This window comes from Parambassis ranga, chromosome 3 (assembly GCF_900634625.1).
Source record: "Parambassis ranga chromosome 3, fParRan2.1, whole genome shotgun sequence".
In the NCBI taxonomy this organism is placed as follows: domain Eukaryota; kingdom Metazoa; phylum Chordata; class Actinopteri; family Ambassidae; genus Parambassis; species Parambassis ranga.
Window position 1 is genome coordinate 26,036,441 of NC_041024.1, and position 68,188 is coordinate 26,104,628.

Below are 68,188 nucleotides of genomic sequence, written 5' to 3' on the forward strand. Positions count from 1 at the left end.
TCTTGATCATGATACATTTAAAGTTTGGCTTTTTATTGAATTCCAATCAGCATCAACAAATCAGTTGCAGCGATCGGTTGAACATGTGAAGACTTTGTAGGTGGAAATAGACTGCAAAGCGAAGGCGTCTGATGCCTTCATGCACCTCTTGAAATAGGAGTACCCTGCGGAGATGAGGAAAAAAACAAAAATTGCAAGTGTGATTGCAAAACATACCGACAAAGCTTCTAATTCTTCTAAGTTCGTAGTTTCTTACTGGGAAATGTCGAGATGACGTATGCGCACACTTCATCTGGTCTCTGGCAGGTCTCCACCGTAGTGAAACAGGTGCCGCCTACGCTCGCCGGAATGCAGCGGTTGCACTTCAGAGCCAAAGCTGGAAGACATTCATATGCATAAGTGATATAAGCTAACGTTAGAAATTAGCATTATTTTGGGAGGAAGAGCGGACTTACAGCTGCTGACGCAGATGATCAGGAGGACGACAGCCAGCTGTAAGGTTTTCATTTTTGATTGTCACTGTAAAAAAAATAAAAAAATAAAATGAAGTCAAAGTTTATATAAATTAATATACTTCATTTCATAATGAGATTATGAGATTTACCTGTTGGTGCTTCTTGTTGGAAATGTGCAGCTCCACTAGCAGCAGGGTGTTTTATAGTGTGGTCACACAGAAGTTAAACACACACTGGAATTTCTAATGTTACAACACCTTGTTTATGTTCCAAAAACAAACAGTCATTGTGAAACTCAGAACGTACTGTTCACTTTGGGCAATGACAAGCCGGGATATCCAGATTATTTTTTGAGTTGAGCTATTTTCTGGATCCTAAAAAAACAAAACAAAACAATTTTTTATTTGTATTTTTTTATTCAATTACATTTGATACATCTAGCCTTTACTGCAAATTTTACATTTTTTTCACAATTTTATAAATTTTGACTCAATCAGCATTTTGTCGTGGTATTTTTTTTTTAGCCACAGCTCTTAACTTAAACTTGATTCTTCTCTGAAAAAAACCTTAAAAAACAACTGTAAGTGTACTTTGCACTAAGTGTAGATGGGCAAACTCAGATGCATGGAGTCTTTATTTGCACATCCAAATAAAAATGACACAGCAAAAAAAAAGGCCCGAGTCTGCGACCAGGCTCCCTGTCTCTCCTCTACCGAGTCATCAATACACACACACATTCCAATTTCATCATTAACAATATCTTACATGTATACTGTTCAGTCACACCTGTCTTCTAAAGCCGGGCATACACTGTGCGTTTTTTGGTGCGATTTTGACCCGAATTTTGAGTCGTACGATTTTTTTGGGTCGGGCCGAATTTCAGCTTTGTCGTGCGTCTTTAATCAGGCAGTGTACTGGAGGTCACGAGAGGTGATTAGCGTCGCACGAATGGCGATCGGCTGATCGCTTGAATTTCTGACATGTTTGATATTTCTGTCGGCCCTCGTGAGAGTATCGCAGTTTAAGCAGAGATACGGCCCGATCTGTGTTTTTCCCCCACTGCGCATGCGTTTGCCGAACACGGTCGACGTCACTGCGCCTACACGAAATTGTTTCAGATGATAACAAACGGCGCCCACACAGCATTAGACAGAATTGATGGAGGCTATATTTGATGAGCTGAGGCAGCAACACGCAGCACAGATTGTGACTGACTTAGATTTTTCCTTTGAAACAGCAACAGCTCCGGGTTAGACATGTTTAATTTCCAGTTCAATGTGATCACCTGAGCACCTGAATTCGCGTGTAGTGTGAGCAGTGACGTCGCAGCTGACCATTACACCGTACAGTGTGAGCACATACATCGTGAGCTTTGACTTGACATCGCATGCATTTTATTCGTATTGTGTGCCCAAAATCACACAGTGTATTGGAGGCTTTAGAGTGCCATAAAGTGTAGATAGAGGATGTGACAAAGGAGGAGGTGCACACGGTATGTATACACAGGGAGAGACTGACAAGACACAGGTGTGAACAATTAGGGCGGATCATCCAATCAGAGTGGAGGAAAAACAAGCAGGGGTAACACAGAGAGAGAGGAAGGGAGAGAGAGAGAGATGCTTTAATTGCTGTTTAAGAAGTCCCCCACCTTCTTCTAGGAGCCAATCCGGTGGCACCAAAATCAAGAATCAAGACCATCTCTCTCTCTCTCGCTCTCTCCTCTCTCTCAAACAAAAGATGACGGTGGAGCATGTGTCGTAAGCATTGACAGTAAAAACTATGGACAGAGCTTCCGTGATGTCACCCATTTGTTTCTGAAGAGCCGTTCTGAGGCTCGGTGGGAGGTTCCAGGACGTTGATGACTGCCGCCATGTTGGCAGCGTCACGTCCGCCAAAACTCCAAATATGGACAAAAAGGGGGGAGCACGAGCGGGGTTTAGGGGCGATCGTGGAAGCAGGAAACTCACGTTGTGATACGTCAACTGTCTGTCACTCAAGCGGCAACGCCCATAATTATGCGTAATTTTCAGAATACCATTGAAACGAGTGAGCTGTAAAAAAATTCACCCCCCCTACAATTGACACTAGAAGAGAACCTATCATCTGAGACCAGAGTGGTTTTTTTGTACCAGGCTGTAAACATGTTTTTTTCTGCTGTGAAGTCGGCCATTTTAACATGGGAGTCTATGGGAAATTACTCGCTTTTGGAGCCAGCCCCCAGCAGTTGCGGCGTGAATTACAAGTTTTGACACTTCCACATGGGCTTCAACTTTGAGCCCCGAAGGTTGCCGCTTGGTCGTAAGTAGACAATGGGTAGACTGACGAGACACAGGTGTGGACAATTAGGGCCAATCATCCAATCAGAAGGGAGGGAATACAAGAGGAAGTGACTCACAAAGAAACTACGCTTTCACAATAAAAGTAGGAAAATCCAGTCAGATTGTGCACTTTACCATGGCAATGCATTGTAAAGTTGTGTTGTGAAACCTGTAGCTTCCTTCAATAGCAATATACACATAGGTCATGAGAATATCAATGTGTTTTATTTTGGTAGTTTTTTGTTTTTTACTTTCTGTCTCAGTGTTCTCAGGTGGATTGTTTTCACCTGTGTGAAAATCACAGCTAGCTTGTGATTTGGCTCAAATATGCAATTTTTTTTTTAATGTTCACATGTTCATGTTCTGTCTCAGCATGTTCAGCTCACCTGGCAATAAGGAATTCTATTTCCTGATTGACTTAGAAATTCTATTTTCTGATTGGTCGGTAGGCTGCTAATTCCAGATTCTATACAAGCGCATGGTAGTCTGCCTTTGTCTCATTTATATGCTCGTTTACATGTGTAATTAGTATCCTGATCTAAAACAGTGATATGTTAATATTCACAATGCACACTTCGTCAGGTCTCTGGCAGGTCTCTACTGTGGTGGTGCAGCTGCCGCCCATAGTGGAGGGAAGACAGTGCTTGCACTTCAGAGCCAAAGCTGGAAGACAAACACATTCCCTTACAAGTTACTGCATGATTAGCATTAGCATGCGTGATTAGCATGTCGCGTAAACTTACAGCCGCTGATGCAGACGATCAGGAGGAGGACAGCCAGCTGGAAGGCTTTCATTTTTGGGTCGTCACTGAAAAAAAAGGTGTTATAAGCATGTCAGAGTGTGTATGAATATAATAAAAATGATATTTACCTGTCGGCAATTCCTTTAGGAAATGTGTAGCTCCACTAGCAGCAGTGACTTTTATAGCCTGGTCAGTCAACATGCTGAACAAACTGGGAAACTGAAAATTCCCATGCGTGTGTTCACAACAGGTGCCGATTGTTGAGTCACACAAGTGACTGTGCAATCTTAGAACTGAATTTCAATATATGAATATACATCTGATTTAATATATCAGCATTTTTTTAATTTTAACATTTTGATCACCAGTGTGAGTTTAATTTAATTTTTAAACCAGTATTTCTCCAGTTTTGTGACAGGACCTTTCAACAATATTTTAACTACTACTACTACTACTAATACTTTTTTAAATATAATTTTCAATTTTTACAGTGATATATTTATTTTTTTATGTATTTATTGTTCCCCCCCCCCCCCCCCCCCCCCCCCCCCTTTTTTTTAAACCGATATTTCTCCTATTTCTTCCCATGTATTTCGTGACAGGACCTTTTTTATATAATTTTAAACCAGTATTTCTCCAGTTTACTCCCATGTATTATGTGGCAGGACCTTTCAACAATATTTTTTTTACAGTGCAATTTGTTTTTGGCATTAGGGATTTTTGTTTCGTTTTGTTTTACAGAATCACATAAATACAATTTTTCATATCTTTTCAATTTACATTTTGTACAGTTGCGATGCTAACAGCAGAATTATTTGTTTTTTTACAGAAACTTGTTAATGCAAACACTTTTTCTCTGAATTTTTATTCAGTTTTTATTCATTTATTTATTTTACTGAATCCCATTATGTTTCATGATTTTTGATTTAATAAATAGTTTTGAAATAAACAAATACTTTTACATTTGGTTTGGTTGTACTTTTCAATAGAACAATAGAACATTATTAATAGAAAGAAAGAACTTTCTATATGTATACATAAATGTGTATATATACACACACACGCCTTCGCACCACTCGGTGCTCGGGCCCTAATAAGAATAATAAACACTACAATTACAATAGGGCCTTCGCACCACTTGGTGCTCGGGCCCTAATAATTTCATCCACTGTGGTGACAATGGGCTACAAATTAATGGCATTTAATTTTGATAAATTTAATAAGCTATACAAGCCCCTACCCAAGCCCCTAAATTTAATAAGCTATACAGCCCCTTTCCTACAAAATTACATTTACATTGACATAGTGGAACACACTTTCACACACTTTGAATTTTCTTTTCATGGTTACGAGAGGCATAATAACAAAAATAATAATAATCTTTTTAAGAGAGTTGAACATATTGGTTTTAATATCATGCATGGAGCTGGAACATGGCCACATTCCAATATGCTGACGTTCTGTAAAACTATGACAATTAGCTTTTCTGAGCAAGCATCTGGAATGGGAACATTGCATAGTTCTCTTGATATAGTCTGTAAGAGAGGGTTTTGGCAGTGTGCCAAGGTAAAAACGCCTCTGTTCAGTCCACTGATGGGAACTGAGCAGAAACCTGACAGGCTGGTTTTTGTTGTGTGTGTTGAAGGAGGAATCATGTAACATCACAGCACTGCTTAACTCACACCTTTATTCCCACTAAAGTGCATTTTAAAGCCTGCATAGGACAGGTGTGCCAGATGCAGTTAGATAAATGGTTCACTATTGCCATCATGTGGACACTTCTGAAATAAAAAAGTAGATATTCTGTTTATGTTGAAAATGGATTGCATTGTGTGGGTGTCTTTCTCTTGCTGGCTCCTCTTTTTGTATTAAAAATTTGAAATTACATTTTGCAGGGTAACAGGCTCACTTTCCAAGATCAGGTGAAAAGATTAGAATGTTGGACAGTTTTAAAGTAGAGTTACTGCTCTTCCACACTTAGAAGCCAGTCGAGTTGGTTTGGCCATCTAGGAAACCCCCTGAGTCCATGTAGAGAAGTACCAAGGGGTCACAGGCTGTTTGCAGGCCAACTCAGGACCTGCTGTATGATACAGTATACAGGATAAAGACAAAAATGCTAGTATAAATTCTAAGATACAGAATCTATACAGGCTTATGGTAGCAACTGCACATACTGTTAATGAAGATTCTCAGTCATCCAGGTCATCATACATAGAGAAGATTGAAGCAAGGCGTCTGGACTTGTAGAGTTTTCTTGAAGACGTTTCGCTGCTCATCCAACCAGCTTCATCAGTTCTAACTGTTTAGTGGGAAACATGGTTTATATGTGGTTACAGACCTCAGTGGGTGGGTCTGGGTAAAACTTTTAAAAAAATAGCACTAAAATGTTTCCATAATTACCTATGATGAGCTGGCTGACTGGGCCAGGTGTGTCGAACGACTATGAAACTGCCGGAGGTGGACTGGTTGACAGCCCTTTTTTCTTGCTGTGAGTATGTGCAAACTTCCTGGGAATGGATGGAATCACTGCATTGTATGTGGTAGAAAGATGATGTCTGAGGCCACCACCTCTGTTAAGGGAAGGTTTTTCCAGCTTAACATAGATGGCTTCCTTGACTCCTCTTTCATACCACCTTTCCTCCCTGTCTAAAATGTGAACATTGTTGTCCTCAAAGGAGTGTCCTTTGTCTTTGAGGTGGAGGTGAACAGCTGAGTCTTGTCCTGAGGAGGTGGCTCTCCTGTGCTGAGCCATTCTTCTGTGGAGTGGTTGTTTAGTTTCTCCAATGTACAGATCAGAGCATTCCTCACTGCACTGGACTGCATATATCACATTGCTGTGTTTCTCCCTGGGAGTTTTATCCTTCAGGTGAACCAGTCTCTGTCTCAGTGTTGTCATGGGTTTGAAATGGACCGGGATGTCATGGTTGTTGAAGATCCTGCGGAGTTTCTCTGATACTCCTGACACATATGGAATGGAGATGTTCTTTCTCCGCCGGTTGTTGTCCTTCTTCTTGTTGTTGGGGGGTCTTGTTTATGTGGCTTTGATGAGTGCCCACTTGGGGTAGCCACAGGTCTGCAGGGCCTTCCTGATGTGGTGTTGCTCCTTCTTCTTCCCCTCTGAGCTGGTTGGTACAGTTTGTGCTCTGTGCTGCAGGGTCCTGATGACTCCCAGTTTGTGTTCCAGTGGGTGGTGTGAATCAAACAACAGGTACTGGTCCGTGTGTGTGGGTTTCCTGTACACTTCCACGTTGAGGCTCCTGTCCTCCTCAATGTGTACTGTGCAGTCCAAGAAGGCCAGATTGTTGTCCCTGGTGTCCTCCCGAGTGAACTTGATGCTGTTGTAAGCTCCGTTTATGTGTTTTGTGAACCGTTCCACTTCAGTGGTCTTGATTTTGACAGTTAGAACTGATGAAGCTGCTTGGATAAGCAGCAAAACGTCTTCTTCTTCGTGTTCAGACAAACCATGTCTTGGTCTGGTTGTGTTTCTTTTAATTATATGTTGCACCTTACCACCCCTATATGCACATACCTCCTCAAAAATAATGAAGGTGCTCCTACAAGCAGCAGCTCTGTGAAGAGGTAAGGGGTGCAGACTGTAGTAAGGGCGTAGAATCTTTTAGTTAATTTTACCCTACAGTCGAATAGAATAGAATAGAATAGAATAGAATAGAATAGAATAGAATAGAATAGAATAGAATATACTTTATTAATCCCTTTGGGAAGGTCCCTCAGGGAAAGTCTGGGATATGTGAATGTGTGGACTGTGTAGTTTTTACCAAGGAAAACTCTAGTATTGTAGGGGTTAGATGAAATGAACACAAGGAAACTGATTTGTTTGTGGTGACTCCCTGAAACAATGAGGTGCAGACATTCTGTCTGATGAGATACCCGTTGTCTAGGCAAATTGCTAGAAAACAAGGTCATTTAGGGGTCATCTTATTTTATATTCACATATTAGAAAACTAATACATGAAATCTGCTAAATGATCATGTCAACATAGTTTAGTGAGCAAGAATGAAATAAGTATATCATAGCTAATGCTACCATAGAACACATGCTATAACTGCACCAGTGCACAGGCCATCATTCATTAAGAGAATGTAAAAACCTGAACACAGCAATCATCTGCCAAAAGTTGGCATCATCTTTCTACCACAGCCCCCCCTGTAGTTTCATAGTAGTCATTAGTCAGTCGTTAGACATACCAGACACAGACATCCAGACCAACACAGGTAAGTATGGAGACATTTAGAGCTATTGTTTTGTGAGTTTCACACAGACCCATCCACTGAGGTCACCACACACCACCACATAAAAACCATGTTTCCCCACCACACAGTTAGAACTGATGAAGCCCTTAGAATAAAAATGACCTAAACGACTCATCAACAATAAATTCAATACCATATTTATGTATTTAATAATGATTAAAATACATGTTTCATATATATTTATGACTAGATATCTTTCACATACAATACCTGCAATATAAACACAATACATCCTTTGACCAGCAGGGGGAAATAAAGTAGGTGACTCCAAATGAGATATAAAAGAATAGCTTTAATTGTCCATATGGAAGTTTGAAGTTTTAAACCATGAATGTCTGCAAGACGCATGAATGTTAATGTTTTAGTGTTCAACACATTATTTTTTTAAAGAAAAAAATCTATGATTTGAGTTTGAGCCCTGTGAACTGTTTTCACCTAACAGTCAGTCCAACTTTTGCAATTAGCTTGTAGGTTTTAACACAGAGAGCAGGGAAGAGCATGTGGAACATATGTTTCAAATTTGAGGTTAATTTATGTTAAGAATAATAAAAGGGAACATTTTTCAGCAATGCTCTGTGTTGCATGTCATTTCCAACACAACACATATGTTCACATAAATTGATTCAATGTAAAAATTAATTGATTGATTAAAACACTTATGATTGTGCCATGAAAGAACGTGATTAAAGACTTCAGTAAAGAAGTTCAAATGTGTTTGTCATCTAAACAAGAGTAAACATTTAAAATATTATTTTTAATAATATAATGTATATTTATGCATGTATGTATAATTATTATATTATATAATAATATAACGTATAATTATTATTACAATTATTTATTTATTTTTATTTTGAAATACTTTAATAATCCCATCAGGAAAATTGCTTAAGGCTGCCCAGCAAAGAGCGCCACACACCAGTGAGTGCACTCGAGGCTATGTGGGTAAAGTGCCTTGCCCAAAGGACAACCCTGCTCTACCACTGAGCCACTGCTGCCCCCAAAATTATACATTTTGGTACATCTTCATGTGGCAGTTCATTACAGGTTTTAAAAACATGGGTTATGTTATTCATTTTGTTTGAAATTTTGCTTACCCCTGAAGGCTGGACTAAAATGGAAAAACAATTATATTATTTCAATAATTTAATTGCAACCACTATCAGGGGGTGTTTCCATACATTATGGAGAAGTAAAACATATTCAAATATTTCTAAAAATATGTGTCCGTTTTTCTACAAAAAATTCAGACCGTGGTTGAAGAATGACCCATATACAGAATACAGTATATTAATATTGGAATATGTTGTTGGCAACTGCTCCAATCACTTACAAGGAATTCATTCACATGCTTAGCCTACGTGTTGTTCCAACAATGTCACAAAAGATGGCCCTATTAGTCTCCAGCACCAACTGGGACGAGTTGCTCAAACGTGCCTTGTGTTTCATGTGAGTTCGGGATGTGCAATATTTCATTCGGTGCTTGATGGGAAAACGAGGCGTGCCATAGGCCGGTCACTCCGCTGCACTTCCGTGTTCTTGAGGAACGAGCGGGCGAAACAGCGTCGAGTGACTCGTACTACTCGTACCTGTCTAAGCCACCTTCGAATGTCGGAAGCAAACTTCTAAAATATTATTTGTTGCTCCGAGCTGAGAAAGTTTGGAAGCCATGGCTGACGGACGAGACGAGGAGAACACAGACAGAGTGCAGGAGCCACAGGGCGCCGCTGGCGGAGAAGGTTTGTGAAAACATGGCTCCATATCCACTGGCTATATAACACTTTTTTCAGACTAAAATGAAAATGTATGTCAACGATTCGCTTAAAGGAACGCAATGCTTTCTTACCAGGAAAGGGCGATCCCGTTTCAAAGTGCGCTACCTCTGTTACGCCCAGCCCTAAACCCTGATCATACCCTGATCATACCCTGACCACCGAGCAAAACGCTGATAACGTGTTGCCATTAAAACACCAAAGCACTCCAGATGATTTGGCTGAAAGCAGGGATTTAAAAGACGATTGACTAAAAACGGTGACAGGATGTGACGTAATATCATCTGTGGCGTTAAGGTGAAGAATGTGTGTGAGTAGTGTTATGTGGGACATAGCTTGTCTTCTGCACTGTTGAGGGTGGGTTATCTTCTGTGAGGTTTGGTACACACATAAAACAGGAAGCCCCCTTATGAGGTCCACTTAGAGTCAGAGTCAAAACATCGAGTAGGATTAATTTCAAGTTTCAAGTTTTTTGTTATCAATTAGTGTCCCACATTACTGTATTTCACAATATCACGAAGTGGGCAATGTCCTTGTTTACCTGATGGTTAATGTCCTCTCTGCATGTGTCAGGTTGGGTTACAGAGCACCTTACTGAAACTGTTTACTCCATCAACAAAGCTTCGCACCTTTCACTTTGAAAACAGTTGCTGCTTCTCTTCCTGCCCTTTCCTTTCTGATGTTGTCTGTATAAAAAGCATGTTATATCATATAAAATACTGTTGTTACTGCTCTACTTCCAAAATGAATCTCACCTGTGGCTGTGTTCCTCTGAGTTCGGACTCACAGCGTTTTATTTTGACAATTTACCAGAAACTCTCTCACATTCTGGTGCCTGACTTCCTGTCTGCTTGATGAGGTTAGTGCAAATTGACACGTGCTGGGCGTGAATCTCTTGCGAAGCAGCACGGGACAATGCTTCTGGGTATGGCAAGCTAGAAGTGACAGTGAAGCGGGGAGCGACATAAATAGCGGTGTTTTTATTCTACAATAACGATTCTCTCCCTTGGTTTTTGTCAGCCACTGAATTTGACTTAAAGACAATATCACGATAAATTGAAGCTTTTTCCTCGATTAACAATTAATGAACGATTATTACTTTTTTTGGGGGGGGGGGGGGTAGTTAAATATGCTCAACGTCGCACGCTGCAGTGGGAGAGCCCTATGAGGACTACACAAGTTTCTCGTAAAGTATTAGTAGTAGTTTGTTTTCGTTCTTGCCACCTCTGGAACAGATTTCTCTGTTCTCTGGATCTGTAACAAGCTCTACAAAGCACTTTTATGTTATTTTTACAGCAAGGGGACATCACAGAAACATAATAACTTAAATAATCATCACAAGTAAAATTACGTCGGTTAGAGGGTCTAAATGTCAGTTTCAATATATTTTCGGTTAATTGCCCAGCCCTAGCTTGTGGCCAATTGCTGATCAAGACAAACAGACCAAATCAGTTCAGCAGATTTGTGGCAAACTAAGTTACTTGTTGTGTAGTTACACACTAGGTTCTTTGAGAATTTATGACCAATTAGGCATTCTTGATTGTTGGTGGTTTACCCAGTTGGTAGGATGTAAACTTACAACTTAACAACCCTATTAACCCTTTACCTGCAGGCCTGTGCTTATGTAGTGTAGTTTCTGGCTTGTATATGGAGTTACACACAACCACAGAGTCTTGTGTCAAATATTTCAAAAAAATATATTTATCTGATATATTTTTAAAAGTTAGAGGACGTGTTTGTCCCGAACAACACGAAAGGGGGTAAAATTTGCCCACAGTGTACTGTTGACCTATGAAATTTTTTAAAATCATATTAACAAAATTTATGTAAAATTAAGCTTGTTGAGCAAAAATGATTCAATTTGCTCACATATTGACAAAGTTATGGCCAAAATAAACAGAAAAATTACTCTCAGAGGACAAAAATGTCCTGAACATATATATATATATATATATATATCCCTTATGCACTGTTCACATATGTATGTTCACATACATTGTTCACATATGTATATATGTATGTATGTATGTATATACACATACATATATACACTGCTCAAATAAAAATAAAGGGAACACATAAAGAACACAATGTAACTCCAAGTCAATCACACTTCTGTGAAATCAGCCTGTCCTGTTAGGATCAACACTGATTGTGAATCAATTTCAGCTGCTGTTGTGCAAATGGAACAGACAACAGGTGGAAATGAGAGGCAATTATCAAGACAACCCTTATATAGACCCCGTTCACACTGGGGAAATCAATCCAGCTAGAGCGGGATTTGGCCGTATCTGGATATATCCTGATTTTTTTGTTAACACTGTGAACACTGTGAACACTGCGAATCCGGCTATATCCAGCTTGATTTCAGATTGATTTCATTCTAGCCAGATTGGCTCAAATGTGGCTCAGGTCTGAACGCAAATGCAGATAGCGAATCCGGTTAGCGACATGCTACTTCCAGTTAGCGATGTGCCACTTCCGGTTTACGGGGAGCGACACAGGACAAAAAACTGCACGATGCATGCCTACATGCGGTCCTACCACGGCCTGAACGGATTCTTTATGTTACAAGGCACCACCTAGTGATTTGGAGGACCGCAAACAAGCCGGATTAAGCCGGATTGAGTGCGGACACGCTTGTGTGATAGCCAGATTTGAAAATAGGTCTGAACGTATCCAGCTTGAAGACTATCCAGATACAATCCTACTCTAGCTGGAATGACTTTCTCCAGTGTGAACGGGGCCACAGAGATCAGGGGCCAGACTGCAGGTCAGCATGCAGGTCTTGAGACCTGCAAAGAGAGAGAGCGAGAGCGAGGCACAGAACTACGAGGAAGACAGTAAACACAGTACACAGAAGACAGTAACGTAGAGCAAGAGAGACTTCACGGGCCGGACTGCAGGTCAGCATGCAGGTCTTGAGACCAGTGTGAGCCAGACTAAGGAGAGAAAAGGAGAGGTTAGAGGGTGAGAGGGAAACTGCTCAGTGGATCATGTTTGTGCCCTCCGACAACGTAGGCCTAGAGCAGCATAGCTGTGCTACACACTAGGTCTAAGGCTAACTGTACGCCTTACTAAACAGAAAAGTTTTAAGTCTAGTCTTAAAGGTGGAGGCAGTGTCTGCCTCTCGGACCCAGATTGGTAACTGGTTCCATAATAGTGGTGCCTGATAGCTGAAAGCTCGTCCTCCCATTCTACTTTTATGAATCCTAGGAACTACAAGTAAACCTGCACTCAGAGATCTGAGTGTCCTATTAGGAACATATGGTACAATCAGGTCCTGCAGATACAATGGAGCAAGTCCATGAAGAGCCTTGTAGGTTAGAAGAAGGATCTTGAAGTGTATTCTTGAGTCCGCCAGTGAAGAGACGCTAGAACAGGAGAGATATGATCCCTTTGGCTGCTTCCTGTCAGAACTCTAGCTGCTGCGTTCTACAATAAAGAGTTGCAGTAGTCCAGTCTTGAAGTGACAAAAGCATGGATGAGCTTTTCAGCATCACTCTGAGAGAGGATGCTCCTGATCTTAGTAATATTACGCAGGTGAAAGAAAGCGGTCTTGGAGACCTGCTTAATATGAGAGACAAATGACATGTCTTGGTCAAAGATGACTCCAAGGTTCCTCACAGTCGTACTGGAGGCCAGAGTAATTCCATCCAGAGAGAAAGTATTATCTGATAAACTAGTTCTGAGATGTTTAGGTCCAAAAACAATGACCTCAGTCTTGTCCGAGTTTAATAGTAAAAAGTTGGAGGACATCCAGTCCTTTATGTCCTTTAGACACGCCTGTAGTCTGACTAGCGGCTCCGTTTCCTCAGGCTTCATGGATAAATACAGCTGGGTATCATCAGCATAACAATGAAAGTTTATGCCGTGCTTCTGGATGATGTTTCCTAGAGGGAGCATGTAGAGGGTGAACAGGATTGGTCCGAGCACAGAACCCTCTGGAACACCGTGATTAACCCTTGTACCTGTGGAAGACACATCGTTAGCATGAACAAAGTGAAATCTGTCAGATAAATATGATTTAAACCAGCGCAGTGCTGTTCCTGTAATCCTGATCTCGTGTTCTAATCTGTGTAGCAGGATGCGATGATCTACAGTGTCAAAGGCAGCACTGAGATCCAGTAGAACGAGTACGGAGACGAGTCCCCTGTCCGATGCCATGAGGAGGTCATTAGTGACTTTAAGCAGTGCTGTTTCTGTGCTGTGATGGGCTCTGAATCCAGACTGGAAAGCATCGAGCAGACTGTTCCTATGCAGGTGGTCATTTAGCTGATTTACAACAGCTCTTTCGAGTAGTTTGGAGATAAAGGTGAGGTTGGAGATTGGTCTGTAGTTTCCTAAGACGTCCGGGTCCAGTGAAGGTTTTTTAAGTATCGGAATGATCACAGCAGTTTTAAAAGCCTGCGGTACATATCCTGTTTCCAGAGACAAGTTGCTCTGTCCTAATATAGAGTCTCCGATCAGAGGAATAGCATCTTTGAGGAGCCGTGAAGGGATCGGATCCAGAAGACAGGTAGTAGGTTTAGACTTGCAGATGCTGGTGGTCAGCTCAGGGAGGCCGATGGGCACGAAGCAGTCCAGAGTTAGATCAGGATCCGTTTCCAGAAGTGGCGGTCACAGAGAGATTGTGGTTGATTTGTCCTCTAATAGTGGTGATTTTATCGGTGAAGAAGCTCATGAAGTCTTCACTACTAAGAGCTGCAGGAATGTGAGGCTCCACAGAGCTGTGGCTCTTTGTCAGCCTGGCTACAGCGTTAAAGAGAAAGCGCGGGTTGTTCTTGTTTTCTTCTATTAGTGATGAATAGCAGGCTGTCCTGGCTTTGCGAAGGGCCTTCTTATACGTCAGCAGACTGTCTCTCCAGGCCCTCTGGGAGTCATCCGATTTAGAGGACTGCCACATCCTCTCCATCCTTCGTGTAATCTGTTTCAGTGATCGGATATTTGAGTTGTACCACGGAGCTAGCCTCTTCTGGTTTGTAGTTTTCTTCTTCTTCAGTGGAGCAATCCTGTTTAAGACTGAGTGTAGTGTGTCTGCAGTGTTGTTGACAAAGCGGTCCAGCTCTGCAGGAGTGATATTTAAGTTGGTACCCCCATCAGTACTTGGGACTGTGGGGAGTACTGGTAGGATTGCTGTCCTAAACTGCTTTACGGCGTCTTCAGACAGACGCAGCACAGTGTCCAGAGCATGGAGGAGATACCAGGAGACAGGCCAGTACACCAGGAGACGTGGAGGGGGTCATAGGAGAGCAACAACCCAGCAGCAGGACTGCTACCTCCTCCTTTGTGCAAGGAGGAACAGGAGGAGCGCTGCCTGCATATGCATGTTTCTGCTCAAACTGTCAGAAACAGACTCCATGAGGGTGGTATGAGGGCCCCACGTTCACAAATGGGGTTTGTGCTTACAGCCCAACACCGTGCAGGGTGATTGGCATTTGCTAGAGAACTCCAAGATTAGCAGATTCACCATTGGCACCCTGTCTTGACAGACGTGACAGAGTCTGGAGACGCTGTGGAGAACTTTCTGCTTCCTGCAACATCCTCCAGCATGACTGGTTTGGTGGTGGGTCAGTAATGGTGCAGGGAGGCATTTCTTTGGAGGGCCACCACCCTCCATGTGCTTGCCAGAGGTACCCTGACTGCCATTAGGTACCGGGATGAGATCCTGAGATTAAAAAAAAATTATATTTAATCCATCCCTATTATAAGTGTCATTAAATAAATGTGGCGGTATTGCAAATAAATAATGATTTTATATAAATCTGTACTTAACTACATATTTATTTATTTCATGGTTTAATTTTCAACTCTTATTTATTTATCTATGGTAATGGTCTTCCATACATCACAGGCATAAAAACAGAGATAATGTGTACTAGTTTAGAGTTTCAGTCTTGTATCACGTTGAACACAGTAAGAAGCACTGTTACTCACCTGAAGCTTGCTCTAATGCTATTTTTACACATAGGAAAATTGCGTGGGCGTCACCATTCTGCAATGCAGCTAAAAGGACATCCATGTATAGTATGACTATGAACCATTAGATGGATCTGAGCTAGCCCACCCTCATTCCAACAAGAAAAAAGAAAATGTGATGCTTGATGTTGGGAGACCGGTGTGTAACAAAGGTGAAGTGCAGCAAGAAGCTAAGGATCTGTGCTTTTTAGAAAACACAGCTGAGCTGACTAGTAGCCCTAATGCCCCTATCCCTTCCCTGTTCCATTTTAGCAAATGGGAATTTACCAGCATTAACACAGACTTAAATATTCTTATAGAAAATCCTCCCAAAGCCTCTGCAATTTTAGGTGCTGGAACCACACACCAGTAGTTACAACAACAAAATGCATCTTAAAGTGTTAGTAGCATAAAAAATGTTATTATGATCTTCTTAACTAACGTTATGTCTCCCAGATGTCTTTGATGATCCAATCTTGGAGCAAGGCGCAGTTGTGCTACGAGGGTAAGTTACTTGCTGATAATAATCCCAGTGCATTCATCCCTTACAAGTCCATGGTCCCTTTGGAAAACAGGCTAAAATAAATACACTTGTACAATGATGGATCTCCATCTACCTAATGGTTTTTGCTGTCTGCCCTCATTGTAAATTGCAAAATACTAACAGCTGGCCAAAGTACACAGTGTCAGGTTACAGTGTTGATAGGTCCATATGTATTATATATATTTTTTGCTGTCTGTCAATGTTGAAGTATTTATGTTAGGCTCAGAAATATCAGTGTTCTTCTGTCCTCTCAGCCCCTGCTTCATTAAAAGAATAAGCTTTTAAGAGTTGTGAGAGTAGATTCTATGAAATGTTGATGTCAATTTGTAAAATACCAGAAAAAAAATAGAAAAATACTAGTAGCATTATGTTTTTTCAGCAGTTGTCATACTGTGACAGGTATGTGATCGAGCGTATAAACACAGAGGACCCCAGTCGGCACGTGTGCTCAGAGGATCTGGGAGGAAGACCTGGTGAACAACAGGATCCACAAATCAAAGAAGTGGTGGAACAGCTGCTCAAGATAGCAGATGATTTAAACAAGAATGCAGAGCTTCAGCGGTAAGTTGCATTGTGTACAGAAGCAAACACTTCAGTCAGCAGAACTTTTGGTTACTGGTTAACTGACAGGAATGACTGCCAGTCAATAGTTTGAACACTGCTTAGTGTAGCTAGTGTGGACCTCTGTGACTGGTTTGTTCACATTTTGTCTGCACGTTATATAAGAGATGTTAATGATGATATGATTATGTGAAAAGTTACAATAATATTTCTGTGAAAACTGACTTTTTTAGGTCATGTTACAGAGCAAATTTAATAAAAAAATATAACATGTACGGTACATAAATATTTACAGCATTTGCCATGACACTGAAAATTGTGCTCAGGTACATCCTGTTTCCACTCATCATGCTTTGGGTGTTTCCACAACTCAATTGCAGTCCATCTGTGGTAAATTCAGTTGATTGGACATAATTTGGAAAGGCACACACCTGCCTATATAAGGTTCAATAGTTGACACTGCATGTCAGAGCACAAATGAAGTCATGAAGTCCAAAGAGCTGTCTGTAGACCTCTGAGACAGAATTGTATCAAGGCACAGATCTGGGGAAGGGTACAGAAATCATCATCCATAAGTGGAAGAAGTTTGGAACCACTAGGACTCTTCCTAGAGTGAGCTAGAGAGGTTCTGCAAAAAAGAATGGGAGAGACTGCCTGACAATAGAGTGCCAAGCTTGTAGCATCATACTCACAAAGACTAGAGGCTGTAATTGGTGCAAAAGGTGCATCAACAAAGTATTGAGCAAATGCTATGAATACTTATACATGTTATATTTTTGTTTTTATTTGTAATAAATTTGCAAAAGCTTTAAATGTTTTTCACTTTGTCATTGTGAGGTATTGTGTATAGAATTGTGAGGTTAAAAATTAATTGAATCCATTTTGGAATAAGGCTGTGAATACTTTTTGGATGCACTGTATATGCAACACCCTAAGTTGATCAGTCCTGCAGAATTTTTCCTAAAAACAAGAGAAACCACAAAATAGGAAGTGGTGTGGAATATAAATAGAAAAAAGAAAATAACTTTTAATCTTTTAACTTTTAATTGTATTAGAATATGTTTGATTTGGCAGAGGCATATTTACCAATGTATTGCATCGTCTTTTATTTTAAAAACACACTTTATGTTTTATAATGTGCACATTTTCAGTGGGTGACAAATATAGACTGCATACAGGACAGTTCAGCAGCCTAACATTTGACCACGTAGCTATGCTCTATATGCACAAAGGGGTTTGCCATTGTTTGGCGGAAATAAGCACTCACCAAATAAATGCTTAATTATGCTTAAAAAGTTGCCTAATATTACTTTATGTGGCACTGTCCAAAAACGTAACGACACTGTCCTTGTTGCTTTTGAATGTGTCCATTTCCTCCAGACTGATCAACCAGGTCCAGGGTAACTGTGCTCAGGACATATTCATGACTGTGGCCAGGAGCATCTTTGCAGATGGGATTAACTGGGGTCGAGTGGTAGCTCTCTTTCATTTGGCCTACAGACTTATATACAAGGTAACTGATCCAGGTTGATAGTCAGCCCCATCACAGAGGCTAGTCATTTCTAAAGAGTTCATCTTCTCTGTATATATCAGCTGCAAGCTACTGCTGCTGTGAGCTCTAGTGCCACTAAAAGATTTCATTGTCTCATTGCAGACTAAAGTATGGCATAAAGCTAACCGCCATATTGATTTGTTTTATAAAGGCACTGACCACCAACCACCTAGAAAATATCCGAATGGTCATCAGCTGGGTTCTGCAGGTCATTAGAGAGCAGCTCTACACCTGGCTTGTGCAACAGGGAGGCTGGGTGAGTGATCGTTCATATATTCATACAGAATACCAGACAGTTTTGCTCAGAAAAACTTATTATTAATATTGGCATTTTGTAAACAAGCCTGACCATGTTGATCAAAAATCTACAAACCCTTTAATGTTCAGACTAAAAATCCAGGTTTCCACACCTGTGACTTGATGGTTTGAAATTACTCATAAAGTGACAAGAACAAGAAGGGTATGTACACTTTTGATAAGGGACCATCTCAGTATTTTTCTTGTTGCTATGATTTGCTTAATAAGCACAACTGTATAAACTGAAGTGTGGGTTGCTCATGATGACCCAAAGCTCCTAACCCTGCTCTCTTTGGTCTTTCCAGGAGGGAGTGATTCGTAGTTTTTCTCGATGGAGGACACTAGCCATTGTAGCATCAGTAGTATTGGTGGCAACCTTTGTTTACTACAGGAGGAGTCGCTGAGCCATTGGACGTCACAGAAAGGGCTACACTCCCATCTCCTGAACACACAATGCTTGTTTAGAAAGACAGTTTTGGAGACATTAATTACAACTCCTTAACCTCCATCTCTTGCACAAGAATCTCTTACACAAGAGTTTCAAAAGTGCTCTCTTCTCAGGTTTCCAAAACAAATTTGTGCCAGCTATCAATTAGACATTCGTTTTCCTTCCCCAATCAGTTGATCTGTATTCTCCACAGATTGTGGAGAACAGTGGTAAACAGTTTTTGTCGAGATGTTTTTTCTGGACATGAGATAAAATTGTAACTGTGATCACACACCTAGAGGCTCTCTGGGTGAAGACATCTGACGACACAGAGGCATCTGAAAATGTGTGGATAACACCAGCATGATTCATCATAATTTAGCTAACTAAAACTCAGCAAAGTAGCTACTGGCCTGAATTGTTGTTTCATGTCAGATTGTGCCTGGAATTTATATTTAAACAGAGTGTTTTTCAGCTTTCCTTTTCAGAAATGTGGTCAAACAGAAATAGTAGCACAGACATGAGCCCAGGAACCCAATTTCATATGAGGGGAGGCCAGTGGCTTAGACTTTGAAAACTTGTCTTTTAAAATATATATTTTTAGAACCACTTTGGATAAAGCAGTATGTGAATTAAATTTGGTTTCGGTTACAGATTATGTAGAGGAGTGCACCTGTTATAGAAGTGAGGACTGAGTCAGTTTAGAAAAGAAATAAAAAAAAGTGCACATTCAATTGATCTTTTTCTCATACCCTCGCAACAACAAAGGGCAGCATACTAATAGAAATATGAAAAAATGTATACTCCTTTATTGCACAAAACTCTGACAGCTATTCACTCCTAGTTCAAGTGCACTGTGCAGGAGACCTCACTGGCATGTTTCTGGGCCATCACATACATTTTTACTGTAGCTATTAATGGATTGTTGTCATGTTAATCATTCATGCCCTGAATTAAACGTAAGCAGAATTGAAGCTCATGTAGAAAATGTTTGTTGTGTAGTTTCTGAGCTCTATTGATAGACTGGAGTTCTTTAAGAGGCTGCTTTTGTTGAATGTGTTTACAGTCCAAAAAGAGTAAGGTTGCTGTGTACAAACCTTTGCAAAGCTTTAAAACGTTTACTGATTACAACAATACACAATTATCAAATGTTGAAACTGAGAAACTTTAAATGTTAAAATGATCATTTTTTAAGTTGTGCAATGCTAAAAAAAACTCTGCAGAACATCTGGAAACGACAAAATGACTATGAAATTACTGTCTGTGTTAGGTTCTAGCATGGACACATTTTGTGAAGGTTATATAACTGACAAATGTAGATATGAAATTCTCCTTTCCCTTTTCTACCAAGAAGCTAATTTTGTTGTTGCTTGTGAGCTTCAGAGAATTTCATTAATATCTTATCTGACACAGGAGCTCTCTGCTTTTCACTTTAGGATACTATAAAATGCAATGACTGGTAAAATGTAGGAGGACAGTGGTTAACCTGCAGAAGACAACCTACAACTGCAAGGGCAGAGAGGCATAACTTAATTCCTACCTTGTGCCATAGACCCCTACTGTAATTTTTTGGAAACTGAAAAACAAACTGAAAACTGTGACACATAGTGTATCCACAGTGGATGCTGAGTGGATGCATCAGAGTCTTACAGTTAAGTGGCCCTCTTAGATTGCAACCAGCCTACACCTTTCCAGCTTGGTTCCCATATAGAGTGTGTCATTTCGCCCAGACTTCTGCAGGGTATGACCATTGTACTCCAGAGACCATAGTGGAATTTGAAGGAAGATGAAGAGCTTGTCTGTTTTTTAAAAATCTATTTAAGATTCTAAGGGGAAAATGAGGGAATAAAACTTGGTGAACAAGAGGTGCCTTTCTGGTTTGGTGGAAAAACTTTTTTTAATAGGCAAATGGATCATTATTTTACTTTTTACATACTGTATTGTTATAATTTGAGGGATAACTTATATGCTGACCATGGGAACAGAAATCTAGTTCCATCTGAATTTTTTAACTACAAACAATTAAATGAATAAATTCAAAATGTATTATACTACTCTGCTAATTGTGTGAATAATCTTTCTTAGTCTTTGTAGAAGATTGACATGACATGTCAAGTGAAGCTGTGAAGAAAACCTGTTGGGTAAAAAATAAAATGCTCAAATGAGATATTTCTGTCAAGATATTTAATTGACAGACATGATGCTGTTTATAAAAAAAGGCAAGTGAGTAGCTGCAGGAATCCAAATTTACACTTTTTAGAATTGTGACATAAAATTTATTTACAATTTCCAGTGCATCATTTTAAAAAGTTGGCCTAAATTTTGTTACTTGGTTACAGGAGGAAGCCTTTTAAAATTAGGCTTGAGCCACCATTAAAGTGCTGGTTTAAGAAATCTCAGGAAGTAACTCAGGAAGTAATTGTACTTAGTGATACAATTACTTGGTCAAGAGGCCATTTACTTCTGTAACCAAGCAATTTCTTCTCTGATTTTACTACCTAGTAGTACAATTCATGTATTTTTTTTCTATGTTGTTGATCATTAAAGTACATTTTGTCCTAAACTTAAGCAAGATTAGGACTTAATTTGGTCAAACTGGTATTATTTAGAAGATACCCATACCTAATCACCTCCAAGAACAATGAGTACTTACGTATGCATCTTAACCTAAATGAAGCTCTTAGCGCAAGTTCAATCAGGAAGACTATCTTCACTCTTTCATCACTTCTTTCCAACCGCCTCTCCCTCATCCTCCTCACACTTGTCCCACCTTCTCCCTCGCCCCTTTCTCTTTCTCTGCCTCCCACTTAATCAGCTGGTTAATATAGAGCAACGCCCCCTCCAATCAGCGGCCGAGCCGCTCCTCTCCTGCCCAATCACTGCTCAGCAATTCACTTAAAAATCTCTCCGTCTCCTCTCCAGCTGTCTTTCGGATCGATTTCGGCAACCCTCCTCCACCCCAAGCTCCACCAGTTCCTCATCAGGACAAGGCCTCTTATCCCCTTCTCTTCTGCTCCTTCACTACCACCAGGTCTTGACCCGGGGGGATTCCTGCCTAAGTGGCCTCATCTCCTGTCCTTTCCCCCTTCGGATGGCGGTCATCGCATCGGGGTCTAGAACGCCAAAGCACATTTCATTCATTCACTGTATTTCAATAAATTCTTTCTCATCTGAACATCTAGTCTCTCCTGATTGAATTACAGATTATGACAGACAGGCTGGACAAGTTGGTAAAAAACTTTTGTCACAGCTACAGATGCCTTAATAAAGATAAAATTTGGACTGTCTAAACTTGCTTAAATTAAGAAGTCAATTACATTTCTCAGTCCTCCATTTTTAATTGATCTCAATTAAATTTCATTCAAATGGTTGATGCAAGGCATCTGGACTTATAGAGTTTTCTTAAAGACGTTTCACTGCCTCTCCAAGCAGCTTCATCTGTTCACCTTGAATTAAGAACAATCAAATTTGGCTTTCATGAGCAGCATCAAGTTGGGGTCTGTTTTGTTGTCTGAATGCAAATTAATAAGAAATCTATCACCATGTATTTGGACTTGGGCATGCAGGAACAGAGTACTGTACTGAATAGAGTACTGTAACGAATAGAGTACTCTATTATAGTACAGTCCAAGAACAAGCTATGGTTTCTCTATCAGGTCACCAACCCAGGAAACAAATCTTTCTGTCCACCCCTACCCCCCTTAGCATGCCTTTTATAAAGCCAGATTGGATAGTTGAAAACATTTCCACCCAACAATCCTATACATTTCCAGCATCACAGTGTAGTAAATCTCCAAGTAAATGGTGTGGCGCAATATCAAAAATTGGCTTCCACTCATCCTTCATATATCAAGTCAGAGCCTAAGTGAACCATTCAAGCTTTAGGTTGTTATTTAGGTGGTAGCCCTTTTACATCCTCTTCAGAATTGAATCCCCCTGGCTCATTGGAACAACATGTAATCCTTGTGTTACAAATGCATATATCATGATATATGCAGTCTCTGCCTGCAATGAAGCTTGTTTTCTGTCGATGTGGAATCCAATGTATTACAGCTGACAAGCTTTGTACGTATTGATGCATAGTATATTGTGCAGGCACATGTATAAACAGAACAGAACAGAATAGTCATTGCACAGTAAGATACAACATCATTGTGGAAGGAGAATGACCCAACTTACTTTATTTGGAATACATTTAAAACTCAAAAAAACAAATACATACAGAATCACAAAAGTGAAGATTCTATGTCCTATGCATAAAAATCTTATGGTTATGCATATTGTCTCTTCTAAATTGTAAAACCTGGCACAAGATATAAAATAATTTCTATAATGTCACGGCAGTTTTGGTGCTGCTTCATTTTATACTGCACTTTATAAATTAGACAGTGTTGCATTCTTTCCCTTTATTTCCTGTGTCTGTAGGCAGTGCTCTGTTCATTTTTTAATCAGTGGTCACCTCTTCATTCCAAACAAACTCATCTTTCCGTGTGCAGAGGCTTTGTTAAGAAGGAGCACTGAGTACACTCCTAGTGTTTTTTTATTAAATGTAAGGGGGTTTTATGAAGACAGCAGGATGCAGCATCCCGTTCCGTTCAAGTATCACTCTCCACTCTGCAGGTCACAGTACTGGCTGGTGCTGGCATCAACTCTACCAGATGCAGTCTTGCAGGACCTACATTTAGTCCCTGCTTTTACAACATGAAGGCAGGGGCTTATGTACACCCCATGACACATCCATCAACAGATGTCTCAGAGCTGATGTCTCATCGCTTGTGAAAGCTGGGACTGTGAATGATTTGAGAGAGTTTTCCAAAGGAGTCCATCACATCCAAAGGCTCTTCTGTTTGTGCTACAGTTAGTTGGTGATTGCCGTGTTTAGAGGAAGAATTCAGATCCAGGGTGCTGATCCTGGGAAGGAACTGAGCCAGAGCTGGAACACCTCGGTCCAAGCCCTGCAGCCTCTGCCGGTGGTTTCCCAAACTCAGTAGAGCTCCATGTCTTTCAGAGATGTAGATGTTATGTCCGTCAGGCAAGATCTGCTCTCTGAAAGTGCAGTCTTCTCTGATGTACATGTGCTGTAAAGAAAGACGTTCACATGTAAATATGTTAGTTCCACTCCAATATGTTGCACTCCAAACTGACCTTTTAGCTGAAAGGTAATGTAGCAGTGAGGATAATAATGTCTTTGTTGAGCCAAAACCTGTTTTGGACTATGGTAATTGCAACTTTGTTCCTGATCCAGTTTTTTTATTTCAATATTTTTCTCTATTCATTTTGAAATTATCAGTTAAACTTTGTGGTATTAGATTACATAAGGTCTTGTAATATCTATATCCCAGGACATGAATGCTGTGGGAATAGGGGAATGTGAGGCTCAGCAAGGGCCCTTGTTCTCAAGATGTTTGGATGTTTTGGTGGATTTTAGAGAGAAGCCCCTTTTCATTTATATAGCTATGTAAAATGCGCTGCTTGTTCTTCGACAGCTGTTTACTTTGGACAACAGTGGCTAGCCAGAGGCCAAGGTTGTTGTTGCTGCTGCTTGGCCTTTCCATTCAGGTTTTTCACTTTGCAAACACATTCTACCCTGCACCACACTGAACAAAGGTTGATGAACTGCTTGAATGTTTGAATGAATGGCTGACTGGCATGCAATGTTTTCTGAACATGGAAGCTGATTAACAACATTTGGCAAGCAAGGAAGACAATGAATTAATAGAAGTCTTGCATAAAAATCCTTTTGCTTGCTAGGTATTTAAGGACAAATTGAAAGTGCTGTTATTTCAGCAACATCTCTGAAGCACTTGTAAAATGTAAAAAAGAAAATATCATTTGTTTGACTCCTCTAGCAAACAGGAGCTTTTCAGGTCTAAGGAGTCGCTGGAGAATTGTGACTGGCTGGTGAGAAGTCAAGAGTTGGGACATAATGAAATAATGTAGTTTATTACAGGAACTGACATTGACATTTACTGAAAATAATTCTGCTGTGTGTTTAAGTAAATTAAAAAAAGTTCTGTTTCACTTGTGTATCAAGTTTTTGTGTATTCCTTTTCTGCTTTGCAAGTATGATACAATTGAAGTACATTAGAACACACTAGAATTGTATATTGCACTAAATATTTCTTAATTGTATATATCCTATGTCTCATAAAAGCCAAAATATGAATCCTCCTGCAGTCATCATTTGACAAAATGACTCACTTGTCAAAATTATCTCACTTATATCTTGATATGTGACATTTTTTTGCATCAATATGCTTACCGATGAGTACAGTCTGCCATTGCTTTCTATGCAGAGAAACCGTGCAGTTGCTACCCCTTTGATGACAACGCAGCCTGGATCCACCGGACGGATCTCCAGCAGACCTGCAGTAAAAAAGTTCATAGAATGAAAATGTCTAGCCAGTACTGCAGCAAAATCAGAGTTTTCTCTCTGCTAATGGGTCTTAAAGTGTTTGACTTACTATACAGAGTCTGATCCACAGAGCCATGAATTTCTCCATCCCCATTGATCAGTAGATGCAGTCCTTGCCTAACAGCGTACAGGTGCCTGAGCCGGACCACCTGGCCCCAGCCATGAGAAATGTGCGGCCCCTTGTCCGAAATGGGCATGCAAACAACTCCAACAGGAAAAAATATGTTGACAACACTCACAGTAACCACGAATACCAACATGATTTCTCAGATTCTCTAACAGTTATGTCGTTGCTCCCTCCAGCTGGCAGTGAAGTCAGACTCATCCTAACGTAGCCTTTTAAATGTGGCCCTTATCAGCTCTAGATAACCCTTTTCCGAGAACCAGACCACAACACACCCCTACACGGCATCCAACTGAATGGCTCTTCACTGACCTCAGACAGTGCCCAATGTGTGTCTGCTTTTACAGTATTATAAGGCAGCATGCAGCACTTTGGTAGCAATGGTAATAGTTATATTGTTGTTGTTCAGCGTGGTCTGGCAATGGGAAGACTCTCTATCTGAGTAAACCTTGGCTCTTGACTGCATGTGTCTTATACTGATGACATGTTGCATAATTACGTTACATAAAATGCTGCCAAATCGCACTCTGTTAAATCGCACGTTTTTATTTGTGAATAGGGTAAAGTCTACAGATTGGTCTGAATCCAAGCACAGCTGTGAGACTAGGTTACTCCACACTAAAATAACAGACTTCTTTCCGCTGTTATCACATTCTGGCCTATGCTTCCACTGCACTGTGTAGAATACAAGTTAAACTGTAATCAGTGCAAATATTACTATTCAGCAAACCCAAGGCCCAGATTTCAAATGCTTATCTCTGACTACTTTTTTATATTTGGTAAGTTGATACTTGGTAAGGAAAAATGGCTGTTATTTGGGCACCTCCTCAGAAAACCAATATACCATCTTATTTATATTTAAAATCTTCACACTTTACTTCTCCCTAACCTTGGGTTAATGATGGAAAAGAAAAGTTAGGGTCCCATATGTAATGGATATAATTTATTTATTATTTCTACTTAACTCCAACACAAAATATTTCACCCTATGCTGAGTAGCTGGTAAGGTGTTTGTTTTATTAAATCCTGAGATTCATTTTTAGTTATTTATATCTTTAAAAAACAAATGTCTAAATGATGAGATCCTATGTCCCAGCCTGCTTCTTTACATCCTCATATGAGTGTACACAGTTTGCCAGTAGATGGCACCCTAAAATGAAAATTGATTTCTGGTAAAAGGCACTAGAATAATATCCAGGTATTTTTCTGAATACAAGATGACCCTGATTAACAGACATAGAATTTCTAGGCTGATGTTGACTAATAATTTTAAAAATGAAATAGTTTTACTTTCATAAAAATATGTCTGGCCATAATTTAAAAATTCATATTCTGATTATGACTAATTTGCACTGGAATGTTTTTGAAAAAAAGTGTGATCAAATGATGACATTTTATATTTTAAGGGTTAAAGGTCCACATCAATGTAGTTTGATAATGTTCTGCAAAATCTGTAAAACCTTTATTACATGCATATTATTTAAAGTCTTCCCTCCATGAATTATCTGGAGAGACATGTTTTAATTAGTTATGATTTTAGGGCTGTCATGTAGAAATGATAATGAAAATGAAAATGTAGCCTCTTCATGTCAATTAAACATACGTAAAAAGACTCGATATTAAAAGCATCTTACAACACATTTATATAAGCACAAAAGAATTTCAGCCATTAAGTGGACACTTTATGTACATGTATGTATTCAATTCTACAAAGAAATTTTAATTTATTGCTTTTACTTTAAATTAGCAGTTTTTCATGTATTGCCTTACTTGGTGATTGTTTGTAATTATGTGTAATTACTTAGTTTTGTATGTAAATACAATACTTATATCCAAGTAATATTCACTAAGCAACTTCATTGGCTTAGTTACTTGATATTTCCAATTAAAATGTAATTGGGTGAACTCAGTGAACCTGGCAACCTTTACCTGCACTTGGAGCATGAGCCCCTCCCTACATTTCAATCTTTCTATCAGATATATATGACCATATTAAGTTGATCTTCTAGCAACAAATAATTGTGGTAATATAAGATCAAAAATCTAATCGTGCCAAATGTGTTTTCAGAGGATGTCAGCCAAGAAGCAGTGAAAGAGGACTGCAGGAATCACATCATGAAGATCACTGTCATCATGGCACAGGAAAAACAACCAACAATTTTTGTTTGCATTCAAGTGTCAAATAAAAACATGTTTTTGATCAATATTAAAGTAATATTAAGTAATGCATTCATAATAAATATAACTTAATAATTACATAGAATATAACAAAGAAAATGTTAACAACACAGTAAAAAAACACAGAAACACCAGCAAAGGGGGTTCCACAAAGTATTGACTCAGGGGGCTGAATACTTTTGCACACTGCACTTTTCAGTTTTTTATTTGTAAAAAAAAAAACATTTAACTCAAGTTTAATTTTCGTTCTACTTCACAATTGTATGCCACTTTGTGTTGGTCTTTCACATAACATTCCAATAAAATATATTTATGTTTGTGGTCATAATGTGAGAAAATGTGAAAAAGTTCAAGGGAATAGAGTATTTTTCCAAGCCACTGTACGCTGCTCAAAAAATAAAGGGAACACTTAAACACCACAGTTCAGTTCAATTCAGTTTTATTTATATAGCACATTTTACTATCAGAAATGGTCTCAAATAGCTTCACAGAGGCAACAGTGTCAAGGAAAAACTCCCTTTTAACAGGAAGAAACCTTGAACAGGACCCGACTCATAAGGAAAACCTTCCTGCACACAGTCAGCCGGGTAGAGGAGGTAGACAGGACAGAGAGGATGAGAGAGAGAGAGGAACAAACATGCACAAACATCATACATTACAGAGAACAAACATGACAGTTGATTGATGTTGAAAAGCAAGCTGAAACAGTGATTATATTACAATGAATATGTATATATATTGTCACACCATAAATAGTAATAGTAATTTGATAGTAATTAAAACAAAGATGAGCAGCAGATGCTGGTGTAGTCAATGAGCACTGGAATATTCTCATCGAGACCTGCAAAGAGAGAGAGAGAGAGAGGCACAAAACTACAAGGAAGACAGCAAAGAGTTTATGACATGAATTACCAGTATGAACCAGACTAATGAGAGAGGAGAGGTCAGAGGGTGAGAGGGGGATTTGAGGGAAACTGCTCAGTGGATCATGTTTGTGCCCCCCGACAGTGTAGGCCTATAGCAGCATAGCTGCAGCATAGCTGCTATAGGCTAAAAGTTACGTTTTATCAGCCCTATGATACCTGTATTACCACAATGTAACTCCAAGTCAATCACACTTTGCGGTTTGCTGTGTCCATCTGCAGTGTCCAGAGCATGGAGGAGATAACAGGAGACAGACCGGTACAACAGGAGACGTGAAGGAGGCCAGAGGAGGAGGTCAACAACCCAGCAGCAGGACCGCTACTTCCTCCTGTGCAATGAGGAACAGGAGGAGCACTGCCAGAGCCCTGCAACATGACCTCCAGCAGGTCACTAATATGCAATATTATATATTGTTTCTGCGCAAACCGTTAGAAACAGACTCCATGAGGGTGGTATGAGGGCCCGTAGGGCTTGTGTATACAGCCTAACACAGTGCAGGGCGATTGGTATTTGCCAGAGAATACCAAGATTGGCAGATTGACCTTTGGCGCCCTGTGTTCTTCACAGATGAGAGCAGGTTCACATGTGACAGACGTGACAGAGTCTGGAGACGCCGTGGAGAACTCTGCTGCCTGCAACATCCTCCAGCATGACTGGTTTGGTGGTGGGTCAGTAATAGTGTGGGAAGGCATTTCTTTGGAGGGCCGCACAGCCCTCCATGTGCTAGCCAGAGGTACCTTAACTGCCATTAGGCACCTGGATGAGATCCTTAGACCCATCCTGAGACCATATGCTGGTGCAGTGGGCCCTGGGTTCATTCTGATGCATGACAATGGCCTCATGTGGGTGACGTGTGTCGGCAGTTCCTGCATTAAGAAGGCATTGATGCTATGGACTGTCCTGCCCATATCCCAGACCTGAATCCAACTGAGCACATCATGTCTCGTTCCATCCACCAACACCACTTTGCACCACAGACTGTCCCGGACTTGACTGATGCTTTAATCCAAGTCTGGGAGGAGATCCCATAGGACAACATCCACCGCCACATCAGGAACATGCCCAGGAGTTGTAGGGAGGTCATACAGGCACGTGGAGGCCACACACACTACTGAGCCTCATTTTGCCTTGTCTTGAGGAGTTTCCACTCAAGTTGGATCAGCCTGTAATGTGATCCACTTTAATTTTGAGTATGGTTCCAAATCCAGACCTCCATGGGATAATAATTTTGATAATTGATAATTGATAATAATTGATAATTTTTTATGTTATTTTTTTTCTCAATATTCCACTATGTAGATAGATTTTCAACTGGAATATTTCAGTCCTTGAGACCTAGGAGTTGTTATTTTAGTGTTTCCTTCATTTTTTTTCTAACAGTGTAGTACTACATCATAAATGTCATAGGCAGGTGATGACAGTAGACACTGGGTTTGTCAGAGGGCCGGATGCCATTCAGCATTTTGATCTGGACAGACAAAGACCTGCAGAAAGATATATAGAGAGAGAAAGAAAGTGGGCAAGGGAGAAACAGTAAACTATGAGAAAAACTGGACACAGTACCATGAAATAATGGATCATACGTCGGCCTGATGAGAGAGAAAGAAAGTATGTTAGGTTTTTGTAGTGGTGTGAACCCAAAAGCAGACTGCAGACTATGAAAAGTTAAGCTGAGGTTTAATTTGAGGTTGAGTAAAACAGAACTTGTAGTGGCTGTTCAGAGTTGGATGGGGCAGGCTGGCAGGCAGGCTGGAGCATTTCCAGGTAAGTCTCTTGAGCAGAGAAGTAAAAACAGAATCACTAGAACAAACATGATAGTCAAACACTAGAAGATGCACAAAAGGATTTGCAGAGACACAAGGTCACTGGGGCATGAGAGTTATCCAACACGGTTAACAATCCAGCACCGAACTGGCATCCTCCACACGCTTATAAGGAGTGAGGAGAGTAGACAAGTCACAGGCACGCCAGTCGCCAGCCAGCAGGAAGCCAAGCCCAGATGCCAGGAACAAAAGGTGACCTCCCCAGAGGGAGTGCGAGACTTGTCAGCAGGTGCAAAAAAACAAGGTTTATCTGCAGGTGGAAAACAAAGGACAACTAAACTAGCAACTATGGATCTCACAAAGACAATCTGGCACAGGGTGGGCAGGTAATCAATACAGGTGGGAAGTAAAACACAAGGGAATACACAAGGAAGACAGGACTTTCAAAGTAAAACAGGAAACAGACTAAACTACAGGAAACATCACACAGCCAGAAACACAGGATGACACAGGAAACACGAACAGAAAACTCAAAAAATACGAAAATATCCAGTAAATCCCATAACACAGATCATGACAACTATATGCTTTACTAAACAGAAAGGTTTTAAGTCTGGTCTTAAAGGTGGAGGTGGTGTCTGCCTCTCAGACCCAGATTGGTCCTGGCCTAATAGCTAAAGGAGAACTTTAATGCCTATTCTGAATTTTACCAGAAGCCAGTGAAGAGAAGCTAAAACAGGAGAGATATGACCCCTTTTGCTGATTCCTGTCAGAACTCTAGCTGCTGCATCCTGGATCAGCTGCAGGCTGATCCCATTTCCTCCACCAACTTGTGTATGTGTACTTAGATGAAATTTAATTTTTTTGCCAGGGACATCACCGAGCATAGGTGGCATGTTCAGTTGGTGCTCCAGTGGCTATTTGTCAAGGCCGGGAAATGTCACGTGGATTCACTTACCTTTCTGGGTTTTGTGGTTGCAGATTGTGAGGTGAGACCAGATCCTGAGACGGTAAAAGCAGTGATTATTGGCCACTCATTCAAATCGCAAGCAACTGCAACATTTCCTAGGGTTTGCCAATTTCCTCCGACGCTTCATTATAGAAACTACAGTTCTGTGGCTGCATCACTCACTGGTCTCACGTTACCCTCTTCACCTTTCCATTGATCTATGCAGGCAGAAAATACCTTAAAGAAACTCTTTGCAGGGAGCTGAGACCATTGTGCCCCTCCTGTGTGGTGCACACGGTACTGTCAGGTCTCCTCCATCTGGTTTGGTTTTATTTGGAAAGTTAATCAGTTTTCAGTTATATTTTGTAGTTACTAACCTCCCTCTAGTTTCAGTTTCTGTTTTTGCATTAAACTTTCGATTTTTTCATTGATTTTCAGCTGGGATTCAGCTGATTTGAAAGAGTGCCACTTTCTCTCCAGCTGGATACCTGCTTTAATGTTCGGATATTTAAATCATACCACAGAGCGAGCCTCCTGTGATTTGTAACCTTTTTCAGTGGTGCAACCATATCTAACACTGTATGTAATGTTGCTGCAGTGTTGTTGACAAAGCAGTCAATTTCTGCAGGAGTAATATTTAAATCAGTACGCTCTGTTGTACTGGTACATGGGGTTAAAGCACTGATGGGATTATGTCCTAAATCTGTCTACAGTATTCTCAGAGAAGTGTCTGCTAGAAAACCGCTTTGTTGTTTGCTGTTAGGTCTGTTAGAGTAGGTTAAAAAATGTGGTCTGAAAGGTGAGGGTTTTGAAAGCATACATAATCAAATAGAGAAGGATCTAGAATGCTGGTCAAAGCTTCTAAATTCTCTTCAAGCCCACAACAATAATCAAATTATCAATTTTTATTCTTCAATTATTGGGAAAACTACATCCTCTCATATCTAAATTCATATGGAATGGGAAGAGACCAAGTTTAAAACTAAAAACCCTTCAGCGAGATAAGACAAAGGATGGATTGGCTTTTGTGCTTCGACCTTTGTCTGTATGGTTCTGGTGCCTCTGCCTCATGGAAATTAATTGAGGAGAGTCTTTCTTTGCCCTACAGGCTTCAAGACTTGGTGTACGCTAACATACCTCCTAAAGAAGCTAAATAAGACATAGGCCCTATGATTTCCTACTTTCTCTCCTACTCTCTCCTTGTTGGAGAAAAGCCTTTTTCTTTCCCACTGTGAAGGAATAAAGGAGTTAATGTATTCAAAAACCTGTTTGCTGATGATGGTTTGCATACTTTTAAGGATTACAAGATGCATTTGACCTACCTGGTTCATCATGTTTCAATTAAGATCTGGCCTGAAGGCATACTTATAGCACGTCTAACCCATCTATTACATAAACTATTTGTGCCACATAGCCAAACACGAGGGATGGTTTCCAAACTTTAGAAATTTATTTCAGATCCTCATGCACAACTGCCAGTCGAAACTACATAGGATAGGGACCTCCCCTCCACAGGACAGGAAGAACTTTGCAGGGACACAGTATAGGGACACAAATCTTTGACTTAAAAAATGTTGACTTATGCATACTCAATACTGTATGTTTCGTTTATACATGCATATTGGTTTTGTCCCAGTGTGTCTGCTTTCTGGAGACAAATCTCTATTGTCTTGAGCGATATGTTTAAGGTCAATATCCCCTTATTACCATCTGATATGTGTTTATAATTTGTTTATAGATTGTGTGTCATGGATATTTTGTATTGCACATACTTTTAAAGATGCACAAAAAAAAATGATCAAAAAACACACTGCACATAGCCAGGGTGTAGGGGATCATTGGTAATTTTTTTAGTGGCACTCATACTAGTCTGTGTTTTGAAAAACTGGTCTGGAGTCACTTCCTCTTTGCCTTGGAGTCATCAATGTACCTACAAAGCCAATAGATCCTATATCTACAGCCTTTCATTCTGCTGACTCACTTTAGCTCAGCATTTAACTCATCCTTCCCATAAAGACTGCTGACCAAACTGGCAAACTTCGGCCTCCCTCTCCCTATGTGCAACCCCACTCATTCCAGCAAAACCATCCATCTTGCTGATGATGGTGAGGTTCATCTCTGGAGTGGGTGAATCTGCATACCTCACGACGTAAAGCGGTTGATTTAGTGGTGCATAGAAAATTACAGTGTCACATGCACCACATATCACTCTAAGAAATGAAGTCTTACATTTAATTAATCAAGTTATGAACAATAACACTCCTGAAGACCTTTTATGACTCTGTGGTGGCATCAGTCAGTCTGTACAGTGTGGTCTGCTGGAACAGCAGCATCACTGAGAGGGAGAGGAAGAAGCTGGACAGAGTCATCAGGAAGCTCTGTCCTGGGCTGCTCTCTGGACTCAGAGCAGGAGGTGGGTGACAGGAGGGTCCTGGCAAAACTGACATCCATGCTGGACCATGAGTCCCACCCCCTGCAGGACACCCTGTCAGCCCTGCAGAGCAGCTTCAGTGGGAGACTGCTCCACCCTCGGTGTGTGAAGGAGAGATTCAGAAGGTCTTTCCTTCCTGCTGCTGTCAGACTGTATAATAAACATTTCTGATTTTTTCTGCAATATTCATACACCACAGTGTACAATAAATTATTTATTTAGTTTTTGAGGCACTATGTATAGTTTTCTTACAGACCACTTCTACGTTTACTCACCTGTGCAATAACTGTTAATATGTATACTGTTTTTTGATTCTATTCTATTCTATATTTTATTGGTACTTTATTTTATCCTGTATATATCTTTTCTTAACTTATCCTTTGCTGTCTATACTGCTGTTGCAAAAACACAATTTCCCTATTGTGGGACTTATAAAGGCATTCTTAATCTTATGTTTTAAGTACCTTAAATACACTCTATAAAGGAACTGTAGAATAACTCTATTCTATTCTATTCTATTCTATTCTTTTTTCGTAAACAAACACAATGTTATTAGTAATGAATATTCATTTATTTCCATCTTTGTAAAGGAATACATATTTCATTATTACCTAAAATATGTGTTCCATATTATTAGCAGCACATACCATATTAAGCAGAGACTGATCAAAATGGTCTTGTAGCAGACTGTTCCTCCCTTTGTGTTAAGGATAGGTGGTGTGACCATCAAGAGACAGGCCAGTCAGATGTCTAAATTATTTGCAGTAATTAGAACCATCAAGAGAGCCAGCAAGGCAATTGTGGCTGTGGCAACTGTTAGGAATTATTTTTTGTCTTTTCTTCAGTGACTATTTTTTCCTTTATACAGTGCCTGTTTGTTCTGTTATATTCTTCGCCCTAAGGGAATAGGAAGAAAAAGAGGCTATATACCAACAGCTACCTCACAAATAACAAAAACTCACATCAGTTGTGGCTTTCACTCAGACACAGGTACTCAAAACAAAATGAAACAGAACAATGTACACTATAAAAATCTTCTCAGGAATGCAGAGAAATGCACATATTTCATTTAGGGGGTAATCTTTTTATTGTCAACTTCTCTTAAGTTGGACCTTAATTGTGTGCACAGCACATACATATTACATTTTATTGAGCCCTGTATAAAACTACAAGACAGCTGATAAAAAGTAATTGATACAAAATTGTCCTAAGACCAGAGAACTCAGGATCAAAGATATTACTATGTATCACTTTCCCTAAAACGAAAGTTAATAAAACAATCCAGGTACACACACCAGGGACCACTGAGCAGTTCCCTAGTTTCCAAGCAGCCTTCTGTATTCACTTCAAAGGGCTGTCTGAATGAATGCGGATAGAGTTGTATGCTTCCCGCCCTCCTTCTCTTGCTTGTTGTATGTAGTCAAAACTGTCATTTCATAAATGGATAACCCATAACTTGAAGATAATGCACTGCATCTATAATGCACTTGCAGTGCAGAAAGTGTGGTACACCAGATCCAGACTGCTGACTAAACTGCTTTTGCTTGACTGTAGCTGGATAACCAAAAGATCAGGTGGGATAGAAAGCTGGCCCTGGCAAAGCAACAGAAAGGCAGAAAGGCATTCTAAACTGATGCCCGCCATGCAAAGTAGTGACACTGGAGAACACTGGGCCCAGCTGAGAGTGCCAGACACATCAGTAACCCTGCATATATCACTGCTCAGATGTTGACAAAGAGATCAAAAAACCTTGCAGTGACAGAAGATATCTTAAAAGACAACAGAGATTTGTACGCTTATTGATGACAGTGAGCTTAATTCCGTCTTTACAACAATGTTGGCTTGCAGGAATCAGGCAATAAAGCCACTAGAGCATTTGCATGATATTTGCTTGAGCTATTTGCACTTGACTAGCTAACGTCTGCTTTTATTGTGGTTGACCCGTGTCAACATATCATCACTCCTACCAAGGGACCAAACAGGGAAAACAATAAAATCCAAAAAGTCATTGTATGTGGAATGTTAAAAGTGAGATTTTAAACATCTGAATTAGAAAGAAGGAGACACATACTTCTCCCTAGTCCTTTATTAACCTGTGTAATTGTGACTGGTGACTTTATTCCTCTATTGTGCCAAAGTGAGCCAATCATAAACACCTTATGCTCTCAGACAGCAATTCCTCCCTAGCTCTGTTGCTTTAAAACTGTCCCTCCCCTCAAAAGGAATACCAGCACCTTCAGTTACTGGAGGTTATATTTACAAAATATATAAAGAAAAATATAGGGTTACTGGCCCTAGCATATAGTACTGTCCAACAGCTGTCTGTAAATATTTCTCCCATGATTATCCTTTCTAAAAGTAAATCACAGGTTAAAGATAGCTGGAACGTGACAAGGCACAACTAGGACAACATGGCCACAAGAGCTGAGCTATAGTCAACCATAGGGACCCGGAGAAACAAACACAACACTAGTGCAGCACAGACACTGCTGCAGGAAATTAACCAAAACCTGGAAGGAGGTGAAAATGGAAACAGGTCAAAGTTTGCATCCTTGACATAACGTGTTCTATCATGATTCTGTTGTCTAGCATGGCACAGAATGGACTGCAATGGAAATACAAAGAGTCTACTAAGACTCTAAAAGGAATACCTTGCTGTCGTGTAAGTTACAAGTTTACAGTGTGTTAAATATGACACTACAGCCAGAAGCAGTTACTGTACCTTGGCTTAGCACTACAACTGGAAACAACAAATGTAGAATGTATCAACATTCTACTTAAGCTCACTTGTATTCTATTTTCTTCAATCCATACAAAAACCATAATGTAAAATCAATGTTAAGTGGGCCACATTACTGGCCTTGTTTGGCTACTTCTTGGCTTGTTGATGGTGATGCCAAGATTCGTAGTATGTATTAATTAAGCAAATGAGCTTTACAGGTGTGGTCTGTAAGCATAGCAAGGTCAAACTAACCATCTGCTTACTGTAGCTTACTTTTTGATGAACAAACTCCCAACAAACAGCTACATGACAATGAAGAATGACCTGGCATGAAGAATAGTCTAATTCAACAGTCAAGGCTAAGGCTTGACCTTGCATTTAAACTCCCACATTCCCTGCTTATATAATGTCACAGAGGATTCCTCTCTCTATCGGTAGACTTATAGATCTGACTGAGACTGACAGGGGAAAAGTTCAGAGTTCACCACCCTCCTCCCCCCAGCAGACCTATAAACAGACCAGTTAAGGTTGTTAGGATCTTTAACTCCCCCCCACCCCACCCCCACCCCCAGTAATGTGACACCTCATTTAATTAGGCCCCAGTGCCACACAAAAGAGCCGAGTGCACTGGGCAATCAGTGCCACTAAAGACACCAAAGACACTCAGTGTCACAAGTGTCTTTTTTCCATTTTTTTCCCCTTTTCTGATAAAACCATACCTGTGTACTGTTGCATTTTCATATGCATGCAAAGACTGCTGACCTGCAAAGACCACATTTAATACATACAGTAGCAGCAGTGTGTGATAAGATAAAAAAGACATAAACATAAATAACATGTTTTGCACCTAGACCCTCCTCCACCCACAGTAAAAAAAATGAAAAAAACTCCTTCTAAAAACAAAAATACAAAACATAAATTAAAAATGAATTTATACATAGTGAAAGATCAGATATAATGCACTTACATAAAGCTTGAATTGAAAGTGCATCATGGTTTGGAGTCCCCACCCCCCACACCTCTCTCTCCATACTGACGTAAGGGCTATTTATGAGGCTACTAGATTCTTGGCAAGAAATGTGTCACTGTCATGGCAGGTGACACTCGGTTTCCTCTTTTTGTTTTGCCATTCTTACTCAGTCCAATGAACATCTTCGGGTAGGCCATGGACTCATAGGCATTATAGTTGTTGGCGAGGAGCTTCTCCCTGAACTTGCAGTCATTGTTGTACTGTAACTGAAAGAGAAATAGAGTTATTTAAAAATGCTGATTGTTTGAAAGCAGAGACAAAACAAAGATGTTGGGACATTTTTGAGGGGGAATTTCAAGTCTGTATTGTTTGTTGTGATCACTATCAAACAATTGCTTTATTTCTGACTGCTGGGCTGTTATTGTACAGTAGACTTTCAAAAATAAAATCAATGTGGAAGGATGAATGATGTGATTTAGGCTCGGCTAAGGACACCAGGCTTTGATTGTGCTCCGAGGATTCATAATAATCATGTTTCATCCATCTGAATTTTCTTGGGTTGTTCTTATAGAGACAGTAGCCTATTGGATACTATTGGAATATGGTTAAACTACAATAATTAATTGTCATGTGCATATATGAACTAATATTTTGTGCATTTTAAAAACAACATTAATACATTTTGAAATCATTCAGTCATGTTATTGTATTACAGTTTTAAATTTATTATTATTTAAGACATCCAGGTTTTATCATTTAGAAAAAAAACGGGTCCCAGTATTGAGAAAAAAAAAGCTTTAAGATTACGTTTATTTTAGTTTATGACTTATTAACATCTTATCTCTGTACTGCACTTTGGTTTCAGTACTTTAAAGGAATCCATGATTTTATTAAAAAAAACTGCAATCTCACTGGCATAATAAAGCTGCAGCTCCCATTGATCTCACATTACTCTTAATTTCTCTGTGAGTTGGTTTGAGTTGGTCAGGTACAAGCCTAAACGTTGCTGTTTTGCTTATTTCATTATCTTAGGGCATGGTATCGCTTCAATGGTTTGCTGTTTTATATTTAAACAAAGTCAAACTGATCTACAGTTGAAGATATGCGGGGAATATCACCATAGATGTGTTTATGCCTGCAAAACAAGAAGTGATTATGGATTTTATAGTTCTATGGCAGACACTGGTTTACAAAGTGTGGTCTGGTGAAAAAAGTGATCATAAACATTTTACAGACATCACAGTTCAAACAAAAGGAACAACTGAAACATCATGTAACTGTCTGTATCAATCTACTGTATATGTGCATGTAGTACACTCACAGATCCATAGAGTTTCCCTCGTCTGTTCATGGCTACAAAGAGCCCGCTGCGAACACCCAGCAGAGTCACAACTCCTCTTTCCACTGGAGAAATCTGTAGAAGACCTTCATGGAAAACATGCACATGCTATCATTACTGTGCCTGAGACCAGACAAGGCTAAATAATCCATCCTTTTTAAGGGGAATAAATGTGTCAACTTTATTTACATGTGATTACAAGGATAATTCATACATAAAAGAAATAGCTGGAAAAATCAAAATGTCAGGTTTATATTTTAAACCAGCTCTTAAACTTTATTTGGGCTTCCATTTTCTGATAAGATGGGAATGCAACTTTCAGAAATCACGCAAACATTTCAAACTGAGTGCTGTTTCCTGGCACATCGCCAGCAGCTGAACTGACTGAACAATCTTCCAGTCACACTTGTAGACTGTTTACTGCCATTTGTCCCGAAATAATAGGCAACAAGTTTAAAGTTCCACCAGACTACCTGTCACTTTCACAGCTTTCTGTTTCTGTCACCGTGGAACGGGATGGGAGTGATTACATGTGACAAAACACTTCTCCGTGCCTACTAATGAGCGCCGGTGGGTTCAGCCTGACCTGTCTGAGTAGGCTACTAACTTTAGGTGCTGGCTGGCCGCTGGCCTGGGTCAGAGCTCAGGTTACACACGAGGCGGAAAGCACCAGCGGTACTGCAAATGTTTACATGGACGCAGGGATGAATATTTGTAGTCAGAGTGTATGCCCACGCAGCATCGCGTTTACGTGTGCTGAAGTTAGCCCACAGTAAAAGAGGTGAGACAAAAAAATGGAAACTATCATTTTATTTTATTAAAAGGATTTCTACTTCGATACACGCTTATAGACTGTCAGTCTAATTTTCAAATACACCACAGCTTTTAAAATGCTTGAACGACCCCATCAGTAAATCCAGAAATGAGTTAATAAAGTTGATAAAATAATACACATGTTAAGTGACTTACTGTAGCGGTTTTCGTTGTGTACTCCCGTTATTCTACCGTCCGGTAACACCTGAATGTGAAAGCCGATCCCCACGTTGCAATAGAGGCGCCGCAACCTTTTAATGCCCAAGAGGTAGTCGCTGTCCCTGCTGATCTCCTCCCGTTTCTCCCCTGGGATCCGCGCCAGGGACCGCGAGTAGAGGGCCTCCCATCGGTCCGCCGTCCCGTTCAGACCGGGGGCGCATCCCGCCAGTTCGGTCACCAGACCTAGGACTAGGACGGTCTGTAGAGCCGCCAGAGAGCCCATTCCGGGTCTAGGTTTGAAAACACCCTTCCGGCGTTTGGCTCTCCAATGGAGCGAAAATAAAAATAAGCAGCGGTGCGGCAGAGAGAAGCGCGAAGTTGCACTCATTCCCAGACCGACAGGCGCACTGGTTTCAGCGCCGGAGCGACATTGATCTGCATAGAACGCCGTGCAGCCATGCCTCTATATTTATACTTGCAGACACATTACATCACAGCTCTACACTTAGAGGAAAACTATAAACTGTTAACAAGCAGTCAAAGCCGGGGCTTTATTGAAATCAAATAATAGCTGCGTTATCTCAGAGTAAAGCCTGAAGAAAATAAAAGAATAAAGGCCTTGTTATAATTTAAAAAAACATCTTTGTGTGAGGCACTTATTATCAGCAACAGAATATCATAATTTATGTATGGGAGGATGTAAAGTAGGAAACGGTCTAGTTAACAGACAGTAGTGTCGGAACAGGAGACAGTTCTATAAATGAACAATAACAGGAAAAAAAACACAAGTCCAATTCAGCCAAATGAAAAAAAGTGCTAACTTAAGACTGGTAGAAGGGAAATCATGTTCCAGACCCTTATAGAAAACAATGGTAAGACTAAATAGAGGGTCTACAGCATGATAAGTATGCTATAAGTATGTCATTGTTTCAAATGCTTTTACTTCGTTGCGATGTTCTAACTGAAGCAGTTAGAACTGGACATGTGAGTTAATAACCTATCCTTGTTAACAACAAAACCAACTTCAGGACATATTAAAATGTATTTGTCATTGTTTACAGGAAGTGTTCACATATTTGTCAGAATACGCAATTTCCCCATCGTGGGACAAATAAAGGTTTTCTTAATCTTAACATTTTAAACTTTACGGCCTCCCAAGTAAAGCTGTATTATTAGCCTATTCCTGAAATAGCATATGCATTTTTTGTCAGTATTTAAATTGTACCTTACATTTAACATGTAGGTCATGGGGTTGTGGGTTGTTGAGGTTGAAAAACACAAGCCGTGTTTCAACAACCTTTTGAATTGAGAACAAAACCCCACACTAAGGGGAAAATAGATCATTTGCATTTTGCCTACTATTTGTTGAATTGTGATAACCAAGTTGTGTCTCTGCCTTTGATGTGTCATCCTTGACAGTCTTTCAGCTGCACTGGTGCATTGCTTTTGATGTTCATTGAAATAAAAAAAGCCTTTCTTTTATTGCAACACTGCTATTATCTCTGGTAAATCTATGTAGAGCACTAACATTTACCCTATCAGCTGAGTATCTCATTATTCATCTTTATGTTGGAGTACTGAAGGTCTTTCCTGTGTCCTTTGATCTGTGGGGTGGCTCTGTCCTGTTCTTGATTGACCACACATGAAACATTTTCTCACGTTCACATTTGGCTGATCCTCAATGTGCAACAATCTTGTTTCTTTGTGTCTCGCAAAATAGCTCCCTGCTGGCAGATCTTAGAAACCATACTGTGGCCCCTGGTTGAGTATTACTTTGCTCTCAAAGTTGGTTCACATACCAGAAAAGCAGCAGAATCCAATCTGGTGAACAAAAAGACCTTCATATAATACAAAAGAATAGCCATAAAAGCTGTGGGGTGTCTGACAAGGATCAACACAGGTCTTCTTAAATAAAACTCATTCTGTGAGGGACATGTCCTGGAACTCCAGTGCTATATGTCATGGATTAAATAACTGCTGGGCTTCCAGAAAACACTTAGTGATATGCTGTACTTCTAAGGCTACTATAGGGACTGCTGGGTTTCCCTGAGGAAGAATAAACAACTACCAGTTTTGCTTCAGAAGACAACTGTGCTTGAATGGTTGCCAAGATATCTGATGGGTCGATCTACACTATATCTATCAACAGAAAGGCTCATTGAGCACTTGTTGTTAAGGCCTTTGTGGGTGGATTATCTGTCAGGTGTTCGGGGTGATAGATGAACTTAATGTGCTCCAGTATAACTCTATGATTGATCCATTTCCGCAGTCTCCCAGAAGACACTTTTGAGCCATGTTGTCGCTGTCCATGGTTCTGTAATCTCCTGTTACAATGATAAAATGAAAGTACGTAGCAATATACATTTCCAGTCATGCTCAATTCATGTCTGGCCTTAGTTTCTATTAATGTTGTACTGGTTAGTTGCATATGCAAATAATTAATTATTCTAAAGGAAAATTGTTAGATTTCCCTGGATGTCAGCTGCAATCCAGACCTTAAACTGTCTCAGCTTTCAACACAAGCATTTGTTCTCACCCTTGTTTATTTATCATCCCAACGTTTTTGATTTTTTTTTTTAAATTAAAATGGCTTATCAAAAAACAGCAAGCAAAAAACAAGAGATTTTAGTGAGCTTAAAACAACAACCTAACACCTTCTTGCTTTCTCTGTTGTTGTTTGAGTTATATTTGTTACCAGATAATAAACTGCAACATTTGGATAAATGTGTAACTTTGCAGTTTGTTGATGATATGTAGCAGTGGACATGAAATGCAGCCAGAATCTGCATTCTTTATTTAATTCTTTTATTCTCCTACCACAGAATCTGTTGCCAGACTGGATCCACTAAGTGACTTGCGGGTGAATGTGTCTATCCAGCATAATTGCTGTGAGTAAACTGATCTTTAAAACAGACTGCTTCGTGCAGCTTAGATTGGGTATGTCTCAGCAGTTTAATGAAACAATCTCTTATTCTAAACTTTATTAAATGTTGGAGCATTTTTTTATATTCCAGTAAGTGTGGTACCAATTCTCTGTGAAATGTCCATCCTGAGCTGTTCATTGTGGTGATAAAAATATCAACGCAATGTGAGTAAAGACAGAGGTTATGATGACCACATGTCTCTCCTCTCCTCTCTGATTTAAAAGGATCCAAACAAACTGAGTGTCTGCTATGTTTCCAAGTTGTAAGTTCCCTAAGCTATTTACTCACACACCGTGGGACTAACCCACCAAACTGGTGAGAAAAGCTGTCGGCCTGCAGGGGTCACTATTTACAAGTGAACACTCCTCAACAGTGCTTAAAACACCATATTTTATGGGAAAGACTTACCCAACATAGTACTCATTTTAAAATTATTTGTGAGGTAGTATTTTCTACAACAGTTTCCCTGCATTTAGTTTAGTTTAATCTACGTTTCCCTTTTCAATTATGTGATCTTTACATAGGCTATATGCACATACACTAGGGAGAGGGCAAATGTTTTTCTGCCACATTTCTGTTGTCTAATATTTGAGTGTTTGACATTCAGTTCATAAGAAGGTGTTACACTTTAAATGCTTTCAAGATTAAACCTGCAGCTTTTGGTTGGTGTTTCAAAAAAAAGCCTAAATGTCTCAGGCGGCATCTCTTCCCAGGCTCCCCTTGGGAAGAGCTATTGTCCAGGCCAGGAAGCCTCCCCAGCCTGCAGGTATAGAATGACAAGGCTTTATATGCAGCTACCTATAGATGGGTCAGGCTGTGCAAAACCTGAAGATCCAAAAGAGTTTGAATGCAGCTCCTGATAAATATTTTGTTTATGACCATCTCTGCAGGTTCTGCTGAGCCAGGTAACCACAACATGTGGGCATTGTATAAAATGAGCTGCTGCAGGACTAGAAGGTTAAAGTAGAGTGACAGACTGCCCACTCACATGTACAATAAACCCAGCTAACACCTATATATTACACAAATACACATTAACTAATTTTAGTTAATGTGATGTTGTGATGTATTGACAGGGCAATATTTTTTAAGCTTTTAAATTAAATAAATTTAAGATTACAGGTAAACCTGCATATCATTAAGATTGAATTGCACTTTGGGACTGCATTACTGCCCTGCTAGTTTACACGTTTCCTAAAAGAAATTTGTATATGGCCACCAACAGCTGAGAAAGCATTTTCAAAAATAAGTTTCCCACAAAATCAACATAAAATGTTTTGCTCTAACTTCTTTAAACAGAAATAAGATTCAGGTCTGTGCAATAAATAAATAAATAAATAAATAAATAAAGGGAAAAAATCAACCAGCTTCATTGAGTCACTACCATAGTGTTTTATGTTGGAACCAGGTGGTGAGTGAAAACTGTGAAGTAACAGCAAAATAGGGACAATAGTCTTAATAATAACTTACAACACATGCATCCAATAAATATTCATTTCATTAGTAAAACATACATGTACTTCTTCAGTTTACAAACAGTAGACTATCACATTGTCAGAATGTCAAACAGGAAGATCCTTCCTTACTGTGATTTCCCCTTTGCAAACTAAGGTGAATCTGACACAAAGTGCTTTGCTGTGTAAAGTCCTGTCTTCAGTATGGCATGTTTGTTCGCACTTAAAAATAGCAACATATTCTGTCCATCTTCTCAGCTTTTGGCAATGAAAAGCTAATGTCCAATGTACAAAGAGTGTATTTACAAAACAGAAACGTGATGTATTTTTTCACAAAGTAATAAAGTTTTCAGCTATGTTAATACATTGGTTTGAACGTAGCATTTTGAACAAGCCTGACATTGGCAAATATATTAGTCGATAGAGCTGTGGAGTGTAACAATTCATATATGCCCCAACCCTGGAGGCTGCTTTTTCTTTCTTTCTTTTAATTTCATAGTAGATCAACAAAATCTTCCACTGATCCAAAAGAAAGGATGTGAACCACTTCCACGTATGCCCTGCAGTCAGGCTACGGAGTGCTGAGATCAGGGGTCCATCATTAGGGGAGTCATAATAGCGTGCAATCAGATGGACCCTAAAAGTCTGCTGATTGATCAGGTTGTCGACCCTGGCCTTTGCTGGCACGATGTCGACGTCTTCGCCTTTCAACGCGGCGACCGTGGTGGTGTGCGCTTGCACTGTCACTTAGACGCCTCACCATTTCATGGTCCTTGTTGCCCAGTACCCGAGGCAGAAAGAGTGAAGCTTTGTCTGTACTTCGGGTTTTAAACCCTCGCCGGGGCCGTCCTTTGCCGTTAATGGACACGTACCACTGGCGCTTGGCGCTGGCGCGACGCTTGCTGCTGCCGCCTCCTTGTGGTAGCGGCTGCTCTGTGGAGTGGTGGCGGGATGCATAGGTGTTGTACCCCAGCTCGTGGATCCGCTCCACAAACTCACATTCTTTATTGAACACTTCCTACAGGGAAGAGGGGGGAGAAAACGAGCCAATTTTGTCATCCAACTTGCAGCATGTTATTGATTCATAATTCTGGCTTGCCAAACCGCCACAAAAATACAGGTGTAGCCAGACAGACAGAGGGTAAGATTACAAAGGTAACCACATTTCTTTTGGACCTGTGGTACAGAGCGGTGTGGTGATGAGATGAATGTGAACCCACCGAGGCATACAGCCGTCCTTTATCATTCATGGCCAGATATCTTCCAGAAAAGAGTCCTTTTATGGCTACAATACCCACATCAACTGCTGTGATTTCCATGATGCCTGCAACAGAGCGAAAAACATTACAATTTCATGACATAACATTTCCATGGAGTAGCCGCATGGAATATTTAAGATTTAAGGTAATGGCCCAGTGGATTATCTATACGCGAATCACTCTTTCATCATCTACCATAAAATGTGTAAATTAAAGCAGCAAGTTTACTAAAACAACAAACAATTACTGTAGGCTGTATTTTAAGTAAATAAATGTTCATTTCCGTGCGTGTTGGTTTTCTCTTAGCGCCCCATTCAGCGTGTTTATTGGCTTATTTATTCAGTATTTGAATTTGTCTGTTCGTGGCTGCGGAAAGGTTTAATAGTTTCTGGTTAGACAAATCTACCCGTTAGGTCAGCACCCTTGTCCCGCCTGGAAGTTACATTGACTGATTCTAACAGTGATTAATCGGCATATCGGCGGTTTTGAGATAACTGTCATCCTGCAAATTCTATCAGATTTCAGGATAATACAGATGACATACGTATAATTAACGTCACATATAATAATAATACAATCCAATAAAGTCACACTACATATTTCAATTCAAGTCAATAAATACAAGTAAATGTGCACGTTGCATGTAACACGTGCAGCTACAATACTTTAATTCTTACACTTTTCAATATTTTACTGCTATTTAACTAGCGCGTCATCACCATGTGTCCTGTTATTTGTTTGTACGGCAGGTTCCTGGGGTAAAATTAAGAGAAGACTTACTGAACGGGTTGTTTTCCTCCAGCGACCCATCTATTTTTCCATTAGGATGTATCTGTAAATGGTATTTGGTAGCGCAGTAAAGCTTCCTGCGTCTAGGCGCTCCTCCGAGGTGTTCATACACTCCCCCGCGGCCCCCGGCGTCCCTCCGCTGCCGGGGGTCGCAGTCCTGACCCGGTGTGCAGCGAGCCCGGGGACTTACTGGATCCAATAAGCTCAGCAACACCAGCAGTGGTATCATCAGCATTGTGGCATGGCCGGATAGCAACAATTGTGGCAAAAAAAGGAGAACTCCTGTCCGGCTCTCGTGGTCCCATTAAAGTTTTGGGGTCCTAATGCTGGAGAGCTCCAGCTCTTCGCACATCCGAGCTCGACAGATAAATCTGACTGCACAGCAATCTCCGGGTAGGGTCCTTCTTTCCTGTGTTGCTGGAAAGTCCTGGCTGAGACCTGACTGAGAGCCTATACTCAGACTGAGCGCAGATATAAAAGAAGCTTGTGGCGACAATAGGCTGAACTCCGACCAATTGATACAAAGGAAAGGGGGAGGTAAAAGGTATCAGCCCTGTGTGAAGTGAGAGACAGCAGCGTGTATAAAATTACACAGTGGCTGAGTGCGGCATAGCTCCGTCCTCTGAACTCCTCTTCTGAGATATCCTAAAAGAGCAATTAGACGTCCTAAATTATACAGGCAAGTTTAGCCTCCGCCAGCCACAGCAGCAGGTGACGAATAAGACAGGCCTCCCTAATCTTAAAAAATCTATTAAACTACTATTCTTCCCCTATAGCTTCTTGTATTCTAACACTGTATTTCTAACGCTGCAAAATTTCATTTAATTTAAAGATGTCCGATATTTAGGCACATAAAGGGACAAGGCACTTAAACAGATGGGTAGTCTATCTAAATCTATACAGTAAACACATTAATCTCAGATTAACAGGTGCTTGAGGCTGCAGTCAATATCAAGTTTGTATAATTTAGACTTCACCCTAGATCAGTGGGCTGCAGTGAGATCTTGCAGTGAGAAGACACTACTGCACAATCCCATATAACATCTAAGCCCTTACACTTACAAATATATTTAACATCTCAGCCCTTACACTTACAAATATATTTAACATCTAAGCCCTTACACTTACAAATATATTTAACATCTCAGCCCTTACACTTACAAATATATTTATAAGTGCTGGGAGTATTTGCACTTCTACAGACCTGTGGGCAATGGCTGGCCTATGCTATGAGCTGAGACAAATACATTTAATATGCTCCTCACACCACTAAACCCTCTTCTGTGCGTTATTCTTTATACTTCACCCATGCAGAGGATTGTCCCAGACTTTTCCTAATGCTCTGGCTAGGCAGCAGCCGGTGGGCGGAAGAGCAGCAGGCTAAATGACTACTGCCTAAATTGTTTCCATCTTGGTCACATTATGGCTTGCATTCTGGTAATTAGCACCATCATCTACAAATCTCTTTGCCCTTTGGCGCTGCTCCACTGCTGCTATGAAGGCCTCTGAGAGAGACTCCCAAGAGAGTAGATGGTTAATTTGTCTTTCCCTCCCATACATCACCCAGCTAGCTGCCTCTGTCACTTTGTTTACCCCGTTGATCAGAAGAAGACAACTCTGTTTTTATTAAAAGTGTGTGCACATTATGCCTGTGAGACCCCTCACAAATCAGGCAAAACACCAAAACATCAGCCAGGCTGTGTGTATCAGAAGTTGTTCTGGTGGCCATTTCTAAGTGAGACACTCTTGATGTGGTTAAATGCTGAAAGAGGGTGGAACCTCAGATGTGGTGGGCTGTTTCTTTCAGAAACTATTTTAATTATGTTTCCCTCCACACCGCCCACAAAGCATCCCAGCAACAAGCAGGGCAGCAGTCTCAGTTTGAGGCGCAAATATTTTCCTCTTTACATTAGAAGTATGTGTTGTTGTTTTTGGGTCAATGTATTCTGCATGAAACAGATCTACACACTAGTGTAGATCTTGTATCCAGCTGCATAAAAACATATTTATTTAAAGATAAGCTTTAGTTTCTACAGCAGCCTATTAAGTGAGCACACCTTGTGAGGGCCAAAGATATAATGGTCTCACGATGGACTCAAACACACCAGGGGGGAATGTGAGACCTGCCAGGCAGGAAATAATTATCAAAAATGAGAGACCTGCTGTGAAAAGTTTTTGTGCACAGCCAGACCTGAAGGTAAGCAATCTCGAATGATATGCTGTCCAAGGAATCACAGGAATCAGGTGATGTCCAAGGAATTATGTTACAGAAAATTCTAATATATGTTGTCAAAAAGAAACTGATGGAAATACTAAAAACAACACTACAGTCAAGTAAATATCTCTCAACACTGTTTTAAAAAAGTAACTTTATTAAGATCAAAGGTCATGCTGGACACTCAGATCCACTCAACACTACCCATGTAGTTAAAGGTAGGGGAGGAGATTTTGAAATCTCAGTGAGACAGATTTTCGCCCCTTTCTCTCGGAGCTCACCCCAAAGCCACGCCTCCCAATCACATGGCGCGTCTGTGACTTCGGCCATCATTCACATACCTCTCTGTCCAGTGCAGGACGAGAGTGACAACCAGTAAATACTCAGTGCAGGTTTGTCCCGGGGGATTGGCTGATGTTTTTAGGGTTTTATAGATGCTTTCACAGGTGATTTTCACAGATGATTCATATTCTTCATTTTAAAGCAAAACTGCCGAACTAATTGGTTGCTATCGGATTGAAAGAGAAGTTACACTAATTTAACAAAAAGTGCATCAGAATGAAATCTCCTACCCTACCTTTAATGTATTAACATGCTAAGCAGAAGCATGGCAGTAACACAAGACACGCTTTCTAATCCAGCTAATCTGATGACTAAAATAACACAATAAACCCTGTTTTCAAATATAATCAGATTTATGTTAATTGTTGAAATGAACAAATTTTTTACACCAGGGAAAAAAAATGTGCTCAGCTGCAGAGTAAGAAGAGGGTCCAAGTAGCTGATTGATGTCTAGGTTTGGGTACAGACGTCAGAATTCCGTTGAATGGTTTAGGAAAGCAAACCCTAGACTTGTAGCTTTGTCCAGCAATCTAACAATACAAAGTTGACTAATTGGTCCTTCAATGTGGCTAGGGAGCCATTGGAGTTTGCATTACACTGCACACTCACATTCCTGATGACCTCCAAGGAATCAGATACCATCAGGATCTGAGTGCATTTTAGGTGTATTCACACCTGTGTGTAGAAGAAACAAGATAATGAGCAGTTTTTGCTTCAGGAGAAAATTATTTACCCAGCTTAAATATTTCCACTTATTATTTTGCCATCACCCACTTGACAAATGAATCCAAAGCCAGCCAGGTGAAGTGCTCTGACCCAAACACTCAGAGTATACATTTTAACGTTTCCCCATTCTCTCCTCCGACCACAAGTGAAAGCAAGGATTTTAGGTCTCCTTTTTTAATTGACCTCCCCAAAATTCTCTCCCTACACGAATCCCATCCCCCCCAACCCCCTCTTTGCACAAAAGGGTTTCTTTTCTGCAATAATACAAAGGTTATTAGCCAGGTCTTTTTTGCCCCCCTTTTCGTGGAGGAAAAGGAGGTACCAGTAATCCACAGCAAATCAAAATGACCTTTGAACCCTTTCTGCTGTACTTTTTCTCATGGGCAGATTTCTTTGGTGAGGCAGTGATCAGAGGGCTGAACCCAGTCGCTGCCTCTCGTCTCCTGACAAATCGCTGCTGAGCCTCTTTTGTCCCTGTGACTTTGATCTCACCTGCTTGTCAGGCACTTCAGAAAGAAGTCTAGTACAGTTCCAGCACACAGCAAACAAATTGGCCACTATTTGTTCTACCTCTCTCTCCCTCTGCCTCTCTTTCTAGCTCTCTTTTTAAATTGGGAATGTTTGTTTCTTTAATGACTACTTATGAAACTCATATAACTCAATGTCACATTTTATAATAATTAACTTGGACAATATCATTGATAGTTAAATCATTATAGCCAAGAAAGCTAAGAAGTAATAATGGGATGCAGGACTCACAATAACACTGATGTCAAAAGAAAATCTCACTACAAATAGTAACTAAAATTTATATCAGAGTATAAAAATAACTTGTCTTTCATGGGCAAAAATGGGGGCATTTTAAATTGTTTTAAGTTCAGTTTGTTATGTAGCCTCTCTGTAGCCATTTTTTACAGTAAGATAAAAAATGAAAATGAAGTTTGTCACCAAAACATCAATTTCTGTGTTTGTTCCTCTTTCTTTAGCCATAAAATATTCTTTTCAATATATTGATCTAACTATTTGAACGTGCAATCAGATCTCTCATCATCTTTTATTAGGACTGTGATTATAAACACAGATGTAGATGTATTATGTATAAATAAATGTATGTATAAATGTATGAATGCTAGTTAGAAATACAAGAAAAATTAAAGCTGCAAGCAGCATTGCGGGCCCTCGCACACCTTGCGATCCAAGGAGCCATCGCTGTCCCCTCTCCAATGCTCTCCTCCTCTTTGCTCTCCTCTTATTTCCAGAGATTTACAGCAAAAACATGTTTACAAGACAAAGTTCCTGTTGCCAGTAGGTGGCGCTATGACGGTATTCTATTAGCATATATATTTGTTCAGACTCGGGTCCATAGCAGTACTGTAAGATTTTGTCCACATTGCATAAAGTATGTTTAAGATTAAGATTAAGAAACCTTTATTAGTCCCACAATGGGGAAATTGCATAAAAGCGTTGCGTTGGCCGGTGGTACTGCAGAAGATACAGCAAGTTTCTAACCCCAAAAACATACATGGCAGAAAAAAGAAAGGAAACGTATCATTTTCACAGTGAATGGGAGGAAGAGTTCTTTTTTACTACTGTAAAAGAAACGCGTGTGTGTCTCATTTGTGGAGCAACTGTGGCGACAGCAAAGCGGCACAATGTCGAGAGACACTTCACATGTCACAGGAGCTATCATGCTAACTACCCACGGGAAGCGCGCTACGGGCAGAAAAAGCCTGTGAGCTAAAGGCGTCTTTGGGTAAGCAGCAGTCTTTTTTCACGAGGCCGGCGAAAAAATCCCAAAAAGCAACCGAAGCCTCATTTAGAACTACACATTTTCTGATCAAGAAGAGAAGGGGTTTTCAGACAGAGAATTTTTCAAAGAAGCAACAATGATAATTGCTAACACTGTACTTAAAGACGAGAAAAATGGAACTGATTTAATCTCCACTCTCCAATGTCCAACTGGGGGCATCTACGATGGCTAGACGACTGTCAGCTATGTCCGGTAACTTGGCCGATCAGTTGGACCGGGATCTGGCGAAGGGCAGGTGGTTTAGCATACAGTGCGACGAGTCCGTGGGTAGCAGCAGCACAGCGCAGCTGTTGGTCTTTATCCAGATGGTGTTTGAAGATTTCTCCACAAAAGAAATCCTCACACTACTGCCCCTAAAGACAACTAGGGGAGCTGACATTTATAATGCGGTAAAGGAGTTTTTCATTTTTCGTGCAGAAAAGGTACCACTGGAAAAGCTGGTAGCAGTAACTACAGACGGGGCTCCTGCTATGATCGGCTGACATACAGGTTTCATTGCTCACTGTAAAGGTGACCCAGACTTCCCCAAATTTCTGCATTACCACTGCATCATTCACCAGCAGGCGATCTGTGCCAAAGTGATCGGCTTTGATCACGTAATGACTCCCGTTGTGAAAATCATAAACAGCATCCGCTCCAAAGCGAAACCGCACAGGACATTCAAGCTGCTATTGGAGGAGATGTCAGCTGAATATGGTGACCTGCTGCTACACACAGAAATCCGATGGCTCAGCAGAGGACGAGTTTTGTTTTTACTACTTCACTTTTGGGTGAAATCAAAGAGTTCATGCAGTCCAGAGGTGAAGATGCCTCCCTGCTGGAGGACACAGAGTGGACACTTGACCTTGCATTTTTAACGGACATTACTGGGAAACTAAACCACCTGAACCTCGAGCTGAAAGGCAAAGATAAGACTGTTGATATGATAAGTGCTTTAAATGCATTTAAAGCTAAGATGAACATTTTCTCTGTGCATTTGCAGACAAAAAAGGTGCTGCACTTTCCCTCTGTGCAGTCTGTGTTGCAAGACAATGCTTCTGCATCTGAGACATTTGACAAAGCTGCAGAAAAGTACTGTCAAGTCATACACAGACTTGGGCAAGAGTGTGAGAATAGGTTTTGTGACCTTGATCAGCTTGAGCCATGTGTGTCATTCATTTCCAATCCTTTCATGAACGTGGACATAACATGCATTGCTGAGCAACTAAGTGAAACATTCAGCTTAGATGCTGGACAGGTAGAGATTGAAATCATAACCTTGCAAAATGACCTCCACCTCAAAGCCTACCAGACTGCGCCAAACTTTTGGTGCCTTGTTGACAAAGAAATGTACAGTGGAGTATGCACAGCAGCCATGAAGGTTACCAGTCTGTTTTGTTCAACATATCTCTGTGAATCTGCATTTTCTGACATGAACTTCATCAAGCACAAACATAGAACATGCCTCACTGATGCACATCTGCAAGACTCGCTCAGAGTTGCAGTGTCAAGTTACACACCAGATTACAATACACTGGTGAACAGCATGCAATGAAACATATATCAGATGTTGTCAGTGGCAACATGGCAGTGTTATGGCAAAGTTGAATTGAAATTTTGAAAAAATTTTGTTCATGGAATGTAAGAGGTATAGTTTTGTTAGAAATGCTGCAGATTTGTTCATTAGTTCAAAATGTTTTAATGTCAAAGTATTTATTTTTTAAACATTACAAAATATATATTTTTTTCAAACATGGTGCTGCATTGTTCATGATTTGTTAATATTATTAAGGGTGTGTCTGTGGCTAGGGAAAATGGCACATTTCTTCTATAAAATATTGTAGAAGTGATCATTGAAAATGTAAAATAAAATGCTGAGATAATAGAATTAAAGTATTGAATATATCTGGTATTTCCCCCCTTGTTAAGTTATTGTTGATCATTATTATAAGAAATCATTCATGTGATCAGTGTCGTCACATAGGTATTGTTAAAAATTCTATAAAACTAAAGGCAAACAGCAGATTTGTTATTTCAGAGGAGTGGTTGCCCTTTATGTGACTCGATACCCATGAAGTAGCTCACAGTTTCAAAAAGGTTGGTGACCCCTGCCCTATGGTGTCCTGAGTGGACACAGTGAATTTCAGCTCAATTGGATGAAGTATGCAAGGCATGAAAAGTTTTGTAGGAGGGTCACAAATTGCCAAAAATGACCAAATAATTTTTTTGTGCATCTTGGGGTGATACATATGTATGCCAATTTTCATGATCCTACTCAAAACAGGCCACAGGGGCAGGCACAAAAACCTATAAAAACACAACATTTTGTGTAGCCAGTAGGTGGCACTCTGTCAAATCCTCAACATTGTTGTTTAGATGTGTTTATGGTCAGACTCTGATCATACATGTGACGTTTGGTACAGATTGGACAGGAAACAGAAGTTATGGCGACTTCCTGTTTCCTGTGAAATCGCAAAATTTTGAGGCCACGCCCCGGCAACACCGTAATACTTTTGTAAGAGTTTTGGAATGCATCTATTTCCTATGGTGTCCCTATGGTGTCCCCCCCCCCCCCCCCTGAGATCACATTTTTGAAAACTCACCAAAACTCACCAAACTTGGTAGAAAAAATTTCATTCACCCGAAAAATTTTCGGCTTTTCGGTTTGACACAGGATTATGAAAATTGGCACACATATGTATCACCTCAAGACGCACAAAAAAGTCTCTTGGACCCCTGCTCCAAACCCAACAGGAAGTCCGCCATCTTGAATTTTCTGGCCATTTTTGGCGATGTGTGACCCTGCTGCAAAACTTTTCACGCCTCGCATACTTCATCGAATTGAGCTGAAATTCATCGTGTCAACTCAGGACACCATAGGGAATAGACGCATTCCAAAACTCTTTCAAAAGTATTAAGGTGTGGTGGGGGCGTGACCTCAAAGTTGACCATTCGCCATTACAAAGAAACACTGTATTTTCAGTTTTTCTGACATACTTCATGCAATGTGGACAGAATCTTACAGTACTGCTATGGAACCGAGTCTGAACAGATATATATGCTAATAGGATGATACCGTCACAGCGCCACCTACTGGCAGCAGGAAATTTCTGTTGTAAACATGTGTGTGTTGTACGTCTCTGGTAATTAGAGGAGAGGAGAGCATAGGACAGGAAACTGGGATGGTCCCGCGGATCACAAGGTGCGCGAGGGCCCGCAATGCTGCTTGCAGCTTTAATTATTTAATTATTTAAATTGGACCTAAACATCTCAGAACTAGTTTATCAGATAATACTTTCTCTCTGGATGGAATTACTCTGACCTCCAGTACGACTGTGAGGAACCTCGGAGTCATCTTTGACCAAGACATGTCGTTTGTCTTTCATATTAAGCAGGTCTCCAAGACCGCTTTCTTTCACCTGCGTAATATTACTAAGATCAGGAGCATCCTCTCTCAGAGTGATGCTGAAAAGCTCATCCATGCTTTTGTCACTTCAAGACTGGACTACTGCAACTCTTTATTGTCAGGATGTCCACATTACTCCATCAACAGTCTGCAGCTGATCCAGAACGCAGCAGCTAGAGTTCTGACAGGAAGCAGCCAAAGAGATCATATGTCTCCTGTTCTAGCGTCTCTTCACTGGCTCCCAGTGGACTCAAGAATACACTTCAAGATCCTTCTTCTAACCTACAAGGCTCTACATGGACTTGCTCCATTGTATCTGCAGGACCTGATTGTACCATATGTTCCTAATAGATCTCTGAGTGCAGGTTTACTTGTAGTTCCTAGGATTCATAAAAGTAGAATGGGAGGACGAGCTTTCAGCTATCAGGCACCACTATTATGGAACCAGTTACCATTCTGGGTCCGAGAGGCAGACACTGCCTCCACCTTTAAGACTAGACTTAAAACTTTTCTGTTTAGTAAGGCGTACAGTTAGCCTTAGACCTAGTGTGTAGCACAGCTATGCTGCTCTAGGCCTACGTTGTCGGGGGGCACAAACATGATCCACTGAGCAGTTTCCCTCTGACCTCTACTCTCCTTAGTCTGGCTCACACTGGTCTCAAGACCTGCATGCTGACCTGCGGACCGGCCCGTGAAGTCTCTCTTGCCCTACGTTGTCGGGGGGCACAAACATGATCCTCTGAGCAGTTTCCCCCTCACCCTCTGACCTCTCCTCTACTCTCCTTAGTCTGGCTCATACTGGGTAATATCGTCTCATAATCCGTGTTTACTGTCTTCCTCGTAGTTTTGTGCCTCGCTCTCGCTCTCTCTCTTTGCAGGTCTCAAGACCTGCATACTGACCTGCAGTCCGGCCCCTGATCTCTCCTGTGCTCATCGACTTTACTAGCCCCTGCTGCTCATCTTTGCTTTGATTACTATCAAATTACTATTACTACTTATGGACTGACGATATATATAGAAATCCATTATAATATAATAACTGTTTCATCTTACTGTCATGTTTGCTCTGTACTGTATCATGTTTGTATCAAGTTTGCTCCTCTCTCTCTCTCTCCTTCATCCTCTCTGTCCTGTCTCCCTCTTCTTCTCCTCTCTCTCTCCTTCATCCTCTCTGTCCTGTCGCCCTCTTCTTCTCCTCCTCTACCCGGCCGACTAGCAGCAGGACTGGTTCCCCTTTAAGTTGACGGGTCCTGCTCAAGGTTTCTTCTCTTAAAGGGAGTTTTTCCTTGCCACAGTGCTCTTAGGGGGGTTCGGGTTCTGGGTCTCACGCTCTGAGTTTCTGTGAAGCGCTTTGAGACAATTTCTGATTGTAAAATGCGGTATATAAATAAAACTGAATTGAATTGAATTGAATTGAATTAGGGCCCGAGCACCGAAAGGTGCAAGAGCCCTATTGAAGAGCCCTATTGAAACCCTTAGGATTATTGTTTTTGGCCAGTTTAACACAGCAGCATTAAAATTGGCACACATATGTATCACCTCCAGACGCACAAAAAAGTCTCTTGGACCCCCCCTCCAAACCCAACAGGAAGTCCGCCATCTTGACTTTTGTGGCCATTTTTTGCCTATTTGTGACCCTGCTACAAAACTTTTCACGCCTTGCATACTTCATCCAATTAGGCTGAAATTCACTGTGTCCACTCAGGACACCATAGGGAATAGACACATTCCAAAACTCTTTCAAAAGTGTTACGGTGGGGCGGGGGCGTGGCCTCAAAGTTTACCATTTGCCATTACAAAGGAACTCGCTCTATTTCCTGCAGTACCACCTATATACTTTATGCAATGTGGACAAAATCTTACAGTACTGCTATGGACCTGAGTCTGAACAGATATATATGTCCACCCTCCAAACCCAACAGGAAGTCCGTCATTTTGACTTATGTGGCCATTTTTTGCCTATTTGTGACCCTGCTACAAAATTTTTCACGCCTCACATACTTTATCCAATTGAGCTGAAATTTACTGTGTCCACTCAGGACACCATAGAGAATAGACGCATTCCAAAACTCTTTCAAAAGTGTTACGGTGTGGCCGGGGCATAGCCTCAAAGTTACAAAGTAACTCGCTCTATTTCCTGCAGTACCACCATATATATTACATTTTGAATTCAGTTCAATTCAATTTTATTTCTATAGCACCTTTTATAATCAAAATTGTCTCAAAGCACTTCACAGAGACCCAGAGCCTGAACCCCCTTAAGAGCAACAGTGTCAAGGAAAGACTCCCTTTTAACAGGAAAAACCTTGAACAAGACCCGACTCATAAGGGAGAACCTTTCTGCTGACAGTCGACCAGTTAGAGGAAGGGAAGAAGAGGTAGACAGGACAGAGAGAATGAAGGAAAGAGAGAGAGAGGAACACACATGCATACATATGGCAGGTTGTTATAATTGGATTGCTGAAACACTATGTATTTGTTTGTTTTTTAGCTGATATGTTGATCAAAATAGTTATATTAGCACTACTTTTACGTTGCCTCTGTGAGTGTTGATATGCTGATATTAGTATTATCTCAAAAAGCCACAGTTTCACCGAACATGACTCTTATAACAAGCAGCTTACCTGAGCAAATTTTCAACTGTACATATTCTATTTAGCTTTTTGAAGTAGCTTTGCTATAAATGAGCTAAAGGATGCCCACATGACTAAAACATTTTACAGCTCTGTTCATATTTTTATCCCTTTTTCTTTTTCTTACATGATTTCCTTTTCTCACTACTCTCATTCTCGCACTGTCACTCTTTGTTTCTCATTCACTTGCTCTCCCTCTGTAACCAGATAGGTCTGTCCTATACTTCTACAGCTCTTTGATTGTTAGCTGCAGGTTTCAGATGCCTAGAGAGCGGCTGCACCTTCTAACAGGCAAATGATTGTGGAAGGATGAAACTCTAGAGGCCATCAATGGCTGTGACACACACACACGCACACACACACACACACACACACACACACACACACACACATTACCAGTTTATATAAAGTGTATACAGCTACCAACAGAATCAACTTCAAGCACTGATCAATTCATCATCAAGATGTTTTTTTTACTACTTCTCTCTACTATACAGTTTAAAAACTAATCTCAATATAGTTTTAGAGTTTATAGGTCATATTTTCATTTAATACTAAACACAACACTGTGTTTTAGGTTTTACTATGTTGATGTAATTTTTATTTTCAGTCTTTACAAAAGACTTGTTGAGTCAGAAATTAGAAACTGTATTAATTATTAGGCTCTGACGATGTTAAACTACCTAATCAGAGTAATTATTCAGTAATGTAAATTATCATCTTTGGCAGGACTTCTGCTACACATAATGTACATATTACATTTCTGTCTGCAGTATATTGTGCTGCAATATTTCATTTTAGGCCAGGGTGTCTTTTCTAAAAGCAGGAGCATGTGATGGATAACTTGACGCTCCTGCCACCTGACAATGATGCAGTACTTTGAGACTGAATGTTGTTTAATTTTTCCATGTGCTTCTGACCTACTGACAGTCAACAGCTTCTCTACGGGTGGCAGTGTAAGAAAAAAGCTGCTTGCTGATAAGGAAAAGATGGATGAATTTGTTTATGAGTTTTTCAGCTGAGAGAGATGTTTATATTTAGCAAATTCTTATTTACAAATTCAATAGTTGACAGTAGGACTGATTATGTCAAATAATATTCTGTAAATTGTTTACTAGAACGTTTTAGAACAACTTTGTTATCACTCAGTAAGGTAGGTGGCAAGATGACAGAGATCTGTCTTGAACTACTTGTAAGGCCGACCTATTTGCTTTTGTCTTTCAGCAGATAAGCTGATGGTATGTTAATGTTTTTCTGTCTCCTCCACTGCCTTTGACAGCAGTTTGCTGACCCTTTTTTGCCTGAATAAAGTATGAATTACGGTTATTCCAAAACTTTCAGTATTCTCAGACTTTTTTTACATCATCTAAGTAAAAGAAACCCTTTTCATTATTGAGTGGAACATTAGTTTAGATTTACTTTAACTTTGTAGCATCATTCTATTCTTAGTATGGAATGGTGGGTTAATGGGTGGGGGCTGGTGGGATAGTGTAGCAAAGAACAGATTGAGGAGGAGGTCCATAAGAATGTTTGAGGCCAATGGTGGTTGAAGCATATTCAAAGGAGCTGGGCGGAGAGGAGAGAACAATGACTCTGCAGAAAGGACGGAGGCAGCGTGGGAGAGCAAGAACTAATCACAGCCAGGGTTTTTATATTGTTTGGACTACAGCTGCTGATAGCTGCACGATGTTTTTTGACTTTGGACCATCTCTATAAACTTTCCTTCATTACATACAGTTAGTAAAACTGCTTTCTCTATATAAATAAAATAATAAATGCATGTGTGTTTGTGTTTAATCCTGTAATTCCTCACACCTGTAGCATCTGGCACTTACTATAAAGAGGTCACTTATGCTTTCTTCACCCTCACTATGAAGCTCAAACACACAAACTTGCCAGTGGAGATGATCTTCATTCAACGCTGTGCCTTCTCACACCTTTTGGGGCTATTGTGTGACATTCAAAAAGACATGAATGACATTTAGAAATTCTCAGTCAGGTGACTTGTCAATGGACTCAGGACAGAAAGTCACAACAAAACACCAAAAGGATCCCAATACTGAAACACCAATGATCACAACTGTAAATGCAAGTTGGCCTCTCACACACCGAAGTAGCCAAGGTGACCACATACAAACATGATCTGTATATTTTTATTATGCTTCAACACCAGTGGCCATGATCATAGAACATAATATTTCAGTGATGCCCAGAGACATTAAAAAAAATTGGACAACCGCTCATATTGTATGAGTCAAACTGTTTCACTAGGCTATAATTAAAACTTCAGTTCATATATAAATTGTTAGTCTTCATAAACTAGTAGTTTATTAAAGCATACACAGCTATGTTCAGCAGAACCCCCTTCTGGGCAAAGTAGAATAGCAAAACTCCTTTTACACTCCTCATAGGGTACTGATTTTTTAGGAGGTCTATATGTACACTGCAGCAGGGTGAGCTATCTAGCACAGATAGCACAGATGTGTGGGTGCATTCTGAGGAGGTGTAACATAATTATACTTCCTATTCCTTAATAAACACTGTACTTCTTGACTGATTCTGTAAGTCCACATTCTGTGTTTAAAATACAAAACCACATTAAAATTTCAAAAGATCAGTGATCATATTACTTTTTTTTTGCTAGTAGTAGTAGAACATAAACATGTTCTAGAAGCTATATATAATAATAATAGTCTTCTCAATCATCATGGATGATTGAACAGCAATTCTTTGCTCACCACATATTCATACACCACTTTACAGTAACTTGAGACACTGTCCCCATAGAGTTTTGTTGACACAGTTGCTAGAGTGGATGACCTACCAGATTCTGGATGGATGGACCGTTGGGGTGAGAGAAAAGTGAAAAAATAAACGATGAGCAACAAAATGCACAGGCTATATAAGTGAGGATAAAAAAATGTGGATTTTTACAGGGGACCCAAAAAGACTAAATGGAAGAATGGGAAAAACATGATCTCTCCTGCTAATTCCTTCTGTACTCTTGCTGCAGCATTTTAGGTCGAGCTGAGGTTGTTTATAGAATTATTTGGGAAACAAAAAAGTCAAGAAGTAACTTCTACCCAGATGGCTATCAGCAGAAAGGTTCTCCTTATGAGCCGGGTACTGCTCAAGGTTTCTTCCTGTTAAAAGGGAGTTTTTCTATGCCACTGCCTGCTTGCTTGGGTTTCTGTAAAGCACCCAGACACAGTATTGACTGTAAAATGTGGTTTTATTAGCATAACTGTTCCATGTTCCAAGTTCCAAGCGTAAACTGCGCAGTGGTTTCTCCTGTGTTGCAGTAGGGACATGAGGAAGGGAAGTACATCCCTTCACAGGTAACCCTACCTGTCCCAGAGGAGGGAGCTCCTCCTCCATTGCCCAAGCACCACACATGAACTCCTCCATTAGCTGCAGTAATAGTCCTCCAGCACCGCTCCTGCCATTTGTTGGCTCTTTTGTTGTGATACCTACTTAAAATATCAAAGCAGACAGAGCCTTCAATGATACATCTGAAAACTGAGAAAAACTGGTTTTATGTGTCAATGCAGCACAATCCAACATACCCGCCCAGCTTGTACAGCATGTCATTCATACTCTCTCCCACTCTAGCCATCTCTTTTTCCCTCTCAGCTTGGCCTCATCTATACATGTATCCCCTGTTGCAAAAGGAAAAGAGTAAGAGGGTAAAGAAGGCTTATAGGGTGGGACATGAATAGTTGACATGGTCAGTACAAGAACAATAAGTAGAGTCAGTAAATCTAAGGCTCTAAATACAGGGAACCAGGTCAAAGGCATTGTCATTCTTAGTGTGTGTATGTTGTGTTTGTGTTGATGTTTGGGACTGGAGGTGGGGGATCATGGAGGAAAGCTAACCATGTCAATAAGAAGAGCAAGTCCGCAAGTGAAGAACCCTCCTTACAATCTAAAAACAGTTCTGTAGATTGGTAAGCCAATTCATGTTTTGTCCTCCTCTTATTAATATTATCCTCTTATATGTTATATAATGGATGGGAGTCATCAGGGCCCTGCAGCACAGAGCACAAACTGTACCAACCAGCTCAGAGGGGAAGAAGAAGGAGCAACACCACATCAGGAAGGCCCTGCAAACCTGTGGCTACCCCAAGTGGGCACTCATCAAAGCCACAAAAACAAGACCCCCCAACAACAAGAAGAAGGACAACAACTGATGGAGAAAGAACATCTCCATTCCATATGTGTCAGGAGTATCAGAGAAACTCTGCAGGATCTTCAACAACCATGACATCCCGGTCCATTTCAAACCCATGACAACACTGAGACAGAGACTGGTTCACCTGAAGGATAAAACTCCCAGGGAGAAACACAGCAATGTGATATATGCAGTCCAGTGTATTGAGGAATGCTCTGATCTGTACATTTGAGACCTGCATACAGAGAGAGAAAGAGAGAGAGCGAGGCACAAAACTATGAGGAAGACAGTAAACACAGATTATGAGACGATATTACCAGTATGAGCCAGACTAAGGAGAGTAGAGGAGAGGTCAGAGGGTGAGAGGGAAACTGCTCAGTGGATCATGTTTGTGCCCCCCGACAACATAGGCCTAGAGCAGCATAGCTGTGCTAAAAGTTAATATTTTATCAGCCCTAACACCTGTTATACCTGTGGCTGAGGCAAATTAGTAGTAGTTACATGTAGCTTACATTCACAGTCTACTTTCTATGGAGGCACCCATCTACTTAAAGTCTCAAAAGAGGCAAAAGCCATGATAACAGAGTTGCAGACATTCTAGGCTCAAACTGCTTTTGAGCAGTAGCTTAACAGTAGCAAGTAACACTTCTGACACCAACATCAACCAGCAATGTCCAAACCGACCAGCAAGTAGGCCTCTGGTATCATATCCAATTCTTTACATTGTTCTTCAAAACTCAAGCTGTCAAGACAGATGTGACCCCATGACCCCTTCCTTGGACCTCTTGTCCCCTACACTACAATATCTCTGACCAACACTCATGTGATACAAAATAAGATTTAGATTATGTACTAGTACTCAACTTACTTACAAATTTGTAACAATACTCAACTGGCTAATGTCGGGCACCTGATGTTTTACAGTGTTTGTGGGTACCAGGTGGGGCAGAAATTCAGGACCTTACTGCAGCTGCCTGTTCACAGTGACCCTAGAATTAGGTGGAATTTACACATACAGTTCCCAACCAAGAAATGTAGTGTAAAAACGGTGGATGCAAATACCTGTAAAACATAAAAGTCTATGCAGCTTTTGTGATGGGGGGGGGGGGGGGGGGGGGGCATATTTTCGTCAAAAAGGCGAAGCGCCTGTGATAAAACCTCTTGGTATGACGGATACCCTGTAAGGGTCTGTTCTGAGAAACACACAATCAGTGGCCAAATATGGCAGAGCACACCACAGAATCCCAAGCTGACTGGAGCTCTGAAAAGTCTGGATAGTAACACCTTTTCTCTACATGAATGGGCTGCTTTGGCCAACTTCTTCCTACCCAAGAGAAATCAAGATATTCTACTTGACAGCATAGAGTAGAAGAATGAAAGATCAATGAGATAAGTAGAAACAAATTCACCACATACTATTGCCATTAATGTTTAATTTTAAAATCTGTTTGTCCTGTTTCCTTTGTATTTGGAGTGGAGTGAGGAACAGTAAATGTTAATAAAGTAACTCAGTCATGCTGATCGTAAAGTTTCTACAGTACTTATTAATAATACGCAACACACTTAACCTTACCAAAAAAGTTTTGTGGATACTATTTTATCAAATCATATTTATCATTTATCCCATCCCATGAGATATCTCCCATCTATAGAGTTCAGTATTGATGATCTTGTTTAGTTTAATAGAGAACTCAAACCAAAGACATGTGATTGTGGGGCAGGATGTGCAAAATCCAACACGAAACACGTAGTAAATCAAATACAAATACCTATAGTGAACAACAAAGAGTCATTAGGGACAACTGGGGGCTGAGCAGCAATAATGACAAGGGGAAGCACAGGACTATAAAAACTCAGATCTGCAGAATGTGAGTGTGCTGCGCAGACAGTTGAAAAGGGAGGGAAAACACTCAAACCAGGAAGTTAATCATGATATGTCAAACATAAACTATACAAAATAAAATCTGAAATAAAGAGCCTAAAGGCATGGTCACCGATTCCCGTTCTTAGTGCTGTCTTCCTATTCTTAGTGCTCCTGCTCTGTCTCTGTATGTGTGAGAGAGTGTATGTATGTTTTAGTGGGTGTGGTGGTTTGTTTGAAGTGTGTGCTTGTTGCATCTGTGTGTAATCAGACAGACTGACAGAAAGACGGGGATGTACGGATAGACTGCGACAGGCCAAACAACAGGTGTGTCTTTAGAACATAACCTGCCCCCATATAAACGCCCTCTTTACCTTTAGCCCTGCTGATTCTTGTTTTCATCAGCAAAAGAAAAGACTTCTCCACCTCCACCACCATCTTTCATCTGTGGGAGACACAACCCCTTATGTTGTGCCTTTATCTCTCTCCATGGTCTTTCCATTAATGCTCTTATTTCTTCAATGACTGCTCCTGAGTTCCTCTGTTACTAAAATCAGCTACAAGCTAATAAAGGTCCTCTCTCTTTATAATGATACAACAAGACTACCACTGCTTAAAAAACTTGTCAAATTTATGGATCTATAAGAACATAGTATATAGTTCAATACTTTCAAACTTATTATTTAAGTGTTTTTGCTTGCTTGGTTTTTAAAAAATCAAAATCTTTGGGTAAGTTTATTTCTGCATTTGTAATTAGTTATTTTTTGATGTAGTTTCATTCTATTGTTTTATAAATAGTTTTTAAATGTTTAGTTTTAGTTTCTCATTTGTTTTTATGTTAGTATGGGGTTATTTGTCAGATTCAAGAAGTTCGGAATAGATTTTACGATACAAACACACGTGAAGACAAATCAGTCGTGTCCCCATTGAAGTCTCAACAAATATGAACACTTATATATACAAAAAACGAAATACATTTATTTATTTGTATTATTGTTTCAGTTTAAAATTAGAATATTGGCTCACATAGTTTTTTGGTCCTTTTTAGCAGCACCGTTTTGACAAATGCTGATTCTGGCAAAAAATACCATTAACCTTGAACTTATAATGTCTATTTCTAACCAAGTAGTTAGTTAGTTAGTAGTTAAACCACAACACATAGTTTTCATGTTTATACTTAACCAAATGTTTTTAGGAAAAATCGAATTTCTACCCTAGAATGCTCCACCCAAGGTATCCTGATTCTTATTTCAATAGACAGTGATGCACATGTTAATGCAGTCCAGTATGGAGTAGGGCCACAGAGACTTTCACACTGAGAGTTTTCATGACTAGTGTATATCTTAGGTAAATGGGTATGAGGAAATTTCTGAGCATACACTGAAAACCACCTGATACAAGGCTGCACAAGCAAAGAACAAATAGTATCTAGGTATCTGCTGTTTTTGTCTATACCTGAGATATGGTATATAACTATCAAAGTTTCCAATTACCTGTATCTGAACATAGGTTCTTTACCAGCACAGAATATTTAGAAACTCGTGTGCAAGTCTAATTTGAAACTATAACAGCCTTATATGCAACCCTAATTGGTACATCTTTGTTTTACTAAATTACTTTAGTTACTTGCACCTATCTTAAGATAGTGTTTACCACTGCAGTATGCTTCTTTCTTGGCAAGATGGAATACAAAAAAAGTTACATTAATCTAATATCAAATATGGTATAAAGACTTTCTTTTATTTGGTGTGAACCTTGATTCTGACATTACCATCAGTCTCCTCTCTGCATCTGGATCAGTCTTTATAACATGAACAGATATTTTATTTGTCAATTTATTTGAACAAACTCTTAGTTTGAGTTATGTTCTATAAACTAGAAAATAAAGATCGAAATGTTTTGTATTGTGCAAGGTATCAATATTATACATATACCTCAGACACCATTAGTCTTAAGCCAAGGAATGAAGATTTGTAGTGCCACTGTGTTTCCGTGTTGTGTGGTAAGAATTCTTTGAAAGCTGGTTTTGTGACGTGTGTGATCTTGTTCTTTTAGAAGGTGACACTATGTGAGGGCTCCACCTGCAGCAAAGTTCAAAGCTTTTCCACCTGCTGCTGATCCCACTGTAAGAAAACTAGAAGGCTGTGCTTGATGCCAAACCACAGTTGGGCGTGGAACATTACCACAGACAGAGAGTTTGTGTTAAGCGCTTTGATGATGAAGTTGCTGTACTCTAGACCTATACACACATAGACACTCTTGGCATGGACCTTGGATGCATCTTGGGTCAAAGCATCTGCCAGCAAGTGTTTCACTTGAAAAGGATAAAGTCTCCTAAGTTTACTGTTGACATCTGACAACAGGGTAAGGTCATGTGGGCACATTGAATCTTAACCAGGATATTGGCAAGGAACAATAAAAAAGATCCTAGACCAGAAGACTGCATCACTCCAGCCTGTTCCAAGACAACCTTTCTAAATATACTCTAACTCTGCTTGCTGAGCAACTTCATGATGATCCTTGTATTTCCAGATGGATTCAATATTATATTCAATATTCCAGCCTGTGGTTCAGCTTATTCCGAGCACACTGTAGCATGTCCCCTTTAACATGGCCAGTTTATTGAACTGGTTAAAAGTGTTTTTGTCTGTAATACCTTTTACAAAAAATGTTTTCATTTCTGGTTGCTGCTCATGGTTTCTTCCTGTTAAAGGGGAGTTTTTCCTTGCCACTGTTTGCCTTCCAGTACTTGCTCGGGGGTCAGGCTCTGGGTCTCTGCAAAGCTGCTTGAGACAAGTCAGATTGTAAAAGATTCTATGCAAATACAAGTTAATTGAATAGCTTGTAAAAAGTATGCAATGAACTCTGAGCAGCATTAAAAAATAACCATGTAATATTCATGTAATATGTGACACAGTCAGACAGCCCTGGACATTCTTTGAGGATATCATGCATCTGTGCTCTGTGTCTCACCTTAAAAGTTCGTTCTGCAGTTTCTCTCAGGGAAGGTGGCACACAAGACTTGTGCATTTATTTTTTAAAAGCAAATTATTATTCTCTTAGGACCAACAATCTCAACCAATTATCAAGCATGAATTGGGTAGGAACTCCAGCTTGATGGCTTCCAATTGGATGTGGAATGCCAAATAACATTTAGTGAGCAGGACTAGTGCTTTGTGATGAACCAAACAAAAGATGAAGCAAACTAGGTTCGTCACCATGGCATTAGGAATCTGCTAAGGAGTGTAACAACTGGAATACTGAATCAACCAGCTTTTAAAGTTGATGGTGCTGGTGGTCTCTTCAACATCCATTTTCGGGTGTGCAACTGGTTGCAGGGTAGCCCACACTGCAGCGAGTAGAGGCTACTCTACGCAGAAGCCTATGGTGTGCCCCCTGGTGGAACTGTTGTACAGCTCTAGGTGGTGGTAGGGAACAATCAAACCAGAACTGTGACCACCAAAGGGTATTATGTTAACAACAGTTGAGCACCTCATATCATCTTACTAATGGTCGACTGGCTGATCTACCACTTAAATCGTTGAGCTTCCTCAGAAGATGAAACTGACAAATGTATCAGTATGTGTGGTCCAGTCTTACTGAAGCTCTTAGTCTCCCTTGTTTCCCTGTAATTGATCAGCAGATGGCACTGACAAATAATGAATAGGTTGGATGTGATACACCCCTCATACCTTAAACACAAACACACAAGGACACATGCAAACACATAGCATGACACCTCTTGGTGTCATCACTCTTGTCCTACAGGACTTGTAACACCCCAGTGGCATGGGAGAGTGAGTGCAACAAACCACGGAAGAACAGCCCTCTTCGCTTCACTGAGACAGAGACACTACACAAAGGCATGAGAGAGAGAGAGAGAGAGAGACCGAAGAAGAGAAGATTCCTTACATAGCTCCTATTTGTATGCATGGAGGCCATCAGAGAAATAAAGGTATCCCCAGATATCCCATCCTTCCCCGTCCTTTCATGTGGCATTCAAAGGCAGCTCTTTCCATTTTGGGCCTATTGAGATGCCACCACCTGTAACTGGATGCAAGGTTTTCCCTCCTTTGTCCTCTCTTTCTCTCTCTCTCTCTCACTCATTTACTCACGCACAGAGAGGCAAACAGACACACAAAGACACACACAAACGCATGCACATACACACACAGCCCTCAATGAAAGCACGGAAAATTCAAATTGCATTAAGTCTAGCTAAAAGTGCATCATCTCTCAGTGATTGCTCTGTTAAAATACTGATTGGTTGAAAGGTTAGCTGAATCAGAATAGGAACAATCACAGATGAGTTTACCATGAAGAACCACGGGGGGGGGGGGGGGGGGGGGCAACAAAACGGTACATGAGAGACACACAAACAATGGCTCTTATACAATCTGAGGCAAGTAAACTGAACAACAGCACAGACAGAGACAACAGAAGCATTCAAATTTAGTTGTTCCACAAAGGTTTAGGCTACCATCAAGTGGCAACAAACAACTTCAAGAAGTAGACATATCTGAAAAACATCAGTATAGTGCCAGACTGTCTGATGACATGCGTAGACTAAATGAAACTGTGGTGTTTGAACTGAAAAGGTTCACATCACCTTTTGACAGAACACACTGGCATGCAAGAGATGGCACCATTAGGAATAGCATGAATATGTATGTGTATATGTATACATGAATATGTTCATGATTGTCAACATTACCCTTACTTTCCTAATAGCCTTTATTGAACAATTAGTGCCAACATTAACTGTGCTGTTTGAGGCAATAATATGACACACCACTGTCCAGTTACTGCATCCACATTTCCACAATGTTTCCCTGGCCTTAAAGCGCAGCACTTCTGTTTTTATCTTCTGACTGCCTAGGGCCTCTCTCACACTCCTTGTCGACTGAATGTTAGTCATAAGATGGCAAATTAC

General features: G+C 40.3%; 4 protein-coding genes across 4 annotated transcripts; 1 reads left to right on the forward strand and 3 right to left on the reverse strand.

Moving 5' to 3' along the window:
- Positions 1-9,258: 9,258 nt before the first annotated feature.
- LOC114433265 (apoptosis regulator BAX) lies at positions 9,259-20,953 on the forward strand. The gene is made up of 6 exons (XM_028401744.1): positions 9,259-9,527; positions 15,975-16,023; positions 16,462-16,623; positions 18,004-18,136; positions 18,327-18,431; positions 18,778-20,953. The coding sequence occupies exons 1-6, from the start codon at positions 9,458-9,460 to the stop codon at positions 18,874-18,876; spliced, it is 618 nt and encodes a 205-aa protein (XP_028257545.1). The 5' UTR covers positions 9,259-9,457; the 3' UTR covers positions 18,877-20,953.
- Positions 20,954-23,051: 2,098 nt separating this feature from the next.
- fgf19 (fibroblast growth factor 19) lies at positions 23,052-25,769 on the reverse strand. Its single transcript, XM_028401743.1, has 3 exons — positions 25,364-25,769; positions 25,162-25,265; positions 23,052-23,977 (listed from the first exon to the last, which is right to left on the reverse strand). The coding sequence occupies exons 1-3, from the start codon at positions 25,572-25,574 to the stop codon at positions 23,666-23,668; spliced, it is 627 nt and encodes a 208-aa protein (XP_028257544.1). The 5' UTR covers positions 25,575-25,769; the 3' UTR covers positions 23,052-23,665.
- Positions 25,770-37,107: 11,338 nt separating this feature from the next.
- fgf4 (fibroblast growth factor 4) lies at positions 37,108-40,110 on the reverse strand. Its single transcript, XM_028402114.1, has 3 exons — positions 39,684-40,110; positions 38,697-38,800; positions 37,108-37,641 (listed from the first exon to the last, which is right to left on the reverse strand). Exons 1-3 carry the CDS (start codon positions 40,072-40,074, stop codon positions 37,465-37,467), a joined length of 672 nt encoding a protein of 223 aa, XP_028257915.1. The 5' UTR covers positions 40,075-40,110; the 3' UTR covers positions 37,108-37,464.
- Positions 40,111-44,701: 4,591 nt separating this feature from the next.
- On the reverse strand, positions 44,702-46,347 carry fgf3 (fibroblast growth factor 3). The gene is made up of 3 exons (XM_028402345.1): positions 46,104-46,347; positions 45,285-45,388; positions 44,702-45,082 (listed from the first exon to the last, which is right to left on the reverse strand). Exons 1-3 carry the CDS (start codon positions 46,345-46,347, stop codon positions 44,702-44,704), a joined length of 729 nt encoding a protein of 242 aa, XP_028258146.1.
- Positions 46,348-68,188: the final 21,841 nt, after the last annotated feature.

Bases quoted from the DNA above. Each gene is read 5' to 3' on its own strand.
- fgf19 (XM_028401743.1), bottom strand. From the start codon at position 25,574: ATGTTGGTATTCGTGGTTACTGTGAGTGTTGTCAACATATTTTTTCCT. The intron at 25,266-25,363 runs GTAAGTCAAACA...TTTTTACTGCAG, and splicing joins TGTGGATCAGACTCTGTATA to GTCTGCTGGAGATCCGTCCG. The intron at 23,978-25,161 runs GTAAGCATATTG...CTTTCTTTACAG, and splicing joins ATGGCAGACTGTACTCATCG to CACATGTACATCAGAGAAGA.
- fgf4 (XM_028402114.1), bottom strand. From the start codon at position 40,074: ATGAGTGCAACTTCGCGCTTCTCTCTGCCGCACCGCTGCTTATTTTTA. The intron at 38,801-39,683 runs GTAAGTCACTTA...TTTTCCATGAAG, and splicing joins ACACAACGAAAACCGCTACA to GTCTTCTACAGATTTCTCCA. The intron at 37,642-38,696 runs GTGAGTGTACTA...TTTCTCTTTCAG, and splicing joins GAGGGAAACTCTATGGATCT to TTACAGTACAACAATGACTG.
- LOC114433265 (XM_028401744.1), top strand. From the start codon at position 9,458: ATGGCTGACGGACGAGACGAGGAGAACACAGACAGAGTGCAGGAGCCA. The intron at 9,528-15,974 runs GTTTGTGAAAAC...TATGTCTCCCAG, and splicing joins GGGCGCCGCTGGCGGAGAAG to ATGTCTTTGATGATCCAATC. The intron at 16,624-18,003 runs GTAAGTTGCATT...CATTTCCTCCAG, and splicing joins AAGAATGCAGAGCTTCAGCG to ACTGATCAACCAGGTCCAGG.
- fgf3 (XM_028402345.1), bottom strand. From the start codon at position 46,347: ATGCTGATGATACCACTGCTGGTGTTGCTGAGCTTATTGGATCCAGTA. The intron at 45,389-46,103 runs GTAAGTCTTCTC...GCTCTGTTGCAG, and splicing joins GGAGGAAAACAACCCGTTCA to GCATCATGGAAATCACAGCA. The intron at 45,083-45,284 runs GTGGGTTCACAT...TCTTCCCTGTAG, and splicing joins AAGGACGGCTGTATGCCTCG to GAAGTGTTCAATAAAGAATG.